The following is a 71,710-nucleotide window of genomic DNA, read 5'->3' as shown; positions in this document are numbered from 1 at the left end:
CCTTGGACTGGTGAAAACATCTGTGGTCATCTTGGGCTATTTCTCTTGTGCTGGGGAGTGTTTTTTGTTGTTCCTTAATAAACAAGTTTTTTCCACTTCCCCTCTGAAGGAATTCCTCCCAAACCCGGTGGTGGGGGGAAGTTGCGGAGGGTTTGGTTTCCTATAAGGGGCTCCTTTGGAGGTGTTTTCCCCTAATTTGTCCTAAACCAGGACAAATAATTTGGTGGCCCGTACGGGGAGGCCCAGACAAAGTGGAAAAAACTTTATTCTAATAATATTTTTGGCTTTAACTGTTCTGTGGGAATATTGGTATGTCTCTTTTTAAAGTTATGATGTCATTTGGAGTGAAAGCCTGCCTCTATTTGTGGTCATTAGGGTTCTTTGAAGTTTTGATAGCTTTATGGTCCCTGGAGTTATTTTCTTATCCAGAAGTAGCTCCGGTATTGTCCCTAATACGTAGCTTTTGTAGCAGAGGGGCACTAACGAGAATATTTATCGGGCTGGGCTTGGCTGTGATACTTTGCAAGGGGCTTATAAAAATGTTGTTATCGGCTCCAGGAATGTATAATTCGTGGTTGTGGCTGTGTGCTAAATTTGTTATGGGGGAGGAGGTTCTTCAGCCTTTGCTTTCCTTTTCCTCCTCCGAATTGTTTACATCTCTATTAGGAAATGTCCTGTCCTCCCTGACTGCCAAGGATACCATCTTTCTGTTATTTAATTTAATAACCTTTCTCTATACTGTCCGCAGTTTATATAAGATGAAGGCTGAGATTTCTAGAGGGGCTGGTGAGACCTCTGATTTAGGAATACAACCAAGGGTGAAAAATCCTGAGTGGTGCGGGAAATGGGAGGATATGGGCCAAATTTTAAAGGAGTTTTCTGATCCTGTAGTTTGGGACTTTCCATCTGAACACATCCAGAACCCAGCTGAGGTGGCAAAGTATCTGAAAGGGAAATGCCAGGATAACCCCAAGGAGAAAAAGATCATTGCAGTGAGCTGGGCCCTGGCATATGCTTATCGTACTCTGCTTGATACTGTAGGGCAGCAGACAGAGGAAGGGGGGCAGGGAGATAAACCAGCAGCAATCCCAGTCACTCAGGCTGCAGCCAACAGCCCAGGTTCGAAGCCAGCAGCTAAACCAGACTGTAAGCCTCAACCAATGGCTGTGGCTACTAGCACACGAAGTGGAAAGTGCACAGAGAAGACTGATCGACCAGTGTATGACAATGATGAGTATGATGCAGGAGAAGGACCCTCAACACCTCCTGACATAAAATCAGGAGTCAAAGCAACTGGCACAAGATCAGAGGCTAATATTGATTCCTTCTCCCTGAAGGACCTTCGAGGCCTAAGGAAGGATTATCGGCGACAGCCCGATGAATCTATAATTAGTTGGCTGGTCCGCCTTTGGGATGCGGCAGGGGAGGCTACCATTCTGGATGGCACTGAAGCAAGGCATTTGGGGTCCCTGTCACGTGATCCCGTCATCGACCAAGGCATGATGAGGGGGGCTAGCCCTCACAGCCTCTGGGAACGGGTCCTGGACAGCGTAGCACAAAGATATCTGTGTGCCGATGACCTCTATGTCCAGCAGACACGATGGAAGACCATAGAACAGGGGATCCAACGCCTGAGGGAGATGGCAGTGGTGGAGATCATTTTTTCAGAAGACGTAACAATTAGGAATCCGGACCTTGTACCATGCACACCTGTAATGTGGAGGAAACTGGTGCGACTTGGGCCACCTGAATACGCTTCTGCTCTAGCAATAATGAAGCGGGAGGAGGTATATGAGACTGTACTCGATATGGCAAAGAAGCTTCGGGCATATGCGGATGCTGTACATGGCCCGACCCATGCCAGAATTGCAGCTGTGGAGACACGACTGCAGGAATTAGAAGGCAAAATAGAGGAAAGCCGCAAGAAACTCAGGGAAGAGATTAAGGAGGACCTCCTCCAAATCTCAGCTGTGCAAATTAGAGGCCCTGGCACCCAACGCAGACGTTCCCTTGTTGGGGAGAGAAGGTACACCCCACGAGCTGAGTTGTGGTTCTTCTTACGTGAGTCTGGAGAAAACATGAGGAAATGGGATAGGAAGCCTACTGCTGTTCTGGCACAACGGGTGCGTGAATTGAAGGAAGGTAAGAAAAGGAAAGCAGCCCCAGTTGCCCGTAGCCAAACAGCCAGGTGTGATGATGATGATGACGTGTCTGATCCCCTTGAGGGAACCTCCAAGACATATGCCCAAGGAAAGAAGGATAACCAGGCATAGAGGGGCCCTGCCTCTAGCCAGGTAGAGGCATGGGAAAACCGTGTTTTCTGGACGGTGTGGATCCGATGGCCTGGCGCATCAGAGCCACAAGAATATAACGCTTTAGTGGATACTGGTGCACAGTGTATGCTAATACCATCGGGATATGTGGGGCCAGAGCCTGTTTTCATTGCTGGTGTGAGAGGGGGATCACAACAACTGACCCTGGTGGAAGCTGAGGTGAGCCTGACTGGGAAGGAGTGGAAGAAACATCCCATTGTGACCGGCCCAGGGGCTCCATGTATTCTGGGCATAGACTTCCTCCGGAGCGGCTATTACAAAGACCCGAAGGGACTCAGGTGGGCCTTCAGAATTGCCGCTGTAGAGGCAGAAAACATTAAGCAATTAAATACCTTGCCTGGACTGACAGAAAACCCATCTGCAGTAGGGCTCCTAAGGGTGGAAGAGCAACGAGTGCCAATTGCGACCTCGACAGTGCATCGCCGGCAGTATAGAACTAATCGAGATGCCGTGATCCCCATCCACAAACTGATTCGTGAGCTGGAGAGCCAAGGGGTGGTTAGCAAAACCCACTCACCCTTCAACAGCCCTATTTGGCCTGTGCGTAAATCTGAAGGAGAATGGAGATTGACTGTGGACTACCGAGCATTGAATGAAGTGACTCCACCACTGAGCGCTGCTGTGCCGGACATGCTGGAACTCCAGTACGAGCTGGACTCCAAGGCAGCACAGTGGTACGCCACTATTGACATTGCTCATGCGTTTTTCTCCATTCCTCTGGCAGAAGAATGCAGGCCTCAGTTTGCCTTTACGTGGAAGGGAGTGCAATACACATGGAATCGACTGCCCCAGGGGTGAAAGCACAGTCCTACCATCTGCCATGGACTGATCCAGGTTGCACTAGAAAAGGGTGAGGCTCCAGAACATTTACAGTATATCGATGATATTATTGTGTGGGGGAAAACGGCAGCAGAAGTGTTTGAGAAAGGAGAGAAAATAATCCAGATGTCACGGTTTGACACTAGCGCAATGCTAGCACCCCCATGAAAATGCACCTTCCCTAAATAAATGCTGTGAGATGTTATCAGGGACAGAGCAGAGCAGGCCCAAGCTTAATAACAAAGGAAAAAAACTTTATTAAACTACTACTAGTACAGAAAACACATAAACTAAATCCAGGATGAAGACCTTTTAAAACCACCCCTCCTCCTCCCAATTCCAAACACACCCAGCCATAAAACATCACCCGGGATTCTTGATCAAATTACCACCCTTCAGGTAATCTATACTTAAACTATCAAGGGAGAGAGAAGTCTCTCTTGCACCACAGGCCCCCCAGGAAACACAGCTGCCCCCCTGTGTTTCCCTGCCACACATGGCAACCGCCCGGAAGAAAAATCTGCCAGCGTGACACTCTCCTTTCCATGTCACAGTGCTCTCACCACCATGCATGGACAGACTGCTCATAGGGCTCCTTTAAGGATGCTTTGCCACGGACCCAAAGATATAACAGTTCAGTTTCTCATCCTGGGACTACAGTCCCCCCCATTTTCCCCTGGGGCCGAGGGTCCAAAAACAGGACTCATCTTCTTCCCGAAGACCGAGGGTATCACCATTCCCTCTTCAGCTCTCTTCGTTTCTCGCCATTCTTGTGCTGTTCGAAGCTGAAACAGGTCTCCCTGGGTCACCACTGCATCCCCCTAAAATGCAGTCTCTATTGCAGGAGATTTTGGTTCAGTCCATGGCTAACAAGAAAAGTCCAGCTAAAAGCTACTTCTTCATCTCCTCCCACCTAAATATTTCTTCTTCTAACATCTCAGGTCCCGGACTATCTCTCTTCCACTACAAATCAAGGAGGAGTAATACTTTTAAAAAGCCCTCATTCCCTCGAAAGGGTTAAAAGTTCAGACTCCCTGGACGGCCGATATCTCAGTCCGGCGTTCCGCCTCCCACGCTGGGCATTTCCCCCCCTTCTCCTTCTCCTCTGCCGGCAGATTTTCCAGGTGCCGCCAGGCTCTCCGTCTCTTTCCCACATGGGGGGGGGCAAAGGCATCTCCGCTTCTCTCCACCCTTCCGTCCACAGGAGCTGGCTGGGTTCCAGACCCTCAGCCCCCTTGGCCTACCTGGACAAGGCCGCGTGGCTTCCCCTCCCCCACCCAGCCTAAGGCTGGGCAGGGGGGGAGTCTGCACTCTCTGACGACCAGAACCAAAAGAGAGAGTTCTCCTGGGAGTTCTTGCTTTTAACCCCCTGTGTTCTCAGAGGCGTGTCCATACTTTCAGTGGTCACTCCAGGTGCCAGTATCCAAACCTGACCACTGATTGGTTTGACCCAACTTCCTGGAAAAAATTCACTTCCATGTCAAACCACGACACTCTGAATGCCGGTTTTGCCATCAAGAGGAGCAAAGTCAAGGGACCTGCTCGAGAGATCCAGTTCCTGGGAGTGAAGTGGCAAGATGGACGGCGTCAGATTCCTACAGATGTCATCAACAAGATCACAGCTATGTCCCCACCAACCAACAAGAAGGAGACGCAAGCTTTCTTAGGCGCCATAGGCTTTTGGAGAATGCACATTACTGAGTACAGTCAGATCGTGAGCCCTCTTTACCTGGTCACCCGCAAGAAGAACAATTTCCATTGGGGCCCTGAGCAGCAACAAGCTTTTGCCCAGATTAAGCAGGAAATTGCTCATGCAGTAGCCCTTGGCCCAGTCAGGACGGGACCAGAGGTCAAGAATGTGCTCTACTCTGCAGCCGGGAACCATGGTCTGTCCTGGAGCCTTTGGCAGAAAGTGCCTGATGAGACTCGAGGCCGACCGCTAGGATTTTGGAGTCGGAGCTACAGAGGGTCTGAAGCCAACTACACCCCAACAGAGAAGGAAATTTTGGCTGCCTACGAAGGAATCCAAGCTGCCTCAGAGGTGATTGGTACAGAAGCGCAACTCCTCCTGGCACCCCGACTACCGGTGCTGGGGTGGATGTTCAGAGGAAAGGTTCCTACTACCCACCATGCCACCAGTGCTACATGGAGCAAGTGGATTGCCCTCATCACGCAGCGCGCCTGTATTGGTAAACTGAATCGCCCTGGGATTTTGGAAGTGATTACAAATTGGCCTGAAGGTGAAAACTTTGGTGTCACAGACAAAGAACAAGAACCAGTGACACGGGCTGAAGAGGCTCCACCCTACAACCAATTGCCAGCAGAGGAAACACGCTATGCTCTTTTCACTGACGGTTCCTGTCGCGTCGTAGGAATGAATCGGAAGTGGAAAGCAGCTGTATGGAGCCCCACACGACAGGTCGCAGAGGCCACTGAAGGAGAAGGTGGATCAAGTCAACTTGCTGAACTCAAAGCCGTTCAACTGGCCCTAGACATTGCAGAAAGGGAGAAGTGGCCAAAGCTCTACCTCTACACTGATTCATGGATGGTAGCCAATGCTCTGTGGGGATGGCTGGAGAGATGGAAAGGGGCTAACTGGCAGCGTCGAGGAAAACCAATCTGGGCTGCTGAAGAATGGAAAGACATTGCTACCCGGGTAGAGAAACTACCTGTGAAGGTTCGCCATGTAGATGCTCATGTCCCCAAGAGTAGAGCTAATGAAGAACAGCAAAACAATCAGCAGGTAGATCAGGCTGCAAAGATAGGGGTGTCAAAGATAGACTTAGATTGGCAACACAAGGGGGAGTTGTTCCTAGCGCGATGGGCCCATGATGCCTCAGGCCATCAGGGTAGAGATGCCACCTATAAGTGGGCACGAGACCGAGGGGTGGATTTAACCATGGACAGTATTTCTCAGGTTATCCATGACTGTGAGACGTGTGCTGCCATCAAACAGGCCAAGCGAGTGAAGCCCCTATGGTATGGGGGACGGTGGTCCAAGTACAAGTATGGGGAGGCCTGGCAGATTGACTACATCACACTGCCGCAGACACGCCAAGGCAAGCGCTACGTGCTCACAATGGTGGAAGCCACCACAGGATGGTTGGAAACCTACCCTGTGTCTCATGCTACAGCCCGTAACACCATCTTGGGCCTTGAAAAGCAGGTCCTTTGGAGGCATGGTACCCCCTGAGAGGATTGAGTCAGACAATGGGACTCATTTTAAGAACAGCCTTATCAACTCCTGGGCTAGGGAACATGGCATTGAGTGGGTGTACCATATCCCCTACCATGCACCAGCTGCAGGCAAGGTAGAGAGGTACAATGGACTGTTAAAAACCACCTTGAAAGCATTGGGTGGGGGATCTTTCAAAAACTGGGAGCAGCATTTGGCACAGGCCACCTGGTTAGTTAACACCCGAGGTTCCACCAATCGAGCGGGTCCTGCCCAGTCTGAGTCCCTGAATATAGTAGACGGAGATAAAGTCCCAGTGGCACATATCAGAGGTTTGTTGGGGAAGACAGTATGGATTAATCCTGCCTCGAGTACAGACAAACCCATTCATGGGATTGTCCTTGCTCAGGGACCAGGTTGTACATGGTGGATAATGCAGAAAGATGGAAGAACACGATGTGTACCTCAGGGAGACCTGATTGTGGGGTGAGACTCATATGCAAACATCTCAATTTGCTGGATGTTACTGCCATTGTTTGTACATTAAACCACACAGACATGGGACAGAAGGAAATGTGTAAATGTCGAAAGTCAGAGCAAGTAAGAATGGAAGGGAATGTCTAAGTGTGGAAGGTTTGAGCAGGCGGGAAGGAAGTTCAGTAACATGTCACGATATGGGATAAGGGGTGGAATGTCGTGGGGACAGGACATTTTCATGCTCATTATCCCAATCGTGGTTTCTGATCCCTGTTCTCAGTTTGTTTTGTCTTCCTTCCCCCCCCCCGGCTGGCTGCTGGCTTGCTGCTTTTGCTTGCTGCTTTGGCTTGCTGCTGGCTGCCTGCTTTGCTGGCTCTGTTTTCCTCTCTTTTTTCTCTGCTTTTCGCTGGCTTGCTTTTTTGCCATTTTTTTTTCTTGTCCCCGGTTTCCGTTGTTCCCTTTCCCCCCGCCCCCCGCTGAAGACATCGGACCTACTCCGGGCAGGAGCTCCCCCGGGGTCTGCGAAAGAAGCTCCGTACCCTCTGTGGCGAAGAGAGATACAGCTCAACCCCCTTGGACTGGTGAAAACATCTGTGGTCATCTTGGGCTATTTCTCTTGTGCTGGGGAGTGTTTTTTGTTGTTCCTTAATAAACAAGTTTTTTCCACTTCCCCTCTGAAGGAATTCCTCCCAAACCCGGTGGTGGGGGGAAGTTGCGGAGGGTTTGGTTTCCTATAAGGGGCTCCTTTGGAGGTGTTTTCCCCTAATTTGTCCTAAACCAGGACAATTATCTCTCTGAGGTATAATATATTTGTTAAAAGGCATTGATTAGTTCCCAAAGCCAAAAGGGAAGATCACTTTCAAAGGGGGGAATTGTTGGAAATTATACAAAGTTTAATTTTTTTTTAATGTAACTTTAGTGAGCTTTGTTCCCTTTTGCCCCGGGGGAAAGGAATTTTTCTTTCAAAGGACTTTTTCATCACTTAAGGCATGATGAGCTTACATCTCAGCAGACTGGGAGTAGCACAGAAGATACACAAAAGTTAACTGCTGTTCCATGTGCAGGAGTGCTTATTCTGCTGCACAACCACATCTGCTTCAGTTAACGACTGTTAACCATTAACGAACATCAACTCCAAACATCACCCCTGGCATGGTTGGAGACACCTGGTCTGGAAATGACTGATAAGAGAACCGTAGAATGAAGACCAAATTAGCATCGGAGGCAAAGAAATCCGTAACCAATAAGAAACCAAATACTAAGAACTGTGTAACTTGGGACCAACGAACACTGAACCAATTAATTTCTATGGGTTTTGACTGTATAAGTATCTGAAAAATCTAGTAAAGAGTTATGCGTGATGGAATGATTTTCTCTGCACAACTCAGACAAAATGTAGATGTAATTATTTCTGTTGCACATCCTGGCCAGAATAAAGTAATGCCTTGATTCTCCAACACTAAAAATGTTGGAGAGTTTTGTGAAAAAAAGAGTTCACTCTTTAGAATTTTTAAGTTTAATAAAGGATAAAAAAAAGACAATATTTCCAGCACTGGGGTGCTTTTGGCAAATGGCCAAAGACCACGAAAATAGCTTAAAATCATGTTCTTTTTATACAGTTACATTTCTGGGGTTACATGTATATTCATTACTTTATACATTATTCAAACATTCCTGAGAGCTTTTGGTGTTGCAGGGACTCCCCGTGCTTAGGTTTCCCATCCTGACTTATCTGCATGACATCCTGAGATCAAGTAAATAAATTTTATTCCTTCCCATGGTTTCATCTCTGTTGTTTCACACTTTTCTGATGAGAGGAATTAATGAGCTCTTCCCCAGTCTCTTCTGGCGCTCTGTCTTGTGTCACTCTTATCACTTGGAGAGGTCATTCCACGGATGGCTTTACACTGTTCTATTAGTTACACAAAAGCGTTTTAGCATCTTATGTTTTGCTAAGGTCTATAGCACAATACGTTCATCACACCACTATTTCTATAAGCTATACATAGATATCATATTCATTACACTAATATTTCTATGAGCTATACAGTGTATACTTAAACTGATAGATTATGCTTTATTAACAAGCAGCTAAAAGGAGTTATAATTTGTACCGTATCTAAATACTTATGATCAATAACAACATGCAAAAGCTAATACATAAATGCAAAAGCCAATATTATATGGTCATTTTTAACAGTTTGTTTGTTTTCCCCACAGTTTCAGTTTATTTAATTCACTGGCAATTGACTAGTTTGTTCATTAGGACCTCAGAGTCTATGCCATTTAGAGCTCCTAATCCTGTTCCCAGGATGCCAGTCACATTCCTCCTGGTTCACCTGGAGGAAGTGAGGACTCGTTTATGCAACCATGCTGCCCACCCTGCATAAGAAGTTTTCAGGAATGGTGAGCAAATGTTGCATCCTGGGTTTTAGGTTCAGATTTGGGGTTCTGGTCTTTGTTAGCTTACCGGTTCCATGTATCCTCGTGTATCCCCCGTGTTCCCCCCCCCCCTCCCCCACCAGAAGTTAGCCCCAGGCTGCCTGCCATTGGGTTTTCCCCCCTGCCACTCCTGTGCCCACTCCCCCGCCCGGCCCCGGGAGTTCCCATTGGCCGTTGTGGCACACGTCACCGCCACGGCGTCTGTGTTCATTGGGCGGAGGGTTCCTGTCCTCCCCTGTCCCACCCCTATATCCCTCCGCAGCACCCCAGCCTCAGGGCCAGATCTGTCCACACGAGGTTGGGAGCGGCCGCGGCTTCTCCATCGCGGCTTCCACGGCCAATAAAGCATCCAGCCACCACGCAGACAGATTTGGACAATTCCCTGCCTCTTCATTTCCTTCCCTCGCGCCGCTAGCAAACTGGTTGGATTGTGGAAACATTATTCTGCATTAACAGCTTAACTCATTTGAGAGACCACACTGGGTTAAATAACAGTTGCTCTTTGTGAAAAATGCTAATCACTTGTTTTAAAATTTTAAAACTTTAATAGTAATAAAATAGTTATAAAAATAGTAATAAAAATTAGAGCAATAAGAATTTGGATAATCAGAGTTAGGACAATAAAGGACAATAAAAAGTAAAGAATTATGAACGTCTGGGTGTCTGGCACTCTGCCATAGAAACACACCTCGCTAATAAAGGATTAACCCTTAAAAGCAATAGCCTGTTGCATATACATATATCTCACACATGATGCAAACATTCTTTTCAAACAAACTCTGTTTAATTTCTGCTCACCTCCTTCATCTTGTAAATCATTTTCTTGGCTCCTAGACGTGAATGGACAGGATTAAGAAACAAAAGAAGTAGCCAAGTATTCCGTCATACGTCTGAAATGCTTTGGGGAGTCAAGGGGAACAAAGGTTTGGCAGTTCTTAGCTGGATGTGAATAGTTTTTTCCCGGCTGGGAACAGAGAGGGTTGTGTGGTTTTTTAGCCTTGGACTACTCCTGCACAGCAGTTTCAAAGCTGCTGTGAAGCTCTCCCTGCTGCCTGCTTGTAAGTCCGTTGCTTGCAAGAGGGTCCTGGCTGCCCCACTGACTGAGACTTGGGTGGCTGCCAGTGCCAGGAGAGCAGCACAGTCCATGTGAGTGCCCAGAGGATCACCCCTTCCTCCCCCACCTCTTCCTTCTCAGCTGAGCTGCTATCACCCCTGTGGAGGTCCCAAACTGGCATCAGAGCATCCCCTGCTGGCCACGAAAAAGCTACTGCACCCTTTGCCTCGCCTAAGCCGCTAGCGCTCACCTGGCGGCCATGGTCATAATTACACCAAAGGGGAAACTGCTTAATGGGTGGGAAACTTCTGTTATTGTTTTGCTGTTTGCTCTGTTCTGTTATATATATTTTCTAATAAAGAACTGTTATTTCTTTTCCTACATTTTTTGCCGTGTCTCATCCCAACTTCGCAAGAGCAGATCCCTTGCTAGCCCGGGCTAGCTCTTTTCGGGGCGATAAGGGCAGTGAGAGGCACTCCCTGCTGAACCCAGCTGGGCTTTAGAGAGTGCCTTCGTGGGTCCGAGGACACTGCTGATCCCACCGGCAAGGAAGGAGGTGACACTCTTCTGGGGGTAGGTCCAAGATTTATTGTGACTCCAAGGAGAGCCCCAGAGCCCAACAGCACTCAAAGAGGTCCCAGAAGAGAGTGAGCTCTGAGGCTCGAACAGGCCTTGATATAGGGTGGGCAGGGAAACCCGATCAGCCAATGGGAGAAGACATGGGAGTGGCCCTCCGAGGGAAGGACAGCCGAGGTATCCACTTAGCAGGGAGGAGGGGAGGGACCCCAGGCCATTGTCCAGTCACCCAGCGACCCCGGCAGAAGCGTCCAGACAAAGGGGAAGGATGGACAAGTCACCTGGGCGGGGTCAGGGGTCTGAGTCAGGGTTTTTGGGATTGATGGACACACAGGTGCTGATGGGAAAACCCGGGATGAACCAAAAAGGCACAAGGGGGGTACAGAGGGATAAGCTATCTTGAACATACATACAGTGGAACCTAAAAACACAACTCCACAATTTTTGCTTGGAAGTCCCGTAATTTTTGAAGATTTAATAATTTGGAGGAAGGGGTCTTCTTTCCATTCCAGTAAGGTTTCCACATTCCTTGGCACACATTTGTCTTTTAAACTAAGGCAATTTTTTATTAAGTAGGGACCAATGTTACAGATGGAGGAAGATAGATTTGTTATAGGTAAAAACTGACCCAGCCAAATTAAAAGAAAAAAACAATTTTTATTATAGCAATCAAATTCTATCTGAGCCAGCCACAAAGAAAAGGATAGTGCCGAGCCCGGGATTGGCGCTGGGTGAGACACAGATCCGACCGCTCTAGCAGAGGGTCTCCTATGCTTCACACGATCCGTCCTGCGTGAGTAGTTTTTATACAGTTTATTTTGCTTGAGGCCGGGATTTCGGCAATCAGCCTTTTCTTTCCATTCAAAGTCCCACATATTCATAAAGTCTCTTTTCTCCGTGCCGGGTTGAACAATTTGAGGTCCGGGAAGCGATGTACATCGGTGATTGAGTTACAGGAACCCGGCACTGAGATGCATCTTCCGGAGATTCCAGTGATCCCAGTCTCGGGTAGTTGTCGGGACGATCATCGCTTGGGAGTTCCTTGTTGCATCCTGGGTTTGGGTTCAGATTAGGGGTTCTGATCTTTGTTAAGTTTGCCGGATTCTGTGTACCCTCGTGCATCCCCCGGGGTTTCCCCCCCCTACAGTAGCTAGCTCCAGGCTGCCTGCCATTGGAGTTTCCCCCTGTCACTCTTGTAACCACTCCCTGCCAACTCTTGAGAATTCCGTGCTCGTCACCCACCCCATTCCCACGATCCCACTGGCCCTGAAGCCCCGTGTCCGCCCCCGTCGTGTTCCCATTGCTCGCTGTGGCACACGTCACCGCCACGACGTCTGTATTTATTGGGCGGGGAGGGCTCCCGTCCTCCCCTGTCCCACCCCTATACCCTTCCGCAGCTCCCCAGTTTTGGGGCCAGATTCATCCAAGCGAGGTTGGAAGCAGGCTGCGGCTTCTCCATCGCGGTTCTCGTGGCCAATAAAGCATCCAGCTGCCACGCAGACGGATTTGGACGAATTCCCTGCCTCTTCGTTTCTTACCTTGCGCCGACGGAAACGCGTGGCCAGCCCACCCCGGAGCGCAGCCGCAGAAGCTCCCGGAAGTAGCGGCAAACACCGACCCTGACGAGAAGCCGAGGAGCCCAAGCTGGGCGCTCGGGAGCCGACCGAGGCCGGGAAAAGTAACGCACAGCCGCTGTTCCTAGATCATCTCGAGAAACAGCCCATCTCCGAGCGAGCCACGTGTATTAACTTGCAAATGAAGCCTTATCGGCAATGGTTTCAACATACGTGAGGCAACCCCCTTGCCCTGGCTCGCTTTCTTTATGTCTGTATTTTAATCATATAAAACTTCTACGCATATATCACTTTATAGGTGTGAATTATACATATTACACATAACAGTTTGATAGGAGGCGGAGTTGGTAAATATGGCTCTTCAAGAATTTTGAATCGAAGACCCAAGCTCCCAAGCTAAGCCAAGAGTTGGGGTCTGTCCAGAGACACAAGAGTTGGATGGAATATTTTAAAGGTGGGCCAGCACTCATGCTTAAAAGAGTAGGTCTGTATGTTGTTCAGCATTATTTGCAACACCTTTTCCTTCTACGTAACTTAGAACAATTTGTATGTGTTGTCCTATATTTAAGATTACTTTGAATTTGGCATCCTATCAAAATGATGTCTCCTTTAATTCTCTTTAGCAATGGTATGTGTCGATTTTTACTCTAATCTGTGATGATCCACTCTTGCCCATAAAAGGTGATGTTGCTGTGTAGCAGCCAGAGGCCCTGCAAGGCCTCCCTGGCAGTCACTCACCTAAGATAAGACATGCATAGTCATGATGAGTGGACCAAAGCAGCCCCTCTTCCGCCCTCAGACCCTTGTTATCTCTCTGTAAGGCTATAGGTCGTATTCTCCTCAACCCGGGCCATTGGACAATTTCCAACACCCTAGAATCCTACATAAACCCCCATCTCTGCCCAATTCGGCAGAAGAGCTGTCACTGGAAACCTTCGCAGGAGCTGCCAATAAAAGACACCGCTGTGGAACTCCATACAGACTTCTCCTCTCTCCATCCCTGCATCTGCTGAGGCACATAGCGAGCAATGAGCTGAAATCACTAAGAGCTGAATTCACTAGAGCTGAAATCACTCCAGAGTTGCTCACTAAGTTGCCTGTGGCTGGGAGCTAGCCTGAGGGCCCAGACAGGCTGAGCTGATTAAGCACAGCGCTATCCGGGACACCTATGGCGGCAGCTGCCCGGGGGGCTGGACGGACCCCTGGGACCCCAGACTGCCATATTGCTGTGCAGTGCCACTGTAAACAAATTTAGGTTAGGCATAGGTATTTTTAGAAGTACATACTCTTCTATCCATGGCCACCACTTCGTACACAAATTTCACAATTTACATTCTACAATTAGGAATTCCTACACTCTGTTTTCCCCATGAACAAAATGCAAGCACAGGTTGTGCAAAGTGAAATTGTACCAACAATCTGATTTGGATGTCTGATAAACAAATTTCAGTTTCCAGATAATTATGCATAGCAGAAATAATATTACAGCCCAAACTAATGACAGTATTTCTTGTATACATCCAAGTTTGGTGTAGCCTAATCCATTCATCCATGTGCAGTTCATTCAGCATTCCTGTGAAACAGAAAAGAAAGGAAATATGCTTGGTTGAAAATGCAATTGGCAATGTTAATTAAAAAGTAGGTTTTGAGATTCAGGTGGAATCTAAACTTCTAATTCACAAAGTGCTTGCCAGATGACTGGCGACAGATGACTGCTGCAGCTTCCCCTACAATTTCAAGGTGGGGTCTCCTCTGATCAGATTATTTGGAAAGAGTGAGACTGTAAAATTTTAGAAGTAGAACATGTGAAATCATGGGGGAATGTTTATACTCTTGCGGGAGTCTGTTAAAGGTGTATGGCACTCCCAGGCAACCACGAATTGCATTTCCTTGTGTTCCAGTAGTGAAAACCTTGGATATAAAAGATATGCCACTTCCATAAAAACATATCTCTTGCATGCAGGGCTGCCATCCATGACTGGGACATTTTCTGAAGTTGAGCTACCAGTTCTGCAAAATTTAGAACAGCAGCGGTTAAAGGCACAGTATTGGCATACAACTGTTTGCAACAAACTGTAAACCATGACTATTGCAGTCAGGTAGAAAAATTATAAAAGAAAGGCCTCATAAAATCGGGCCTGCTCTGTTAGATTGATGGCTGGCCTGTCTGTGGTAGATAGGGACAGGTGAACGGAAAATCTTGGGATGTGACGGAAAGCAAGACCCTTCCCCCCTCATCCTGCTATAGATGATCAATCACCCCTGAAGCATGCAGCCCCTCCTAACTCCAGTAGTTTTCCACTCCTTACTAACCCTAGCCAGACCCACCATCCCCTTTTGACGTAGTAAAACCCCCTTGACTATTTAACCTCACGAGATGAGATAATAAACGCCATTTGACCATCCACCACATTGGTGTCTGCGCATGTCAGTGGACCGAGTGACCCGGGGAGGCCGGGTCGCCGTGCTGTGTCTTGATACCAGGTCGCCCGCCTTCTCAGCAGAAGGCGACATAGTGGTGCCGAAAACCTGGGAACAGAGAAACTCTAGGGTAACGGGTATCGTCTGGACAAGAGCAGCGGCCGGAACGGCTAGACCGATTCTCGGCGGGGGAGACGTCCCCGGACCAGCGACGGACATGGAAGCCATCGCGAAGGTCGTGAGTTCAGTTTATAAGCAGTGGGGGATTAAATGCAAGCTCAAGGATTTTTATCTCGCTATTGCGAGGCTCTTAGAGCTTGGGGCGATTGAACGTCCCGTGGAAATATTACACCCGGAGGTGTGGGAGAAATGCACGGCCGCGCTAGCCAAGGATACAAAGTCCTCAGGCAACAGCAAAAGCCTCAAGGCGTGGGGAAAAGTCGAACAAGCCCTATGCAGGGCGCTAGAGGAGCAGGAAACATGGGGCGCCGCGCGCACATGTTTATTAGCTACACCCAAGCTAGGGGTAGGAGCAGCAACGCAAACCGCCCCCGAAAGGGATCTGCCCGGGAGCGGGGACCCGGGGGGCCAGACGCATTCCCCCCCTCCCCGAGCCCAAACCCCCCCGTGGAACCTCCCGAAAAACCCGCAAAATCCCCATCCGTCCCTTCACCGCCGATCAGCGATCCGGTGCCGGGAGCGCAGCAGCGCGCACAGTCCTTTTGGGAGGAACTGGCGAGGGAAGCCAGAGACGCAGAAAACGCGGCTCAGAAAGAGGCGCGGGCGGCGCCGCCGCCATACCCAGCCGAACATGGTGCCAGCGACCGAGGGGATGGGCGGGGCGCGGAGGCTCTCGGCGGGAAGAGCCCCGAGTCGCGGGTTCTTGCTAATGCGCATCCGCGGGGAAAAGAGGAGGAGGAGGGCAGCAGAGAGCGCACGCCCAATCGGGAGCCGTGCTCAACGCTGCTACCATTTAAGGGAGAGACCTCCCCCTGCGGGCGACAGGGCAAGCCCAGGGGGCGGGAGCGGCACCACCCCCGAAGGGAGGGGCGGGGCCGGAGCCGCACAAAAAGGCACCGAAGCCCGGAAGTGCGCTGGCATTTGACTTCCAGCACTGAGTCCGGCAACAGCAGCTCCACCAGCTCGGGAGAGCTGACGGAAGCCGACTGGGACTCAGAAACAGAAAGAGCGGAGCTAACGCGGTTTAAAACAAAAACAAATAAAGCCTTAAGCCACATCAAAAGGCAATCACAATGCGAACCAGCCCAGTTTACCGACTGGGGAAAAATAAAAATAGCCTGTGCAGAATGGACCCCTTCAGCCGTGGTCCAAGCCTTCCCTGTGAGGATCACCAGACCAGAGGGGAACCAGCAAAGGATATATAATCCAGTAAACCTCAAAGACATACAGGCAATTGTCAAAGCGATCTCAGAGAAAGGGATCAACTCAGCTATGGTCTCCACCCTCGTGGACGGCCTTTTTGGCAATGACGACTTGCTCCCCTTTGATATCAAACAAATAGGTCGCATGATACTCGGCGGTGCGGGAATGATCGTGTTTAAGCAGGAATGGGAAGATAATTGTACAAAAGTGCTAGCCCGAGCTTCTGGGGTGGGGCAGCCACTGCACGGGTCGAGCCTATCCAGGCTGCTGGGAAAACATGACGAGATGGTTACACCTCAGCAACAAGCCACACAGATGCGGGCCGAGGAAGTCAGGGCCACCACTCGAGCCGCTAGGGAGGCTATTCGGGCTGCCTCTCTGGTTGTGGCCAAGCCATCGCCGTGGTCCACCATAAGGCAGGCAGAGAGCGAAAGCTTCACGCAGTTCGTAGACCGCCTGCAGGCGGCAGTAGACTCCTCTACCTTGCCTGCGGAGGCAAAGGGCCCCGTGGTGGCGGACTGCTTGCGCCAGCAATGCAACTCCGTCACCAAGGACATCCTGCGCTCCCTGCCAGCCGGAGCCAGCCTAGCCGACATGATCAGGCACGTCGTAAGAGAGGAGCACCTGACGCCTATTCAAGCAGCCGTTCGCACCCTAACCAGTGCAATGGCGTGCTTCAAATGTGGTCAGGCAGGCCACATTGCAGTGAGCTGTCCCCAGCCGGCACAGCAGTCCGCGGCGGTGCCCCCACCCCAAGCACACCCGAGAGGGCCCTGCTGGAGCTGTGGGAAGAAGGGGCACTTCGCTAGGGACTGCAGGTCCCGGCCTCAGGGAAATGGGAAAGGGAGGGGGCGCACTGACCGCACTCAGCCTCCTCCCGCTGCGAATGCGAAGCGGCCCATTTATGCCAACCCGCAGTGGGGCGGGGGGCCCTCATACCCCATGCCCCCACAGGAGGCAGCCAGCTTCGCACCCCCACCAGCGACACAATCGCAGAGTTTTGCAGCACCGCCAGCGGCACCTTCGTATCCACCACCGCCACAAGCCGTGCCTGTGCCACAGGGCCAGCAGGGGACGCCCCAGAGCGGAACCCCTGGGTGGCCCTGGCCATGAAAATAGGGAAGGAGCCCCTGATGGTGTGGGGGACATGCCGCCTTTATGGCAGTCAGGATCCCCACGTCATTGGGCTTCAGTTCTGGGCGGACACGGGATCAGACTGCTCGGTTTTTCCCCAAGCGCTTTGGCCTCAGCATTGGCAATGTAAAGAGGTCCCCCCAGTGAACGGAGTGGGAGGGCCATCCCGGGCGTGGAAAAGCACCCAGATGGTGGCTATAACACTCCACACGAAAAGGGACCGGAACAGACGGTGGCAATCTACCCCTACATTCTACAAAGCTCTCCACCCTTGATAGGAAGGGATGTCCTTGCTATGTTAGGAGTCAGGATCACAAATTTATCCTTAGGGCCACTGCCGTACACCCACCGCTGCCAATCAGACTGACCTGGAAATTGTCAGACCCCATATGGGTTGAGCAGTGGCCCCTGTCAAAGCCTCGAATGGCAGCCTTGCTGGAACTGGTCAGCCGCGAGCTGCAGAAGGGTCACATAGAACCCTCCACCAGCCCGTGGAACACCCCTGTATTTGTAATCCCCAAAAGGTCCGGAGAGGGTTATCGCCTCATCCACGACCTGAGGGAAGTGAACAGGACGATCCACCCCATGGGTCCAGTTCAGACACTGCTGCCCACGAACTCAGCCATCCCCAAAGGGCAGCCATGCGCAGTGCTGGACATCAAGGACTGCTTCTTTTCAATACCCTTGCACGCTGAGGACAAGGAACGGTTCGCCTTTTCCATCGTGTTCCCAAACGGCGAGCGACCTAACCTTCGCTTCCAATGGAAGGTGTTGCCGCAAGGCCTCGTGGACAGCCCGACCATATGCCAGATCACCGTGGACAGAGCATTGATGCCAGTCTGACAATCCTACCCCGCTGCGACCATCATTCAATACATGGACGACATCCTCGTTGCTGCACCATCAGCGAGCCAAGTGGATCACTTGGTGACCACGATCACGGAAACTCTCCAGGCCAATGGCTTTGAGATTGCGAACACGGAGATCAAGAGAGGACCCTGCGTGACCTTCCTGGGAGTGGGGATCACAAACTCCTACGTGACACCCCCCAAGGTGAAGGTCCGCTGAGACATCAAGACGCTCCATGACATGCAGCGCCTTGTGGGATCTCTGCAGTGGCTCCGCAACATCATCCTGATTCCCCCGAGGTCATGGACCCCCTATATGACCTCCTGAAAGGAAAGCACCCCTGGGACCTCAAGGAGCTGACGCCGCAAGCAGCGAGCTCCCTCGACTTCGTCGAGCATCAGATGTCTACTGGCACGCTTGCCAGGTGGGACCCAGATGCGCCACTCGATCTATACATCCACTTCACACAGAAGGGAGGAGTGGGAGCACTGGCCCAAGGGCCTTCCAAAAAGTCCCGGCCGATCCAATGGGTGGTCCTCGGAAGACCAACTCGTGCGCTTTCCCCGGGAGTTGAATGCGTCGCCAACCTCATCATGAAAGGCAGGAGACTCGCCCTGAGACACCTGGGAACCGAGCCGACAAGAATCCACCTCCCCTTTCGCAAGCGGCCGACCACGGAGTCAACCGCGATATCAGAGCACCTGGCCCTTGCTCTCACCGGCTTCGGGGGAGAAATCTCCTACGCCACCAGGCCACCTTGGACTCAGCTGCTGACCATTGTCGATATAGACATGCCGCCAAAGGTCATGGACCGACCGCAGCCGGGACCGACGGTCTTCACAGACGCTTCCTCCACGACTTCTACTGCAGCGGCAGTGTGGCAGGCAGAAGAGCAGTGGCATTGCGTCAAAACATGTGACCCCACACTGTCAGTGCAACAACTGGAAGCAGCAGCAGTGGTCTTGGCGTGCGGACTCTTCCAAGATGAACACCTCAACATCGTAACGGACTCTATATTCATGGCAAGGCTTTGCCTGGCCATGTCAGGACCAGGCGTGTCAACGTCAGCAGCGGCCTCAATGCTGGAAGAGGCGCTCTCCTCGCGACGGGGCACCGTGTCTGTCATTCACGTCAACAGCCACAACCCAGTCAAAGGCTTCTTCCAGACCGGCAATGACAAAGCGGACGCCGCAGCAAAGGGAGTGTGGACACTGCGGGAAGCTCGGCAACTGCACGAGTCGCTCCACATCGGAGCCAAAGCACTGGCGAAGAGATGCGGGATCTCGACAGTGGACGCAAAACATGTAGTGGCCACTTGCCCTCACTGCCAGAAGTCACCCCTATGGACCAGTGGGGTCAACCCGAGAGGTCTCAAGGCCTCGGAAATCTGGCAGTCGGACTTCACCTTATGTCAGCTGCTAAAGCCCCGAGCATGGCTTGCAGTGACGGTGGACACTTACAGCGGAGTGATCGTAGCCACACAGCACCCCAAAGCTAACTCTAAGGCCACAATTCAGCACTGGCTGACAGCTATGGCATGGCTTGGTATCCCCAAGCAAATTAAAACTGACAACGGTTCCAATTTCATTTCCAAACCAGTGCAAGAATTCGCCTCGAAATGGGGCATCAACTTAGTACAAGGTATCCCGTATAACAGCACCGGGCAGGCCATAGTTGAGCGAGCAAACCAGACCCTGAAAGCTAAGCTAGAAGTATTGGCAAAGGCAGAGGGCTTTGCCAATTCCGTTCCCCCAGGAGACCAAGCGCGTATACTGGCAACAGCTTTGCTAGCACTGAATCAGTTCCCTAGGGGAGATGAGGCAGACAGTCCTGTTCGAAAGCACTGGGTCACCCGAGCCCTAGAGGAGGGCCCGCAGGTCGTAATCAAAAACGAGCTGGGCGAATGGGAACGGGGCTGGAGACTGGTGCTCACGGGACAGGGGTATGCGGCAGTTAAAAAAGAGGGCAAGATCAGGTGGTGTCCACTTAAGTCAATCAAGCCAGACCTTCAGAATGAGACTAACGAGAATTGCGAGTTTCTGTTTACAGGACATGCTCGTGGGTCGTCCCCGTAACGCGTACACCCCGGTTCCAGAGGAAAACGATGAACCACCAAAACGCCAGACAGCACCCAAGAGTCCTACACCGGTGAGACCCAGACAGCAACGGTGGCTTTGTGCGATCTTGTTATTAGGGCTCATCGCCGGAGGGCGAGATAACCCAGACTATTACCCCCATCAGCCATTCAGGTGGGTCATGCAACATCTTTCGAGTGACAAGGTATTCAAAGAAATCACCACGGCAGGCACCCCATCCTTCGTGTTCCACATCGCCGACCTATTTCCAGGACGACCAAAAATACGACCCTAACACCCACACGTCATGTACATGTACCTATCCTACTGGTGTCCGGCCTCCAACCCGGGGAAGAAGTACTGTAACTACCCGGGGTGGGGATATTGCGGACACTGGGGCTGTGAAACCATTGTCACAGATGCCAGACCATCAGGAGAAGGGTGGGAACCGCAGGAGCCCGGACATGCAGATGCCTTCCAAATAGGCCGCTTAGCCGAGTCAGACTCAGACCCAATCTTCCGCATGCTAGAGGCTACCTTTCTATCCTTAAACGAATCCAACCCAAACCTAACCAATTCCTGCTGGCTTTGCTACGATGTTAAACCTCCTTTCTACGAAGGAGTTGCTCTAAACACCCCCTTCAGTTACTCCACAGCCGATGCCCCCACCAGTGCAGATGGGACACTCCCCGTAGGGGAATCACCCTGAGTCAAGTCACAGGCCAGGGCAAATGCTTTGGCAATGCAGCCTTGGCAAAGCAGAAAGGCAACTTCTGCACCGAAGTCGTCAAGCCCAACAGAAAGAACAACAAGTGGGCGGTCCCATCCGCATCTGGGATGTGGGTTTGTCAGAGATCTGGGGTGAGTCCTTGCGTGTTCCTTGCCAAGTTCAATGACGCTATCGACTTCTGTGTCCAAGTTCTGATTGTTCCTAGGGTCCTGTACCATTCAGACGAAGAGGTATACCACCTCTTTGAGGAACCCGTCCGACTCCACAAAAGAGAAATAATAACAGGAGTGACTATCGCAATGCTGCTCGGCCTGGGAGCAGCTGGCACAGCCACGGGTGTCTCAGCCCTCGCGACCCGACACCAAGGGCTTGCTCAGCTGCAAATGACCATCGATGAGGACCTGCAGAGGATCGAGAAATCCATCTCCTTTCTGGAGAAATCAGTCTCCTCGCTTTCAGAAGTGGTCTTACAGAACAGGCGAGGACTGGACCTCTTGTTCATGCAACAAGGGGGACTGTGTGCCGCCTTGAAGGAGGAATGCTGCTTCTATGCGGACCACACAGGAGTCGTTAAAGACTCCATGGCAGAACTCCGAGATAGACTGGCTCAAAGAAAGAAAGACAGGGAAACCCAACAGAGCTGGTTCAAGTCCTGGTTCAATCAATCGCCATGGCTCACCACTCTAATTTCCACCCTGATAGGTCCGCTAGCAATACTGCTTTTAACCCTTACATTCGGACCATGCCTGCTAAACAAGCTGGTCTCATTTGTTCAAGCTCGCCTAGAACGGGCCAACATCCTGTTTATAGGCCAGCAACAAATGCTGTGAACCAAAAACCGAGAACACTGCCAGTCGCAAAGGTTCTCTAAACTTCCCTTGCAAAGATTACTCAGGTTTACCAAAACCCCTTTTCACTTATCAAATTATAACTTTGTACCTCACCTTAGTGCCTATGTTTATAACTACCTCATTCATTAGTAAAAAAAGGGGGGGGGGAGATGTGGTAGATAGGGACAGGCGAACGGAAAATCTCGGGATGTGACGGAAAGCAAGACCCTTCCCCCCTCATCCTGCTATAGATGATCAATCACCCCTGAAGCATGCAGCCCCTCCTAACTCCAGTAGTTTTCCACTCCTTACTAACCCTAGCCAGACCCACCGTCCCCTTTTGACGTAGTAAAACCCCCTTGACTATTTAACCTCACGAGATGAGATAATAAATGCCATTTGACCATCCACCACATTGGTGTCTGTGCATGTCAGTGGACCGAGTGACCCGGGGAGGCCAGGTCGCCATGCTGTGTCTTGATACCAGGTCGCCCGCCTTCTCAGCAGAAGGCGACACCTGTCATTTCTTCTAAGTGCAGCTAGCACTTTGCAAGTTCCCATCTGAAAACAATCCTGGTATGAATAGTTCATTAACATAACAATCTATTCCTGGGTGAAAAACAACTAGCACCTGCATAAACATTAAATCTATCCCATGGGAATCAGTGAAGAAAATATGTAAACAATTTAAGAATAGAGAGATTTGATGGACAAGTAAAATACCTTTTACTAACCAATAGAGTAATTAGCAAGAAACCTACTCACCAATTGGAGTCACACACGAGGTCTGTAAAACTGTATAAAAATGAGTTATGTGAATAAAGAATGGGCTTTTTCCTGCATGAAGAAAAATGGAGTCTCATGTGATTTATTCCAATACATGTCTGTCTGTCCAGCTTTTTTCCTGGCCAGACAGGAGAATTAGGAGGAGAGTGTGAATGAGTGAGAATACCTCTTTCCTCCAAGTCTGTTAACACCCTGTCAATACCCAAGTACGTGGCTTCTTGTATTGTAGCTGTTAGGTTTGGAATATTGGGTACCATAGCTGTTAGTGGAGCTGTCTTGGCATTTAAGTGCCAGTAATCAACAGTTAACACTGACTGCTTTTCCAAGTCAGCATTAACTATAGAAGTTTCGTTTTGTGCTGCAGCAGGAATTTTTGTATCAGGGAGTACAGGTGCTCTATGAAATAACTGCACTACAGACTCCCAATTTTTGAGGGGGCTAGGGTCATCATTTGAACTGAAAGACCACATGTTGCTATCTGGTAAATGCCAGGTTTGGCCATTCAGAAGATCAAAATTCAATATGTTTTCATTATGATCGTTAATTGCAAAGTAAGTAGCCAACATCCACTCCTTGTGGGGGAGCAGCTCAGCAGATACTGCTTGCTACATTTACTCCAGTGATTTTAACTCTTTGCCATCCAGGTTGTACAGTCAGCTTCTTGGCATCCTGCTGCATTAATATTTAATGCTGTGCTTCTGTATCTGTTAGAAATTGTATTAATTGTTGATGAGAACCAACTGGAATCCAAATGTATGGACCATTGTTATGTATGTATAGATAGTATTCCATTTGTGGGTTTTTAATCTCACCTGACTTATGGCCGTAATGCTTTTGCAAATCAGCCACTTGGATTAAATTGTTTTTTGGGTATGGTTTGAATATTTCTCCTGCAATTTCACCAATTCTGTCAGAGGCCAGTGAATAATGTGCACAGGAGTGCAGATCTCATTGTTATCCTGATCAGATTTGAAATCAGAATTTTCTACAGTTTTATCATCAACACAATCACAGCAAATATCCCCATCCCAAGTCTCGGGGTCTATATGATGTACCAATTTGCAGAGTCACGTATCTAAAGCAGGATGCAATTTCTTCAGCAACAGTTTCTCTCTGTGTTCCACTACAGTGAGCAGAGTTTTAAGGTGGTCAGCCTCAGTTTAAAGACGATAATTTTTAATCCTAAATTTATCAACTTGGATTCCCAGTTTTTCTCCTGTTTCCCTCTCAAAGGCTAATGATGACTTCAAAACTTCAATTTCTGACTTTAAAATAGTATACTCTACATCAGAAATCTGCTCAGAAACAAATGAATCTTTAGCTTCTCATTGTGCACAAGACAAACAGGCTCCTAAAAGTGCACAAATTGCACCTTTACCTTTTCCCTCTTTATGCTTCTGATCAGCCAGACATTCACCACTTTCTCTCTATCCTTCCAAAATTTTTGAATCCGCTTCTTCCCAGCCTGGGAAGGGGCACATTTAAATTTTTGCAACAGACTATCCATGAAATCTTGCTAACTACACCAATTTTATTTTGCTGTTGTGTAGCGTCAGAGACACTAACACGGACACAGACAGACACCAACTTAAGGAATAGTGTAATCTACTATAATGCAAAACCGCAAAGAATTACAAAAGGATAAGCAATGCACATAATCATTACTACAAAAGAATGCCTACGATGATTAAGAAAGATACATCACCAGTTACCCTAATACTTTATCCCTTCATCCAGACATCCTTTAAACATCAGCTGAGAGAAGCTATCACAGCGAAGGGCTGGAGAACCATGCCCGGGAACTGGGAAATCCTGCAGTACATCCAACTTTGCAGGATTGTCACAAGGCTTCCTGACTTTGCTGTGATAGTAGCCCAGCTTTTATACTGTTAAACAAACAAGCTGACATAGATTCTAGTTTCATTCTCCTGCTGGCTTTCTCACAAAGCCTGGCCAAAGCTCAAGGAGGAACCAAGGGAATTGTCTTTGATCCTACATCCCCCTAACAAAGCCAGATGTGGCCTTGTCTGGTTTCTAGATACGGAAAGGGAAATACATGTTTTGCCAATAAATGAACACACATAACAATACTTAGCTGAGTGAATATATATATAACATTTAGTTGGAAGGTTCATCTAGAGGTCTACTTTGGCTCAGGGCCTGTTGTTCAGGCCTTAGTACTTCAACTAGCACATTGCCAAACACCCCACATATTTAGCAAAAATATATTGTGTTTTGTAGTGGATATGGTATTTCATGAACCTTTTCCCTTCTGTTTGTATTCTAATGGTGGCCCAACACCACAAAGGCAGAAAGATGTAGCCTTCTAGTTAAGAAAAATTAATCTTCTCCATTTCAGATTAATTCCTTTGCAGAGTTTGCTTTAGCTGTATGAGGTGATGCAAAATAGAAAAGCAGTTGCATTTCTGGCCCAATGCATTTGTTGGGATTGGATTTGTGGGGCTTTGCATTTGCAGGACTGTGAGTTTGTTGGGGTTACATTTGCATGGCTTCAACTTCTGGGAGCCCAACAATATTCTAGGCTGCATCCAAAGCAGTGTGACCAGCAGGTCAAAGGAAGGGATTCTGCCCCTCTACTCCACTCTTGTGAGACTCCACGTGGAAGACTGTGTACATTTCTGGAGCCCCAACATAGGGAGGATATTGACCTGTTGGAGCAAATCTACAGGAGGCCATGAAGATTATCAGAGGGCTGGAGCACCTCTGCTATGGAGACAGGCTGAGAGAGTTGGGGTTGTTAAGCCTGGAGAAGAGAAGGCTCCGAGGAGAACTTAGAGCACCTTCCAGTACCTAAAGTGACTACAAGAGAGCTGGAGAGGGACTTTGGACAAGGGCATGAGGCAATGGCTTCAAACTGACTGTGTGACTCGACATAAGCAGGCAGCTAGAACAACTGTTGGAAATTATAAACCTTTTCTAATTATTTTTTCTAATTAATGGCTTTAATTAACTTTTAAATTGTTTTAACTAATCATAAGCAGTGTATTAATCATAAGAAGTCAAGCAGTGTAGTTTTCCACTCTGGCCAGCACATAGCTAACTTTCTTTTCACAGACTCTTATTGCTAAAGTGTGATTATTAGATTACTGAAACTTTTAAGTTTTGCTAAACTAACCCTGATAAGTTTCAGTGAACAAAGCTTGGGAGAGTTAAAAGCTGGACACCTGGAATCCAGAATTTATAGCCCTCCAAGGACATGTTGGAGTAACCAGAAGATAAAGAAAAGACTAACGAAGACATTTCAGCCTGAGTGCTGGAGACTCCCTGTCTGGGAAAAAGATAATAAAAAGACTGAAAAACATGGACTAACTGGCATAAGAAGTAAGAAATCAATAACCAATAGAAGACAGAAAACTAATAATGAAGATAATTATGTAATTTAAAACCAATGAACATTAATTTGTTTGTTAAAAATAATTACATAAGTGAAAATTTTTGAAAGTCATGTGCATGTAGGTGGAGCCATCCCTATGCACCCTGGCCAGAATAAAGTAATGCCTACTCCCGAATACTAAAAGAAATAGTGCTAGAGAGTTTCATTTAACCCGACATTTTTGGTGACACAACCACAAAACTATGGCTGAAATGCAAAAAGTAAATTTGTTTCATTACTTAGCTAACCAGAGGAACCCGAAGCAACACCCGGGTGGAGACACACAAGTGGGAATACAGGCATTATTAGGCTCAGTCCATGCTAGTGGGTGGCAGATCTACTGTTTGCACCAATTTATCCAGGGCCTGTGCATGCATAGTTTAGCACCATGTTGTGATGTCGTCTGTGCTTTTTATGATCTCTGAGCTTTGATCTCTCTCCCAAAACAGGGAGTTCAAGAATGTCCATGAGAGTGCCTCCAAGTCTCTCCAAACACCTACGTTGTCTCTAAGCAGAAATTCTACTTCTCAAAACAGAAGATAAACAGCAGTGGATGTTAAAAATAGGTTAGAAACTGTTGCAAAATAGTTGGTAATTGTTAAGCATGTACTGTTAGTTTGGTTATTATATTGTAAAAGGGGTTTAAAGGGTAGTTATAAGAAATATGGTACTCAATGTACCATATTACACCTAAGTAAAGTGCACCACCCCCAAGCGAAATAAGCCAGCCTGGACAGAACTGTAATGGGCCAATCAAGTGCCTTAAACCTTCATGCAAATGAAGGATCCAAAAAGAAACCAATCCAAAGGACAAAAAACAGGATAAAAAGGGGCATCTGACCCACTGAATTTGTGCCGCTCCACCTGGAACATCGGGGACATCACTGTTCAAGAAGACCCAGCGCCGGCGCTGCAGCATCCTTGATGGGAACGCTCCTGCTTGGCCCGCGGGCCCCCTTGCTTTAGGCTTTTTTATTATAATAAATGCTGAAATCACTTTTAGTAGTGGGAATGTGGTCCCGTTTTTAACAGTGGACATAATATATGGGTTTTCCCACACTGTTATTCTCCAGGCCTTGGCATTCCCAGCTGCAAGGTCACTTGAGCAAATCTACAATCCTCCTCACCATTCTTCCACTTTTAACCCTTTCCACCCAACACTGACAGAGACTGGATATTTGGAAGAATTGTTTTTCCTGTGAGGGTGGTGAGGAACTGGAACAGGTTGCCCAGAGAAGCTGTGGTTGCCCCATCCCTGGAAGTGTCCAAGGCCAGGTTGTATGTGGCTTTGAGCAACTTGGTCTTTGGAAGGTGCCCCTGCCCATCGGAGGAGGGGATTGGAGCTATATGAGCTTTGAGATATCTTCCAACCCAAACCAGTCTAGGATTCTGATTTGTGGTGCAGTGCATTTGTTGGGGTTGTATTTGTAGGGATTTGCACTTATGGGGGTTGTATTTCCATGGCCATACATTTATGGGGGTTGCTATCGCGGCCCTGCACATTTGTTTGGCTTCCATTTTTGGACCTGTTCCTTTTTGGGGCCGCGCTTGCAGTTGTAGGAGCGCTGCCGGCCTCGCCCGATGCCAACCATAAAATTAAACCCCGACTGTGCCCACCCGCCCCATTTTCCGGCTGCCAGCAGTATGGCTATTGCGGGGCGACGGGCGCGCAGGCGTAATAGTGTCGTGTGACGAGGGGAGCGCGGAGGCGCTTGGTTGTGGTGGCGGTGGAGAGTGTTACCCGGATGTCGCGCATGTGCAGTGGCGTCCGGACGTGTCGGAGGCGGCTGCGGAGCGCGAGCGGCCGGAGCTGCGGTGACGAGGCGACGACGGCTGTCACTGGGCGCCTGGGTTCCCCCTCCCCCGTGCCGCCGGCCTGAGGGTGGGGGGACGGAGGCTTGGCCCGTTCTGCCGTACCAGCTGAGACGAGAGTAGGCACATTCCTGCAGCCATCGCTACCCCTCACCCCAGCCGCAGGCCGCGCCCGGAGAGCGGCCGCTCCGCCGCCGCCCGCGGCCCAGGTAACATCCGCTCTCGCCTCTCGTCCGCCTGTCCGCCGAGGCCGCCCGCAGCACGCCCTCTCCTACCGCTCGCCGCCGAGGTTGCCGCAGGACCGGGCCGGGCCGCCCCGCCGCGCTGGAGGCGTGCCGGCTGCTGCTCCGGGGAGCCGAGACAGCGGCTCCCCCCACCCGCCGCCCGGGGGCTTCTCCTCGGCCCCGCTTCTTTGGCTTCCCCTCCCTGGCTCCTTCCCCATCTCCCCCTCTTTTCCTGAACGAGAAAAAAATATGATCGCCCCGCCTTCAAACTTCTAGTATTATTTTTTTAAGATCCCGGCAACGGCTCTCCAACTGGCCTGTTCCCAGCTAAACTTTCCTCCGCTGCCGTTCGTGCAGACTGCTCTCATCCTCCTCTCTCCCGCACGGTAGAAAAACGCTCTAGGTGGTTTTATGTGAGCCGCTTCTCGTTTAATTCTTTGAAATCTGCCATCTTATTTGCAGTAACAAAGAACGGTGCTTTTAGCTCATTTTCAGACAGCATGGGGCTGCTCAGCACAAGGGGTATTAATTAAGATCCTTCCTTCCCTCCCTCCCTCCCTGCATAGTTGAGCCTTATATGTTTTTCCTACAAAGACGGGTTAATTTGTGGGGTAATCTAGTTGAGAGTTAGGTGTGTTATCATTTAGTACCCAAATTGTGCTACTGCAAGCTAGTTCTTCTCAAACACATACGGTTGGAGTAGGATCGTGGTGTCTTTTACCACCGCTTCTCAAATTATCTTGGTTAATAATAGTGTGCCACTGTCAACAGGCAAGAGTGAATTCAGGCTCCTGCACTGTTGTTACTTTGTTCAGTAATGTAGATAATTCCATGCAAGGTTGTTGAAAGAGTTGTACTGCCCTATAAAATTAAATGTGTTTTTGTATTCCAGCATCATGATAAGTAGACAACTTGTCCTTCTGGCCCTCCTCTTATTTTTCTTGGTTGGATTGTGACTGGAAGGAATTTCTTCTCACTTTGCAGTCATGGACCTCTTTTGATTTGCTTGTTGTGTAGGCATGTTTAATATTGATATAGAAACTTTATTTCAAAGAGCTGAAGCCTAAAGAAAAGCAGTGTCTCTAATTAGAATTCCGTTTTTAGGTAGATGGCTCTTTACATAATGCATTCGGTGGAAGCTAACACAATAGGGATGTGAGTTTTGAGAGGAATCAACAGATTTAGTGGAGAACAAAGGTGTGCTGAAAGCAGATCCATGGATCCTGATGAGGAGCGGCCTTTGCTGTGCTGTTGTTAAGGTCTTGCTGGAATTTTAGGACTCTTCTATGTTGCTGACCTTGTGAAAAAATCTACTTTTGTTTGAGGCTGGAATTTTCTGTGTTTCTGGAAGTGATTTTTTTTTAAAGTTTGAGCAAGTGCAGAGAACATTATCTCTGTGCAGATTACAATAAAGATGTTATCTAATACACCTATTTCTAGGGTATCAAAACATTACATACAAGTGAAAAATCACACTGCTTTTGCCTGAGCAAGGTTTGATTCTTCCTTTTATTGCTTGGTGTAGCCATAATTGTTTTCTCTGTGAGCTTTTGACAAATTACTGTTTGCCCTTGTTGAAGGAAGCCTTCTGCAAGAAGAGGAATCTTGCAGGATCCTCTGAGGAAGAGTTCAGATTTGCCATGTCATTCTATGGCAAGGATTTTCACCACCTTCTGCTCTCTGAATATGGTCTCTCCTGCCGTTTCTGGGTTTTTATCCTCATCCCCAGGTGCTAGGATGAGGAGGGGATGACCTCTTGCTCAGTGGGACCCCAGGGGTGCTCTCTCACAAGTGAGGTAGTTTGAGGTGCCTAGAACTGTATTGTGGAAATAGATCCAATTGTAGAAAAGCTTACTGCCCTTCTCACTCTCATGGTGTAAGGTGCAGTAGTCTTCCTTCTCTGACCATACAGAAGTCTATATTGAAAAGAGGAGTTGTTTTCATCTGTATGCTTTCTCAAAAATAAAAATGTGGAGAGGGGAGTGGAACCAAAATGAAAAAAAGAAACTTTCTAGGATTTAAAATGTATGTGTATGTAGTCACATCAGCATAGTAGCTCTACCTTGCTCACTGTGTCCTGCCCCCCTCCATGCATTCAAAAACAAGATAGGGATTGGGATGTGTTTTTACTGTTGTATAAGTTTCTTGAACAAGATTAAGAAAACTGGAACTGTGTGCAGCAGAAACGTTTGCTCTGTTTATAGGATCAGTCTGTTGCATTTGTAAAGTGCTTTTCAAAGCAGTCAAAGTGCACAGGTTGAAGCTGAGAGGAGTAAAAAATGCTGAGAGCTGCACTTGGTAGCAGCTTCTTCCACAAAGAAATGGTTGCTCCTACTTTTTTAACTGTGAATTGATGTTAAGATGAAAGAGTTGCCACTCAGTTGTCTTAAAACTCTTTTCCAGTTCCTATTATGCTGTCATATGTCTTACATTTTTGTAGCTACTGACAGTGAGATGAGCAGAATTGAGACTTATGATTCAGGTATGCACACAAAATTAGTATTCTGGGGAGTGTTGGCTCTTACTGTACAGAACAGTGTGTGTAGTACTTTCTTAGTACTCTCTCTTGCTCTTTAATGCTAATTGTTCTTATGTCTACAAACACTTTGTTCCTGTTCACCCTTTGGGCAAGTAGATAATAATCTAATATGCTGGAATGTATCTGCAGTTTAATAATTCATATCTTCATCAAATCATAAGCTGCCTTTTTATTGGTTTATGGATTTTTCTTTATCATAAAATTTATACTACTGCATTATTAAACAGCAAAACTGTAGTAATGTTTTGGTGGTTAAAAGCTATCAAATGTATATGCTGATTTTCTGACATCTTTGTGTTTGTCTAATTTTGGAGACAAGAGCCTTTCTTGTCCTTTATTCATGTGAAATGTTCTAGCAAGATGTCAATTTGTATGCTTTTCTAATTAGCCAGTTTGTTAGCATCACATTACTACCTAGTATCAAAATGCTGGAAATCTGTTTGGGATGGCTGTTACTAGTAAATCACATTCCAGAGTATCAGTGGCAGGTTCACTACCCTATTTGTTTACAGTAGGATTTATCATATCAGTGTCAGGCCTGGATTAACTGTCTTGCCCAAGATGTTGGATTACTGATTGCCTGGATCATATTCCTTTGGGCTACATCCCTGATTTCCAGCTCCATAACTGCTTGGTTTGTCTGCATAAGTGTATTGTTTCCTTTTTTTGTTGGGGGTTGATTGTTCTCCTGAAATTGCAAAATGTGGCTTACGGTCACACTAGGGCACTTAATGGGAGTTTAGGTGAGGTCTTCAGGCTATATAGGATGTATGGAAGAATTATGGTGTTTGTTCAAGTTTGCATCAGTCTTGAAGGAAGAGTTTCAGTTAATGGTTACTTATCAATTTTCTGAGATAATAGTGTGTTTGTTGCAGCTCATCAAGGGTGATTTTAATTATCTGGCAATCTGAACTTCTTTTGTCTTACAGATTTACTTATTCAGAGGCTTTTATTCTTGTTCCAATACTTAGAGTATTACAGAATACTAGTTGTTCACTTGTTTTATACCTGTTAATACCTACCTGTTAATACTTAGTTATTGAAATAAATTACTTTCTATAACAGAATTATAGAATCGTTAAGGTTGGAAAAGACATTTGAGTCCAAACATAATCAAGTACTTCTCTATAACTTTGTAACTTGTTAGCATTTTATATTACTTGTCCCTTTTTCCCTGTTCTGCTCTCATCACACTATAGCAAAAGGGAGAGAAATACCTTTTTGTTCCTTGGTGAATGAAGCTGAGAGCTTTACTACAAGCACTGTCTCCTGCTGCTGTTTTTCTCATGTTCCCTGTCTCTTCTCTCTGCCTCTTTTTTCCCGAAGCACTCTCACCCATTTCTGTTTCCATGAAATTCCTGGGTAGAGGGAATTAAGAATTTCTTTGCTCAATATATTTGGCCCTATGTATTCAACTGTAGATCTAAGCTTGAACTGTAGTGTCCATTTGTAAAACATAAAAACTTGGATTGTCTCCAAAATATACTAATGCTTCAGAGAAAATATGTCATGGCACTTATCAATTATGTGCCAGATTGATATCCACTGACCTCACTCCCTCTTTTTGGGGATCAAAATTGCAAGATTAAAGACAAGATTTCTGTAGATGTAACTTCTAAAAGGAGGCTCCTGAATTAATGAGCAATTATGCATCAGCAGTGTTTAACAGTATTCAAAATCTTAAACTGGCCTGGTGTTATGGGTTGGCACTGGCACAGTGCTAGTGTACTTATGAAAATATATTTTCTTAAATGGTTACTGTGAGATGTGATTAGAAACAGAGTAGAGTAGGTTTAAGTTTAGAAATAAAGAAAAAAACTTATACTATAATAAAAGAAACACACAAGATTTAGAATGAAAGCCTAAAACATTCTTTTTCTTTTCACTTAATTTCTACTAAAGTATAGTGAGACAAAACTTTGGATTTTCGATTAAGTTACTACTTCTTAGATAATTAATTTTTAGTTTATCAAGAGAGAGAGGAGTTTTTCTTGTAATATAGTCTTTTACAGGAAACAGTTGGAATTTTTTATGTTTTTATGTTACACATGGCACTACTCGGAGAAAATCTGCTATTGTGATATCTTCTTTCTATATACAGTGTTCTTACTACTGTCTATGGAATAGAACTGTTTATAGGGATCTTTTTAAGGTTGTTTTGCTAAGTACTAGAAAATAACAATTTCTTATTTTGGGACAACAGTACCCCTTATTTTCTCCTCCCCTGCGGCCAAGGGTTTTGAGAACAGAGATTTAGTTTGACTAAAACTTCCCAAAAAAACTCACTTCTTTATCAACCCACGACACCTGGCTTTCAAAAATGCTGAAGAATCAGCTGCTCCTACTGAGCACAGTGGCAGCTGAGGGGTGACTTCAACATTTCTAAAGATCGTTACACTTAAACAAGGGTTTATTTGCTTGATCTTAGTCTTCTGAAAGTCAGCCATCAAAATTCCCATTCATGGTTTTAGGGATGTAAAAGACCTGCATGTCTAATTTTAAGCATCTTTATTTAAAGCTCCTTTAACTAGTAGCTTTATCAAGTGACTTATTTGTGTTTACTTATGTGTATCTATCTGGGATGCTGTTTTATATTTAAGGAAAATTATGTTCTATTTTGTTTTAGCTGGTAAGCTTTGAGATTTACGTGAATTCGAGTTGCTGTGGAGAATGAATGGCAGGTTAAGCTTGACTTTTAATAGAGTCTTACTGATTTGAAGCATTAAAAGAAGCTGGTATTGAGGGAGAAACTTTAATAGCTAGGTAAAATGATCTTACTCAAACTTATAGATAATTGTTTTCCTTTGGGAGAAATTAGATCCGGAAGCATTCTTACAAAAGAAAAGTATTGAAAATGGAGGGGGGGAGGATTTGCGCTGGGTTTTTTCCCCAAGTATACCAAAATGTGATGTATTCAAGTTGAAATCAGAAAAAATACTAAGTAGGGAAGAGTTTGTTTCCTTTTATAATTGTGCTGGATTTGTGTTGCAATATTCCTTTTACAAGGAGGGAAGTCATGTTAATACTGTAACTTGTGTGATGCGTTAACTTTCTAAATTAACACCCCACTCTTATTTTTGTGCAATGCATTTGTTTCCAATAAATAGCTGCTACTGCTGTACTTCTAATGACATGGAAAATTCCAGTGCAGAAACAGGTCTTTGCCTGGATGTGTTCTTCAGATAATGAGAACAAACATTTTTTTCTTTAACAATTGAAATCACATATATTTTATTTACAGTGCTGGGAACAACATGGTAGTTTCAAAAAGGCTGCTATTTTAAGTTTACTTGGAAAATGTAAATGTAGTAAAATCACTTATATGTATTTGCTGCCAGTTTCTTCAGAAAGCCAGACCACATAGTTCATAGAATGGTGTTAGTGAAGCCAGAGCTGCTTGAAGAATCAGAGCAGCTTTTTGACAACATTAGACTCCTTTTCTGCAACTGCACAAAATCTGCTGTCCTATGTTTCTGGATAAAGCAAGATAACGTGTAACAATTGTCTCATTCAAAATCAAGAAAATCAGGCCAGCTATAATTTGTGGATTAAAGGAAACTTAAAAAGGATCATGTCTGCTGGCTTTGAGAAGAATGGCTTCATGACTAGAAACCACTGCAGGTTCTTAACAAGTGGAGTTTAATGGCTAAGTGTGTTAGGAGGGACTTGGTCTTGAGCTTATATTTAGTGTAATTAAGACAGTTCTGTTTGAGACAATTCAGAAGTGCTTTGTTAGTGACTTCAGTCGAATTGTCTTGATCCAGAAGAAGCTGGATCCAAACAAGAAAAGACAAATGTGCCAGTTGAGGTTTTCATATCTAAAAATACACACAATACTAATTTACATAAATGTGTATTAAGTTAATGGCCAGGCAGAATTTTTGCCTTTCTGGTTAGCAAAGAGAAATAGAATTGATTGGAGGTCAGAACATAGTTGAACTATTTGAACAGAATTATTAAATGAAGATGACAGATTATTCTGGTGTGTATTCATGCTTATTCACTATTCACATTTTGTTTAAATCAGTGCCACTTGATTCCCAGACAGTATTTTCACTTGTTTTCATCCTGCCAGTATAAAACATAGGAAATCATTGTTACTGTTCTCCTTTTCCTGATTCATTTAATACATTTCTATATGTACATACTATTTGTACATATATATAAACTATAATCTTTATTTAAATATTGTTACTAGGGGAAAATAAATCTTATATCTAAAACTGTGCAAGCAGTGTCTTAAGCATGTTTTAGCTATCATGGGACAAGAAATGCAGTTTTGTCACATACTTTTAATATCCTGCACTTGAAAATAAAAGAAGCACAGAGCCACAGACTTCCTTAGAAACATGATCTGCAATGTTAAAAACAAATCTAATGTATATATTTTTTCCTCCTAGGTTTTACCAAGAGACAGTACATCTAACACTTAACTTGGATCATCTCTTGTTCATCAGCTTGAAAATCATAACAGCCCCCAAAACTGACATTTGATCTGAAAGAAAAAGCTGTGACAAATGGACAATATGTCTATTACTAACACACCAACAAGTAATGATGCTTGTCTGAGCATTGTTCACAGCTTGATGTGCCATCGACAAGGTGGAGAGAGTGAAACTTTTGCAAAACGCGCAATTGAAAGTTTAGTTAAAAAGCTGAAGGAGAAAAAGGATGAATTGGATTCTTTGATTACAGCTATAACCACAAATGGAGCTCATCCTAGCAAGTGTGTTACAATACAGAGAACGCTGGATGGGAGGCTTCAGGTTAGTATAAGTGAAAATCAGATGTTTTCCTCCTAGTGAAGCTGGAGCAAAAGTGAGTGACACAGGATCCTAGAGTGTTGAGGAAGAGTAGCTCTTCTCTAGCATCTACCCTTGCCCCCATTTGTAGGCATGTTTTATGGCTGGAGCTCTGGACTGCTGCAGTAGTTTTTTGTTTGTTTGGTTGGTTTTTTTCCAAAAGGAGCAGAAGGTATTGGATCAGCTGTTCTAAATGAGTATGTGTGTGGCAGTAAAAACCAGGGTCATGTTACAAGTTTGGCTGTTTATCCTGGTATTTTCACTACAAGCTTCTGTTAGTTCTGTGTTGGTCAGAAGTATAAAGACAGACCTATTCTAAGAAGGTACTCCAAGGAGTCTGCACTGAGAATTTATGTTAGCCTTATATCATCAGTACTCAGTACCTGTATAGCTTTGGTTACAATTTCCTTGTTCCAGGACAGATGTCATGTTTGGTGGCTAGCTTTCTGTCTACCCTAGAAGCATTTTTTTAATTTTTTTTTTTCATTATAATGGAATGGCATTCTTCTACTTGTAAATTCCTTATAGTGTAGCTCAGCACCTCGTTCCTCTTCTGGGGCAAAGCTCCTTAGTCATCCATGGTGGGGAAGGTGACCATACATGCTACCTTAAGCACAAATTCTGCTTCTGCCATTTTGTATCCAGTATTTTTTTCTTAAGAATCACAGTGTTGATTTAACCATAGCAAAACCCTAATAGAGATTTATTTCTGTTGAGTACAGAAGTTGGGTAAACTGTACATCACCCTTTTTTTCCCCATATTTTGATGATGGAGAAAGGTTGTGTTGTTGTTTGTCCTCTTCCAGCTTTGCTTCCTACTAAGTAAAATGAAATGTATTTCTACTTTCCCAATCAACTCTTGTGTCTAACTTTTTAGGTGGCTGGTCGCAAGGGATTCCCTCATGTGATTTATGCTCGTCTTTGGAGGTGGCCTGATCTTCATAAAAATGAACTCAAGCATGTTAAATATTGTCAGTATGCTTTTGACTTAAAATGTGACAGTGTCTGTGTAAATCCTTACCATTATGAGCGTGTAGTATCGCCTGGCATTGGTAAGTAGACTCTTGATTTAAAATGGAACAGTGGGAATAAAGTTTAAAATGTTTTCCTTTTAAGTGTAGAAAATACAGGCCTAAATTAGAAACATTACTTTTTAATGATTTAATTATAAATTACTCTCATATACTCTTGTCCATCTTCTTAATGGAATTATTCTTTTATTCTAAATTTAAAAGAACAATTTGTTGCTTTTGTTTAAGTCTTTCTGTTGGCTTTGCACACAGTTCTTGCAGTTAATGTGTATCCTAGGAATAATTTAACATTGAGACTTGTGTTGAGATAGAGGGGATATAATATGTAGTCTGTAGTACCAATTTGTAAAGTTTATAAACTTAATGTTCAAAAGTTGTTGAAGATCTCTGAATATAATTTTCTATGCCCCCTTTTCTTTTTCTTCTTTTTAAAGATCTCTCGGGACTGACACTACAGAGTTCTGGTAAGTAGTTCTGTTTACTATTGCATTTCTATGGGTGCAAACTGTGTTAAATTCTTCAGTGTGTACACAGTTTATTCCATTGTATCTCCTTAGGAAAGATTATAGAGAGCAGACAAAAATGCATTTTTCTCTCTGGTTTTGGGAAAACCAGCTAAGTAGCATATAAGAGGAGTGATAAATTCTTTAAATTGAGGCTTCAGCTGAGCTTCTCAGTATGTTCTGTTTTCATTGCTCACAATTTATAAGTCCCACAAAAAAACCCCAAACAACAAAACTCTCACCATTGAATGCTGCTAATTAATAAAAAAACCCAGACACCCAAAACCATGTGCACCTGTATGATATGCTAATTAATTGAATTGGGAATAATAGATGCTTATGATGTAATAAGTAGTTTAGCAATAAACTGGTATAAGTTCTGTAATTAATATGCAATTGAATGAAGGAGTCTAATATTCTTGCTGTCTCAAACTTGAGAGAAATTGGACATTAAATCTCTAATGAACATTTTTCAGAAATTATGAGATTGTGCAGCTGGTAACTGCTTTATTTCAAAACTGGTATTTTTTTTTCCTTCAGGAAGAAATTCATAGAGAAATTTGGATTACCCAATATTTTTAGCAAAGGCAACTTAAAAAAACCCCAACCCACCCAACAAACTCTTAACTTCACAAGCTTTAGCTTGTTTGCTCACCTCTGTAATTGTTACATGTGTCTTCTGAAAAATGATCCTTTTATACAGAATCAAAGCTTACTAGCCAGCAGTTAAATACATAAATGTTTTCATGTCATGCAACTGTTTTTGCAGCAGGAAAGAAAAAAAATACTGTCACATTTTAATATATTTAAGTCTGCTTATGAGCATGGGAGCTAATGTAGTGTGTTATTTAAAGATTCTCAATAGGATATATAGAAATTCTTGTAGTGGCAATGGTAGTAATTTCCTTACACTGTATGTGGAATATTCTGAATTAGTGGCTACATTATTAAATATGGAGTATTGGTGTATTGTCTTTGAATGTGATGTTTCTAGTCAATTTGGATGGGAGTTGCTTAAAATTATTTAAGGAATGCATGAAGTTTTTTATGTACTGTGTTAATGAATTGTTTTTCATAGGAGATTTATTTATGTTGGCATTTGTATACTAGGAATTGGTTTGTTAACTACTTCGTTAACATATATTTAGGTGCTTGACAAAAAGCATGTTCCTCCCTTTTATTAACCATGTCCAATCACACAGTGATGGACTAGAAAACAAAATGCTATTGGAGTCTACTATTGTGGGACTAAACTGCTTGTTTGATAGCAGTAAGCAAAATAAACAGTTTGCTTTTCTATTCAGTTATGCTTCAAAATTTCTTGCTGCTGGCTTGAAGTGTTTATTTGTATTTTAGTGGAGTGCTTTAGCAATGTTTATAAAGGTTAAATTCCCCCCCCCCCCCGTTTTAATGGCATTGTTATTGCTTGAATGTAGTAGCACAATCTGTAGTTAAATCTTGAAAATAGATTTGCTTTGCATGTTTAACTGTTTGTTTCTTCACAGCTCCTTCAAGTATGTTGGTGAAAGACGAATACGTTCATGACTATGAGGGGCAGCCCTCATTGTCTTCTGCTGAAGGCCATTCAGTCCAAACCATCCAGCATCCACCAAGTAACAGGGCATCTACAGAGCCTTATAGCACCCCAGCCATGTTAGCTCCTACTGAGGCTAGCACTACCAGCACCACTAATTTTCCCAACATTCCTGTGGCTTCAACAAGTAAGAACGAGATTATATGAAATACTAAACTCTGAAAATGTGAAAGCTCAAAAATAATCACTGATTTTTGACAAAGTAGATCTTGTATTAGAACTGTGCTGCTGCCACACTACACTGGTAAAAGTGTGTGGCAATATGATCTAGGCAGTCTCATAAGCATTAACATAAGGGTTTACCTTGGAGCATAATTTGAGTAACTTTTCCTGGTGGCCCAGTCTTTTTTCAGTGAGACTGACACTACATGACCGTTACAAGACTCTTGAATATGCCCAAGGTTCAGTAACACAATGTTAAAACAATTGGCCAGTAACAAAAATATTATGGCTATTATTTGATTATTGTTGTAGAAATGGAAGAATTTTATTATTTTATCACAACAGCAAATGGGATAACAAACAGATATGCTGTAAGGTAGCAGTATCAAGATGTTTTAAGGCAATTCTTTAGTGTTCCACAATTGACAAAATGTATCTTCCAGTTTTAACTTGATTATTTTTATAATGGCCCACTGTACTACCAAAGTGACAACCCTAATTAATATTTTCATGAGCCTGTGGAAGTACTGCGTTGAAGTTTTTTGTTACTTTTTTGTGTGTATTTGGTACAAGTGGAAGAGTCTGGTTTGCCAACACCAAACCTCACATTTCACTCCAGCAGGACAGTAAAGCATTATGTGCGCAGCATCCTGCAGCCCTAATGTAGGGAAACCATGAAGTCTGGAGGGGTTTCACATACTCATTGTCACTTTAATATCAAAGATGTGTGAATATGATGGATTTCATGTTATCAAATTTGAATTATGGTGGAATTATGTTTTTATAATGTCTTGAATTTTAGCTGGCCACTTTTTTGTTAAAGCTAATGATGGTTTTGCCAAGCTGAGATGTGGTATCTGTCTCCAGCAGAGAAAAAAGGATAGGCAGTTTAATTGTATTGCTTTTGCACAACAGTTTATTGTCAATAACTTTTTCTCATCAGTGTTATAATTGTTGGAGCCAAGTGGACAAGAAAAAAAGGCTCATTTTTGGGTTTTAGTTTAAATTCTCAATGTATTAAATTCCGCTAGCCCACAACAGTTTGAGAGTGCAAGTGCACTTGTGAAACTGCTGATCGGTTTAGTGTTAATGGCTGAGCTGAAGTCTTTTAAAATCAAATTCTGTTAACCTGTTCTGTAATATCTGTAGTTTTACTTTAAAGCTTAGATAATTCCTGAAATACTTACTTGGGAGGAAAAAAGCCCAGCAACTTTCTCAGGAAGGAATCCAGTTATGTGTGCAGCTCTATTCAAGAACTATTTAAAAAAAAAATAAAATACCATTCCCTATGTTTTGGATGAACACAAATGAGTTCTCCTTAGGAACAGTAGTTATAACATGCTGAAAATAAACAACTTATTGGACCTGCTGCTGGCCTGTTTGGATTCACACCAAATCTATTCCAGCTATGTTATTCAGTAAAACCTGACATTTCTTCTTTCCTTTCAAACTGAAAAATGACACGTGAACAAAACAAAGATGCACTTGATAAACGTGGTTCTTTGCATACTTTTACTCTTTAAAATATTAAGGTTGTCAGAGTCAAAATTAGTTGATGCAGAGCATCTTGCTTCAAGTTGCCCTAAGACACTCTGGTGGATGGAAAAAAATACTGAAACCAAACTTGTAGGAACTGTGTATTGCAGTTCCCCTAGTTGGGTGTATTTTCCTACCCAGTAGTGCTGAGCTCTTCTTAATTAAAATTTTGGAACGTTCATGAATAGGTAGTGTGTTCTTTTACCAGGTCAACCTACCAGTATATTGACAGGTAGCCATAGTGATGGACTCTTAAAGATTGCTTCAGGGCCTCAGCCAGGAACTCAGCAGAATGGGTTTACAGCTCAGCCAGCTACTTACCATCACAGTGACTATATATATATATATATATATATATATATGCACTCTTTTTAGTTTTCTAAAACCAGTTTCCAAATGTCAGGAGAAATAGAGGATTAGAAGTGAGATACAGAAAAAAAATCCCTTTAAAACCAGCCACTCCTTTCTTTTTCTAGATAGTACTACAACTTGGACTGGAAGTCGGACAGCAGCCTACACACCTACCATACCTCACCACCAGAATGGCCATCTTCAACATCATCCACCTATGCATCCTGGGCATTACTGTAAGTAGTGCAGATTTCCAGATCACTTAATTTTCAATTTTGTTGAATGGTAGGGGTTCATTTGTGATTACTGTTTACCCCCAAATACTTTTTTGTTGTTGTTGTTTAATATTACAGACCTACCATTACTGTGTTTAGTATTTTCTGACAGTTAAGTATAAAAGCCTGATGGACTTTCCTCTGTTAAAGCAGCAGAGATTAGAAACTCAGATAGCTATACTGATACCATCTATATTATACATGTCTTACTATACCTAACAAAACTAGCATTTCCTTTCTAAACCTCTTTTTTTAAGGCTTTGCAATTCTGTACTAAATATTTCCTTTGCTGAAAAGGAAGTCAATTTAGAATGTGTTGTTTTCATATTTTTCTTTCAAAACTTGGAAGTTCTTGGCTGTTTTTATTTTCTGAAAATTTTAAAGTCATACTAAGCTTTGGAAGACGTGTGTCCACGTACCCTAGCCAGTTTAAAAGAACCTTGTGAAAGCTCATGCAGTAAAGTACTTGTCAATAAACTGGTCTTGCCACAGCCTGATTCATGAGTACATTTGGCACACAAACTTGAATCTCTTGTTTTAAGGTACAGGAGATGGGGAGGAAAAAAGTGATCAAACTGCTAGTGTAAGTGTCTAGCATAGTATATGTATTATAAGAGTACAGTGGGGAAAAAACCCACCCAAGTTAAAGTTTTTCTAAATTTTGTGGCAAAAAGCTAGAACAGTTCTTGGTCTTCTAATATAGTACTTAACCAGATCACCTGTTTACAGCAGTCATGGTTAGCAGAGGGGAGAATAAACTGTGAGCTGATATTACAGTGAGTTTTCAGCTTGTCTCTATCGAGGAAATTGTGGTTTAGATACAGTTATTAAGTTTCATTACTTTGGTCTGTTAGGATCCCACTTCATCTGTCATCTAGTTTGTCAGAAATACCAGAATGTAAAAAAACTTTAGTGGTGCTGTAGATACTCTATAAATGTTTTTCAGTGCATGTATCTTTCCATAGTTACTATTTATAACTGGCTGGTGGTACTACATAGAGCTTTTCTTGGCTACTGCCATCTCTCATTTCAGAAAGTCACATGTTTTGACACCTACCAGCATTGTGCTTCTTTTGATATCTTGTTGCAAAAGCTGCTCTTACTTATAATACTATGTTTAAATTTTTCCTTCTTGTTCTCTGCTGCCTGTAAAGGACCCAGTTAATTCATAAAAGTCAAGAGATTAAACTGACGAATACCAAGACTATATTAATTGTATTTTTTTTTATTAGAAAATTCTTTCTCTAGGGCTTCTTTCCATCTTCAGTGAGTTTCTTATGGTTAAGTCCACAGCATGCTGGGCAACTTGTTTTGTGATTGATGAAACTAATGAAGTGTGGTTTCTGACAGACTTGTATCACCTGCCTCTATACACTGATTCTCTCCTTGCACAACTTGGGGACAGATGTGAAGTCCTATTTCTCTTATGTCTCAATGCTATATCTGGTTTCTGTTCTCTCCTGGAGCCCGGGTATGGCTTGAGCAGCATGCAGCCTTTCCTTCTGGGATACTAATGGAGCTCTTTACTCAACTTCTGAATTTTTAGGAAACCTCCAGGAGTGTAATTTTTCTGTGGGCATTTTTATCCCCTGTCAGATTAGGCCAATTGATTCAGAAATTACTGGGATTTATAACATCAGGCATCCTCACAAGTCTTTTTTTAATAGGAAAACAAGCTAAGTAAGAAAACATTATTTTTCCACATGTAAAACAAATGGCATGTTTTCTTTTAAAGGGCCAGTTCACAATGAACTTGCATTCCAGCCTCCTATATCAAATCATCCTGGTGAGTAAAATCTAACATGTAATGCTAACTTATAACTTTGTGGTTTAAGTTTGATTTTTTTTTGTATCGAGTACTCTGAAATTTGAGAGATATAAATTCCAAAGAAGAGGAAGAATTTTGTGATTAGGTCTTGTTTTGAATTTGGACATCTCTTGGAATGGTGACATAGGCTGTGAACTGAATTTAATTGAGATGCCTAAGTCAAAGATTGCAACCCTCAAGCCCGCACTGAGATGGTGCCTACCCTGGAGGTATCAGAACTCTGTATATCCTTGATCCTAAACTTTTCAAGGTGCCTGTAGTTGTACTTTTTGCCTGCTTAGAAATATAATGGAGTTTAGGTCATGCCAAAGTTCTCTTCAATCCATAATCTAGTCCATTGTTACATCCAGATGCCCTGAAAGATAGATATTGTGCTGCTTAGCATTTTGGTGCTGAAGTTCCTCATTGGATCTTTGCATAAAGATTGTTCTTTACAAGAGTCTTCATTATCGGTAACAGTTCAGGGAGCCAAGAAGGTTTTGTCTTGTGGTGCAGGCTAGCTCTCATGTAGGTACAAGGTGATATTCTGTTTTTAACAACAGCAAAGGCTGTTGCCTGCATAGGGAGATCTGCATAGTTGAAAGCCTAAAAGTTTAACTTGTTTATTAATTGGCTAGTGACTAAATCCATACCAGAAATAAAAATGTTGATAATTGCTGTCTAAACTTAACTGTAGCTGAATTTTATTTCACATTATTTACTATGTCTCTTTCACTCTATTGATTTCATCCTATTCAGTCCTCAGAGACATGAGTATTTATTTGAAGATAAAAAAACTTAAAGTAATTTAGGCACCTTTGTTTATTGTTTTCTAATAAAACCAGAACAGTTTCTTGAGGCAAATAGGTGTACTGTTGGGTGCTGCTGTTTATAATGAATGAGTACCACTTAAAGCACAGGAAGAGCTCTTCTTCCTGTTGGCTTATCAGGCTGTTGTGTTTAGGTCCTACTGCACTAAATATGTCCAGTCATTTCTTGAATGCTTTCAGGGATTGTGACTCCACCACCTCCCCGGACATCCCATTCCAATGCTTAACCACCCTTTCAGTGAAGAAATTTTCCCTAATATCCAATCTAAACCTCGCCTGGCACAACTTGAGGCAATTTCCTCTTGTCCTATCACCTGTTATTTGAGAGAAGATACTGACCTCCACCTGTCTAAAACCTCCTTTCAGGTAGTTGTAGAGAGCGAGGTCTCCCCTGAGCCTCCTTTTCTCCAGGCTAAACATCTCCAGAGCCCTCAGCTGCTCCTCATAGGACTTGTGCTCCAGACCCTTCACCAGCTCTGTTGCTCTTCTCTGGACAAACTCCAGCACCGCAATGTCTTTCTTGCAGTCAGGGGCCCAGAACTGGACACAGGATTTGAGGTGTGTCCTCACCAGTGCTGAGTACAGAGGGACAATCACTTCCCTGGTCCTGCTGCCCAAACTATTCCTGATACTGGCCAGGATGCCATTGGCCTTTTTGGCCACATGGGCACATTGTTGGCTCATGTTCAGCTAGCTGTCAACCAACACCCCAAGGTCCTTTTCTGTCAGACAGCTTTCCAACCACTCCACTCTTCTTCGAGCCTGTAGTACTGCATGGGGTTGTTGTAACTGAAGTGCAGGACCCACCCGGCACTTGGCCATATTGAACCTCATACCGTTGGCCTTGGCCCATCGATCCAGCCTGTCCAGATCCTTCTGCAGAGCCTTCCTACCCTCCAGCAGATCAACACTCCCACCCAACTTAATGTTGTTTGTGAACTTACTGAGGGTGCACTCGATCCCCTCTTCCAGATCATCAATAAAGATATTAAACAGGGCTGGCCCCAATACTGAGCCCTGGGGAACCCCACTAGTCACTGTCTGCCAAGTGAATGTGGCACCATTTACCACCATGCTTAGGGCCTAGCCATCCAGCCAGTTTTTAACCCAGCGAGGAGTGTACCTGTCCAAGCCATGGGCTGCCAGCTTTTCCAGGAATATGCTATGGGAGACAGTATCAAAGGCTTTGCTGAAGTCCAGGTAGACATATGTTATGGTTTGATGTTGGTGTAATGATAGTGTTTTTATGAAAATATACTTTTTTAAATGAGTGTTGTGAGATGTGATTAGGGATAGAGTAGAGCAGGTTTGAGTTTAGAAATAAAGGAAAAAAAATATTAACTTATTACTATAATAAAAGATATACACTGAATTTAGAATGAATTTTTAAAGATATTTTTATTTTTATTTAATTTTTAATAAAATATAGTGAGATAAAATTTAGACTTTTAATTAAGTTACTACTTTTTAGATAATTAATATTTAGTTTATTAGGGGAGAGAGGAGATTTTTTTGTATTATAGACTTTTAGGAATGTGGTTTTATGTTATATATGGTAACTGTTTGGAGATAATTTGTTATTGTGATACTTTTTTTTATGTTATCGTGTTTTTACTACTGTGTATGGACTGAAACTGTTTATAGGGTTCTTTTATAAGGATGTTTTGTTAAGGATTAAAGAATAACAGTTTTTTATTTTGGGATAACAGTTTTTCTTATTTTCTCCTCCCCTGGGGCTGAGGGTCTTGAGAATAGAGATTTTCTTTTTTGAAGACAGAGGGCACTATTACAGTTTTTTAATTTTTTTTCTTTACTTTATTTTTGTTACTTTTTTGGTGTTACTGCAGCAGGTCACTTTTTTGGCTCTAACTATTACATCTTCTTAAAAATGTAGTCTTTGTTGCAGGAGAAATTGGTTTAGTGTATGGTTATATAAGAAAAGTTTAGCTAAAAGTCACTCTATTATTTCTATTTATTTGGGATTCTTTCTCTATCTTTTTTTGACATTTTGGGCTCTAGGCTGTCTTTTTTTCTTTCAGATTAAGGAGGATTAATGTTTTACAAAGTTTTTATTGTTTAAGAAGGGCTGAAATTTTGGCTTGCTCAGAACTCTCATGGCCAGGCACCTTCCCCCCACTCCCTTCTCCTTCTCCTCTGCCGGCATACTGCTGGCACATGATATTAAATTTTCAGGTGGCTCTGCCTGTCTCTCTCTCTCTCTCCCTCTGGGGCGGGGAGCAAAGACATCTCAGTTTCTCTCTACTCTTCTGTCTGCAGGGGCCGACCCGGTTCTAGTCTTTTCACACCCTGGGCCTACCTCTCTTAGGCTGCATGGCTTCCACTCCCCCGCCCAGCCTGTGGCTGGGCAGGGGAGGTCTACACTCTTCTGCTGACTGGAACTAAAGAGAGAGTTCTCTTGGGAGTTTTCTTCTTTTAATCCCCTGTGTTCTCAGAGGCATGTCTAATGCCTTCAGTAGTCACTTTAAACATCAATATCTGAATCTAATTACTAATTAGTTTAACCCCAACTTCCTGAAAAAAACTCACTTCCTTATCAAACCAAAACAACATAGTAGCTCCTTCCAACTGCCATCTTTCTTTCATAGCAAATTTTTTAAATAGTAGGAGTTAAAAGGCACCACTTGGCTATTAAAACATGCCATTTTGTTCTGCTCCCTTGCTTAATACTTCCTTGTTTTAGCCCGTACCTGACTGTGTGCAGACAAGGTCACTATGTGATCTTTGCTTTTTCTCCAGTTGCTCTGCTTTGCAAATCTGTTTTGCTTTGCAGGGAGGATAGAGAAAACTGACTTCAATTAGGATAGGAGGCAATTACTCCTATCTTAAGCCAGATCTGTTTCAAAGTTAGTTTCTGCTAGCCTAGCCATGAATAGGCATATATGTATTACTTCTGTATGCTAAAGCTATAGTCATATAGTGCAAGAATGCAGATGGCTTACAAAATCTTACTGGAACTATAAACTGTACAAAGATTTGTAAAATCTACAAAAAGCCCTAGCATTATGTTGTGTCCCACCCCTACACGGAAAGGAGCACCCAATGTTTGTAGATGCCTGTGGTCAGAAAAGAATGGCAAAAGCCAAAAGGGTCCAAAAAACCCTCACAAAGTTTTATTAGTAAACTATGTACTCTGCATGGAAATTGGTATATATTTTTCCCCTTAATAATGATGATGATGCTAATAATAACAATATAATAAAAATAAAGAGGGGAAAAATAGAAAAATGAAAGGGAGATCAGAAAGGGAGGAAAGGGGATCATCAGTCCTGGGTCCAGCATCAATACAGATGACAGGGAGTCCTGGGGATGCCACCTAGGCTCTGTGGGGGTACCTTCTTATAGGTAGTTTTTCCCTGCCCTGGGATTAAGTTCCTCCCTCTTCATGTAAGTGAGTTAGCATGTGCAGTCTGTTCTTCTGAATCTTTCTGGAAATGAGTCGGGGGATTTGAAGTTCCTTTGGTGGTCTCGATTCCCCTCTATTGGTCTTGCCTGCTCCTTCATCCCACTTCTGAGCTTCCACTGTATGTTGTGTTGTCACCATGGACCTGAACAGGAAAATTTGCTCCAGAAAGGTGCTGCTGTACCTTCATAAGGCCCCCCTTTCCAAGGCACATCATGTTCTAGCTTGCCTGCTTGAATGGTCATCAGTGTTTGAGGCATAGCAGTGCATTAACTCCTTACTGCCCAGGCTTCTACACATTGATGTGTGCTTTAATAAAAAAGACAAGTCCATGTTTGCTGTAGTATGTAGTAATTTTCTGTGCTAGTAGATGTGTCTTTGTCTATCTGAACTTCCTTATATGAATGTGCACTCTTAGTCTGAATGACAAATGCAGTTGCAGAAGTCTTGATTGATTATCTGAATGGGTTTGTTGGGGTTTTTTGCACCTTTCAGTCAGTTAATTGTATATATTCTTTAGCTCCAGAATATTGGTGCTCAATTGCATATTTTGAAATGGATGTGCAAGTCGGGGAAACGTTTAAGGTCCCTTCAAGCTGTCCAATTGTTACTGTTGATGGATATGTGGATCCTTCTGGAGGAGACCGTTTTTGCCTGGGCCAGCTTTCCAACGTGCATAGAACAGAAGCCATTGAGAGGGCAAGGTATTCTGCCGATCCCAAAATCTCCAGATGTCTGTGGTATTTGAAAATATTTTGGTTTGCCTTCAGTGTGTGCCTCTCTTTTGAAATCACAAGTATGGTATGTTTCTTTGAACTGAATTAACTATACCAGAGTAAATTTTTCTAGGCTGCTCCTGTAACACATTCAAAATGTGAACTGTGTGACAAAGCCCTTCAGAGCTTTGCAGTAGTAGCATGTTGCTTTTCATTGCTTTCAAAGGCTGTGCCTTCAAGGATAAAATTGGCAACTCGTGCCATTATATATGCAAACTGAATATTAGTTCTTCACACTAGAGAGTGATGTGAGAATAACTGCAATATACAGATTTGTCAAAGGAGCAAAGGAAGGTTGATAGAGAGCTAGTTGGATTTTCATTCATTCTCACCATGCACATGCTATGCTTTGATGTGGAACTGAAGCAATCTTTCAAATTTTTTTCCACTCCTTTGAAACTAAAAGGAAGAAAATTATTCCATGTCTTCAGAAATGTTGCCTTGTGACAATCAAAATGCTAGTTTGCTATAATGTGATCCAAACAAACATACAGTTCTGCATTAAAATGTTGCTTTGTATATGTACTCGATTGACTTTCTATTCTAGAATACTTGTGGGATTTTGCACTTCTGAACAGAACTGAGTGTGTTTGGTATCCCAACTCTGTATTGTTAATGACTGAGGTAGTTGCAACTCAAATATCATTGCTTCTGCATTCTGTGTTTCCCATAGATCTTTACATGGTATTACAGATTTTTTTTTTTTTTAATTTACAGATTTTGCATAACAAATGCTAACTTACACCTAAGATAATAACTACAATTTCAAGTCCTTCTATGAGCAGAGTGCTGGAGAACTGTTTATGGTTTATTTAGGAAAGGTCTTATTTATAGTATGTATACACAGATGCATTGGATCTGTTTTTATTTTAAGGTTGCACATAGGTAAAGGGGTGCAGTTGGAGTGCAAAGGAGAAGGTGATGTGTGGGTTAGATGCCTCAGTGACCATGCAGTCTTCGTTCAGAGTTACTACCTGGATAGAGAAGCAGGGCGTGCACCAGGGGATGCAGTTCACAAGATTTACCCAAGTGCATATATAAAGGTTGGTTTGATGTTCCTAGATGAAAATTGTAGGGGAAATAGCATGTATTTGAGTCTTGTAAATGTTAGAGAAGCTATGAGACAATGAAATAAATGTAATTTGGCTTTGAAAAACCCTAAAAATTTCCATTTGACAAGTCACTTAAGATGACTTTTAAAACTGACTAAACTGAAAGTGTCATCTAGATACTATGAAAGTAACTAATTTTGTATTTTGTCACAAGCAATCTTGATAGCAGTTTTTTGTATTTTTAGCCTTACAGGTTTAAATTAATTGCTACTAAACTTTTTAGCATAGGTTATCTGTTTCTTTACTTTCTCTCTCCAAAACAAGAAAAGTTGGGAAGTTAGGTATAAATGCAGTAGAAGTGTATGTTAAAGTGCATGTTAGTGTTATGAACATGAAGTGATCCAGAGGTCACAGAACATTGTATGGAAACAAATTATTTTGAGGATGTTCTTACTTAGATGTGCCTCTGCCATACTTGAAACTTTATTAAGGACAAGTCACACTTGTAAAAATACATTTTTTAATTAAACTGCTTGAAGTTTACATTGATTTTTTTTAACAAGCTTTCTAGTATGAGAACAGAGTTCCTGTGTATATATATTAGTGCTAAACCTGATCACAAAGATATAAAATACCACCAACCTGAAACCTAGCTGCTAAAACTTCAGACCTGTCAATTATTGGTATTTCTTTTAAATAGGCTAACACATTTCAGTAAAACGATGAAGAATAAAGTCTGACAAAGTTAAAATGGACTTGTTGGCATCCATTTTTTATATGCCTAATTTCTGGAAATACTGGGATTTAAAAGTTAGGATTTTATCAGTCTGTAGTATCCTTCACACTTTGATCTTGCAGTCAGTCCCACACATGATACTTCTGTAGCCTGCTCAGTTCATCCAAGTTCTGGTAGTGGCAGTAATGTCATATAAGAAGAGTCTCTAAGAATCAGCTTTAATGGATTATTTCTGTTAGAAATTAAACTAGTTAGGGAAGGTTTGCTTTTACCCAAGTGTATGGAGAGATTGTACAAGTTGCTTTGGGAGAGTAGAGAGGTCCAGATTATTGGGGCTGGGAGTTGAGAAATTATTTTCTTTATTGCTTTTGGTAAATCTAATAGTTCAATATTATTATTTTTTTAAAGGTGTTTGATTTACGCCAGTGTCATCGTCAGATGCAACAGCAGGCTGCCACAGCCCAAGCTGCTGCTGCTGCTCAAGCTGCAGCAGTAGCAGGAAACATCCCCGGACCAGGATCAGTAGGTGGAATAGCCCCAGCCATTAGTAAGTGCATTAACTTCTTGGTTTCCTTTTTTCCTTACCTGAAAACAAATAACACAGCTTTCCCTCATAACAGCACCCGCCCACTGCCCCTGCAACAGTACAGACAGACTTGGAATGAAATAGCAGGATTGGGGTAAGGTAGGGCTGGGATGGCATTTTGGTAAGTCTGTATTCATTCACTTTGTACCCGTTCCACGCACCATTTTTCACTCTGTGGTCTTCAGGGAATGTTGGATATGGAAGTGGCTGCTTATTGTACTGCAAGAAGTGTTGCAGTATGACAGAAAGCATGTTATGTACAAGGTCAAATAGCATAACTCTATTACTTTAAACAGAGATACTTTTGGCTGCTTGGATCCAAGCTCATAAAAAGATTACTCAAAACAATAGGGATTACTTGGCAACAAAGTCCTTGACTATGTTTAGGAAAACTTAAGATCCCTGAGAAGAGGAAGAAGAGAGTGTGAGGGTGGGTTTTTTTGTGGTTGGATTGTTTTTGTTAGTTTGTTTTTTAAAGTTATTCTGGGCTAGAGTTTTCTTAGTTACTAAATTCTAGATTCTTGAAATTGTACCTAAGTCCTTTTAAAAGTGTAAGTACTTACATGTCTCAGGCTGCTTTATGTGCCATAGTGTTTTCTGTATTCCTTGTATTGCCACATGGTTCTTTCCAGCTATCTTACAAATTGCTGAAGGCATCTTAAGGAAATGTGTTTAACTTTTGTCTTAGCCATACTTGGCGATTTGAAGTTTGCCAGCAGTATTCATCTTTTTATTACATGTAAGTAGTGTTGTTTGTTAATCCAGCTTCCTGCAGGTGGTCAGTCTGATTTCCTGTGCTGAAAATGCAGCATTTGGCAAACATCAAGAATAAGTGTATTTTTACTTCTGCATAAGGGTTACATGTATTGTATCACGTAAGACATTGGGTGTCATCCTATCTGCTTTATTATAGAGTTTTATATTTCAGCACCCTTCCAAGATTGCAGAATGATGAAAAAAAAATTAATTGTAAGAAACGCAAATTAATTGCTGCATTCATTATAGCAGAGATCTAGAAATATGGACTGGCCTTGGCTGTGGTGAGAGGGAATTGTATGTGAAGCAAAAGACAAGCAAACAGGAATGGCTAAACAAACAGATGATAGAAGAACATGTCTGAACACTTACTTGAAACTTCTGTTTAGGTTTGTCAGCTGCTGCTGGAATTGGTGTAGATGACCTTCGACGCTTATGCATACTCAGGATGAGTTTTGTAAAAGGTTGGGGACCTGATTACCCAAGGCAGAGCATCAAAGAGACACCATGCTGGATTGAAATTCACTTACACCGTGCCCTCCAGCTTCTAGATGAAGTACTTCATACAATGCCTATTGCAGACCCACAGCCTTTAGACTGAGATCCCTCTGCTGCATTGCTACAGGCCATTATATTGTGAGGGTGATGGATTGTAAAATACAGTACTGTTTATAACCTGAAGATATAATTTACTTTTGTTCTACTTAATCTTTTAAACCCAGGTTTTAAAAATGTGTTTGCCATCTTGCTCTAAGCAGAAAGAAATTAAACATTTGGATTTCAGTTATTTTCAGAACTTGTCATAATGCAGGGCTTAAGGTGAAAGGTAAGCACCTTATAGAGACTTTATAGTATTTGGTTTGTTCCCTTTGAAACTTTCCTTCTCTATTATGGTATCTTGGTGATAAGTCTCACAGGAGCCTTTTGTATGCAGAATATATATTATATATATATTTATATCTGAAAAGTCCTTCTACTAGTTACAAACATTTACCTTGTAGCAACTTTAAAGTTCCAGCTGATTTGTGATGTTCTTTTTAGGGAACAATAGTTAACAGAAGACTTCTTTATTTTTTTTACAATCTTGTTATGATTTTTCCAGATTAAAACATAGAGGCTGCCAAAAAGTGAGGAGTTGAGACATATGTTGTTGGCACTGATTAAAAATAGCAAGGAAAAAAATGTGGCTTTTCCTTCACTAGTTTTTTAAAAAAGATATCTTAGATTTTTATTTATATAGACAGGTGAATTTTAAAACACTAAAGGAAATGGATACTTTCAGTGCTGACACTCAAATAACATGAAATACCTAGTCTGCAAAGTTGCCACTGAAATTGCATAACAAGCACCTAATGGAAGGATCATATTTCCATAATTACTACTGACTTCTATGATTTTACTCAACTAAAATTTGGCAGGCATTTAAAGAAGTTGCATCACTCTTTTTACTTGCATATACCATTAAATCATGTATAATATTGCATCAGTGTTCAGTTTTTGTATCTGTTCACCATTTCCACTCAGGGCAAGATGGCAAACTTGTTTTTATAGCTTTTGGTTATTTTAAGCCCTATGCCATCAATGACCGTATCAATTGGCAATGACTTTGTATAGAGAATTTATAGTAAAAAAACCTGCTAATGTATTGTCTGTGTGACAGATACAATGTGTATGCTTTCTCTCTAGCTAATAGTATAAATAAAATTATGAAAAGCCTGATTTTTATAAATTTAGTTTGCTTATATAATGTAATTCTGCATCTTGAAACCATTGATCTTGAGCGATGGATTCCTTTCCTTTGCAAAACCTGCAGCAGCCAATAGTGGTAGGAATTTTTGTTGGTTTAAATTTGCCAGGAACAAGTCCAACTTTTCTTACTTCCACTGCTTCTTAATAAAAGCATGTCCTGAGGATATATCTTTTTGACTGTTTGATGGGGTATGGAGAGAGAGCAGGAATTCCTTCTTTTTTAGCATGTGTGTAGGGAGTTGGAGCTCAATTAAACAGGCTTAGAAGGACATACACTGAAGTCCTTCAAGTGCTGCAGGATCAGTCTGCCTGCTGTGATGAGCTGACCTGGCAGCACAGCTGGAGTGGTTAACAGAAGCAGAAGTCTTGGAAGAGATTATTCAAAAGCTTTTGGACAAGTTTCTTGCATAGTTTCGGGAATCTGTAGAGGGCTGTGACACAGTGTTTAGTTATTGCTTCTCCCATATGCTGGAATTCTTATGAAGTCAGCAGTCATTGTTTCTCTTAGGTGTGGAAGTACAGAAGACAGATGATCTGGGAGTAATGGCCAGAAATTGATCCATTATCTCTGTATTTTCACTAACAGTGCTGTCTTCTTCAGACTAACTTCTAATGAGATCACTTTTTCTTTTCACTTATGTGGCAACTTCTTGATGTATGGGAAAATAGTGTTTGCTTTCCTCATGGCCTTTAGTTTAAAACCTTTTCCATTTTTCTTTCTCTCACAAGTGATGTATTTTGTCTGCAAAGCAAGCTGTTTCACAGTCTCAAGGAACACTCTCAGTAGAGGATTCAGACCACATCCTCAGAGAAGCTTATTAACCAGCAGCTTGGTTATGCTTCATCCACAACGGAAACCTTGATTTGGGGGAAGAAATTAAAAGCCTGACTACATGTTTTTCTTGCCAGCCTTCCTATTAGATTATCTGCCCTGAGCTTACTGCTGGGTTCAAGGTGCCTCAGTGTTTGGAAAGTATGTAACCTCTTCTGCCTGATTAATTGTTTATAACAGGCTGTTCGTTTGATTAGGAGTCCATGAGCTTACTCCCTATTTAACTTTGTGGTTTTGCAAGGTGTTTTTCTTGGTGGATGACTGATCTGTATATGACTGCTTCACAGACAACTTTCTGTACCAGTTGCTTCTGCTTTGATTGTGCCAAACTTTGGTAAAATAGTGAAAGATTACTTCCACCTGTTGGTGTATTGGCCTGTACTATGGTCTGAAATAATTCAACTTTTAAGATTAGTTTCCTTTGCAGATGTTTTGCAAGTCTCCTTAAGTCTGCACCTACAGTGTAGTATTTAGATGGCCCAAACTGTTTGGAATAGAACAACAAAATAATGTCAGATGAGTTTATCAGAAACAAGCAATTGCAGGCTCCACGTCAGGAGAAATCTGAGCATTGTATGAGGCAGTAAAAATACTGAAAAGGCATTCATCTTCTCCACCAGGCAGTTTCTGATAAGATGCTGTTGTAAGTGTAAAAGGTCAAAATGAGAGAATCTCATTCTTATTTCTTAATATGCATTTAACTTAATTTTTTGTACTTTTATGACAAGGCATAAAAGGTAGTGCATAATGGATTAGAAGCCCTTCAGTGGCTGCACACTGAATCTTTTGAGTCTTGCATTTGTCTTTTTCTGAGAGTTGAAGAAGAGCTACAGCTACTTGATAGCCATGATGACCCCTATACATGCAGCAGGCAGGAATGTCAAGGATGCCAAAATTGTGTCTCCTTCAGCTCTGAATGTTTCAAATTCAGCAAGTATTTTTTCAGCTAGCAGTCTCCTGCTTGCAATCCTGTTCCCATGTCTGCTCTGCTTAGTTCTTTCAATGAAGCAATTACCTCTGTGTTTCTCACCCTTGATTATGTGCTCCTCAAAAAACACATTGTGCTGGAATACTATGTAATTTCACTTCATGTACTGGTGAGCTGGGATTAACACCAGAAGGTTTAGATTGCTTTATCTGTGTTACTGTTAGTTTTGAAAGCTAGGGCATTTAAGGTTAACATGGTAGAGATGTAGGAGAGAAAAGCTTTTCTCTGGAATGGTTAATACTTAATTCTACAGGAATCCCTTGGAAGGAGGCATAACCACTAAACAGTGGTGGTTGAAAGTGGTTGTTCCTTTCATCACTTTTCTGGACTTGATGAGAATGATGTGCTCAGAGACCTGGAGCTCCTGGCTGTGATATAAACCACTTCGTTTACAGCTCTGGCCTACTGAAGACCTGAGAAGTACCCTTCTGCTTTCTAGGGAGGGACCTATACTGCAAACAAGACAATGGTCTCCCCCAGTCACCAAGGAGGTCTGTAGCAGCAGTACTCATTGAACCTGTGTCCAACTCCTGTGCCTTACCTTTGAGACCATCTTCTCGTAACACTTCTGATGACAGCATTCTCTCTGTGTGGCTCAGGAACAACTGCCTCTGTTCTTTTATTAGGAACCATTACAAAATTCATATACCAGTGTATATAGGAGGGGCTTCTGCCTGTAAACCCTTCAAATGTTATGTCTTGATAGTGGTCTTTATTGAGGCATCTTTAATCTCTTCTTTGAAGAGTAAGTGCTTTAGAAAGAACTGTCTCCTCAATTTGCATTTTTACTCTGTTACACAGTGACTGGGTTTGCTGGTCACTTTAATGCAGCCAGTTAAAGACAGACACACGGATCTTCATCTAAGTGGGATTCAGACTTCATTTAAGAAATCCTCTTTCCTCCCCTCCTTCCTCTCAGGCCCCATGCTAATTAACATCTGCTCTATAAAATTCTAAGATGCTTAGTTGTCAGGTATTTTTAAGGATGCAGTTTTGGAGAGGTTACTTTCTTTTGGTTTTTGAAAGACTTTAAAAGCTATGGTCTTGCCTGGTCCTGCTGATAACAGGAGTATTTCCATGACTGGTATCAGGTTTTTGAGGACCATGGCATTGTTCTTGGGACTGAGATTTGCAAGTTGCCTGTCATAGGCATGTGTGTGAACCAGCTTTGTGCTCATGCTTTTAACCTCTGATGCACTTTGGTCCTGGACAGGGAAACAAAAATGGAAAGTGCTTCTCCACCAGCCCTAGGAGCTGGATGCTGAACATCTCCTTTTATTGTGTCATTCACTTGCAAAACACTCTTCTTGATTGTGTGTTTCTGAAAATTATCTAAGGTGTGTGACCATGCTGACCCAAAGCTGCTGCACATGATGCTGCTGACATCCCCAAGAACTGACTTGACTTTTCAGCAGCGTGAAAATTTCACTTGGTGAGACCTCGTGAAAGCAGAACTACTGTCAACAATACCTCAAGAGGTTTTGACACTGTTGGCTGCTGTTGTGCCTTTTGGGTGATACATCGCTCCTAAATTTGCAGGACTCGTATAAGTTCACCAAAACCACATAGCACTTTCTTGCTCCTGTACCTTTTTCTGTGTCTTTCTGGTGAAGTTTTGTAGCAGGACAAAGTGATTCGGGTGGATTGAGAGCTGTGAGGTACCCACAATCCAAAACCTGATGTGAGAGGGGTTTTTTTGAGCATGAAAGCCTAGTTAAGCATTTCTTCTTTCAGCCATTGCCTTTTGATAAGCGGTCAACAGAACTCCCAGTAGTTCCTTTGTAGCTTACTGTATGTTTTTCATTCAACCTAGTTTGTGGATAATATACTGTAGTTACCTTTCCTGAAATTCTGTTACAGAGTATGTTTTTGATTAAAAAAGGTAAAGAATCTAGTCTTTGGCTTCTTTATTTCACTCAGTGGAGAGCTTTTATCCTGTTTCTGGTCAGCTATCGGAGCTGCTAGCTCGCGGTCTTGAACTGTGTCAGGGCTAGGGGCGCTTGCTGGAGCAGAGCTGTGGTTCCAGAGGGTCCCTCCTCGGAGTCCCATGTCAGATACTTGGGTACAACAAGTATCAAACCCAAAGCCAAGGTCAGTTTCCAGTGTAGAAATGTCTCTGGGTGCCTGCAGGTGTGCAGATACCAGTCTGCCTTAAGCTGGTGGGGCACAACAGTTCTGTGGGTGTTCATGTTAATGAAAATTGCTTCATTTAAGCCACCAGCCAAGCTGTGTGTGGGTCTCAGAGGAAGGACCAGAGATCAGAATGAGTGCCAGGTGTGGGTGAGTGATTGCCATCCCATGTTAAAAGTTGCACAGGAGCTCTACTCCACCTGCTCCTGCAGTCAGGCTGCAGAACTCTTCCCAATAAATGAATCAAATACCAACCACCACAAGTCATGCAATGTAGGAATAAAGCAGGAGGCAGGTGATGTGTCTGTAATGCTGTGTCTCCTCATCTTCATAAGCAGCTGCATCCCAGGGGGAGAGAAAGGGAAAAAACATACACCAACTGTCTTAGTTTAAAAGACAGGTGTCTGCCAAGGAAGGCGGGAACTTCCCTTGGAAATGGAAAATATTACCCCCTTCCCTCCAAATTATTATAATTTTGAAATTAAGGGGCTTTCAGGCAAAGATATTGGAAAAGGAATAACAGTTCTTTACTTATATATGTGTGTATAACAAGGCAAACAAACAACAACAATGGCAGGAACAACAAACAAAAACAGAAACCCAGTAACAGCCTTCTCTCAGCTGTCAGGCACTTTCCCCTTTGGTGCAGTTATGGTCACAGCTGGCAGGGATGCTGGTGGCTCCTGGCTGGGCAGGGCAGGTGTGATGACTCCCCCACATCTGCAGGGGGCGCTGTGGTGTGAGCTTGTGGGAATCCAGGACATCTCTCTTGCTGCCCTGGCTGTCTCGAGACCCTGGCAGGGGGCTCGGAGACCTTGGCATGAAGTCAAAAACACCTGTGGCTTCGATTTTAGCCCATGGAAAAAAACTGCCAACTTTGTATGAGGAATTACAAGCCACAAGGGTTTGAGTAGTGTAATAGTTGAATTAACACAGGGTGAAAAAGTAGAATTTTGGGGCTTTTTAGAATGGGGTTCAAGGGGACAAGATGGAGGGATTTGGGTGTGTCCTGACCTTCTTCTCCTTCTTCTTGTCCTCCATGTCTTGGTGTGATGGTGACACTTTTCTATTGGTTTAAGGTAGAGACACACTGTCCAACATAAATGATAGATATTGGCACATTATTGTAAACATAATACACGTAGTTTTTAGTATAAAATGTAAACACCGCCCTAGAGGGCAGACAGAATGCCATGGCCGACTTGCTAGACAGAGGTCAGCAGGTCAGAGAAAGAATGTTATAGATAAGAGAAAATAAACAACCTTGAGAAGCCGACCCTACGCATTCAGACTTCTTCTTTGGCTACACGGGCTGGGAAACAAGGACTTTTACATTCTCGGGGTCATCTCAACACCCAGACCCTGAGATGAGCTCAGCCATCCCTCCACACAATAATGGCAGACGAGCTGGTGGAAGAGATAGAAAAGGGACTTCCTTTACAAACCCCCAGGGGCAGTCTCAATGCCCCTCCAGATGGTGAAATGGGCTGTAGCAGGAACCTCAGAAGCAGCAAGCTAGAATGGCAGAGTCAAGCAGACCCAGGGTGACAAAGTGTAGCAGAGACTCTAGGGCCATGCCAGAAGCTGCAGGGTATCCAGATGTCAGGTTAAAATGTAGCAAGAAGCCCTGAAGCAGTGGCAGAAAACAGCAGAGCTGGGCAGGGAATCACTCCCCTGGGTAGCTCACCAGCAATGGCTGGTCCAGAGGTTGGGCTGTGCAGAGGGGGCAGCCCCGTTAGGGGATGGGGTGCTCCCGGGTCCCGGCATGGCATGCACTGGCTCTGGGCTCCCAAGCAGCAGAGAAGCAGGCCAGTAAACTCCAGTTACAGTGCTGAAGAAAAAGAAAAAAAAAACTGGGCAAAAACCACAGGGCAACAGTATATCATCAGAGGGATCATGCCGTGTGGCCACTGAAACGAATCGCCCCACTGGAAGGAAGCAACCCCCCCTTCACCCCAACTCTCACAGGAATCTTGGGGTCTCATGCATCATGATACTCAGGGAACTGGGGGGGGGGGGGGCAGCAACCACCCTGGACACAAAACAAAAAACAAACCCCAAAATGGATACGTGTGGATGTGACAGCCTGGTCAGAGAGCGAGAAAACTAGATAAGTTTTCCCAGAATCGACCTGAGAGACTTTAGGGAGTTGAAGATAAACAATGATAGCTTATTATTATAAACAACCTGCAGGTGTTGTTTTCCTACTCTCTGTTTTCTTGTTTTTCTCAAAGATTGTTTATAAGAAGGGTGTCTTATTAATTAGCCAATCAGGTGAAATGTATTAACTGAATGACCAATCAAATCTACCTGGATTGGAACAGCTTATAAAAGGAGCAGTTCCAAATATATGGTGTGCACGTTATGCCAATCAGCCTTCTGATGAGTCTGTGTCATTTCTTACTCAATAGTGATATCTGGTGACCCTGATGTGATTTGCATTGGTCAGCCCTTTGTGGATCGCGGGACAGACGAAGGGACGCCTCAGACCCCCACCAGAACTCTGCCGGGACCCCGCGGCACCCGTCCAGCCCATCCGTGTCTGGACAACCTCTGTTCCTGCAGAGAGGTAACGACCTTTCCCCACATCCTCCTGGAAAGGACTGGGATTGCAGTTTTGCCCTGATAGCTTAAAAGCTCAGGCGGGAACGAATTCCCCAGCAAAGCAGACAGTGTTATGAACAGTTTACAGGTGTTCCCCAGAGATGCAGGCAGGGCCTTCCTAGTTCCCATGGCAACACTAAAAAAACTACTAACTCTAGCTAAGTACCGATATTGAAATGCTAATTAGCTAATTGCTCTGTTTGTTTTCTCTAAACTACCTGGAGATAACTGGCCTCCACCCCTCCACGCTGCCATTCTGGGACTAACATGCAAATAAAAACCCCTTAGGATCATGGGAGTATTTTTAGGAGATAAAAATGAATATAAATCAAAAACTGAACACAATAGAGGAGTCTAGACAAATGCCCTAGCTGAAGAAGAGGGAAACACATCCCCTGATTGACTTTTAACCATCGCCATCACCTAAGAAAGAACAGACTATATTAGGCTCTGAGAAGCAGGGCGATGGGGACAGAGAGCCCTGGTGCTGTCACCACGGAAGGAGCGGGGACAGCTGTTGTTCTGGACTTCAGCAACAGACTCTGTACGCCACGCCTCCTCATCCTCTGGCCACCGGTGTGCCACAAGGAGAGAAGAAAGGACAGCTGCTGCTCTGGACTCCAGTGACAGACTCTGCACGCCTCCTTCCTTTTGGCTGCCTGGGAAAGCTACGACTGCGGGGGCGAGCTCTGCGTCGAGCCCCCTGCCCAGCTGATCTTTTTAATAAAGAGCTGAACATTAATAAAGGCATTAGCCCTGTTCATTTCAGTCAGTACCTCTTGCTGGAGCTTGGGGGCCAGTGTTTTCACGATGGGGAGTCACCCATGATCGTTTCTGTGTGAAAGGATATGATTTCGTTTATTGGAGTCTGTGTCAGATGAGTCGCTCTGCACTCTGCTTGCCTGGGCCAAATCTCATGAGTTTCTGGTAGATATAAAGACCGCTTTTAGTCTGCAATTGTGGGAGGCATTGGGCTACCAGCTCATGGAAGAAGTTGGTAATGGGGATTCCACCGTGCCTCGACTTATACCTGTATGGGGACTCCTGTCCCGTGTCTTCCGAGGCCACACCCAGAGGGAAAGCAAATTGGAAATGGGGGCCTCAGAGGGCAACAATGTTGCCTCTGGGGGCGTCAACACCCCGGGGGGAGGATCGGCAGGCCGGGCGACTGCCGGCTTTTCTCTGGCACCACGTGGACCGGCAGGGGACATGGAGACACCCCCGCGGAACCTATCTCTCGCCTAGAGATTATGTTCCACCGAAATATCCTCATCCCTATGATTATGTGAGACTAACGTATCCTCCTCCCACAAAACTGGCTCTGCCGAATGCGATAGCCATGTCCTGGCCGCACCCAGGGGATGGCCCCTCCCGGTTTATGCCGCTTTTGACCCCTCCACCACCGCTGGTGGCGCCAGAACTGTCACTGCCACACCCAGTGGATCGGCTTTCCCCTGCCCCACAAAGAGCGGCTGGCAAGCTGCTGCAACAGCTGGCCCCGCTCCAGCCACCAGTGATGCCCGCCTCCACTCCGCGGGATGCAGCGGACATGTCTGTGTTTCGGCCAGCCTTGCCTCGCCCAGCGAGACAGCTTTGTGCTGCCCCACAATCCGCTTGACCCTGTCTGCCGGCCCCACCTCCCCCCCCTGCAAGCCGGGGACCGACTCTTTCACGGCTGGCAGGAGCTGCTGCTCCCGACTCAGATTCTCCCTCCCCACACCGCAGGTGAGGGCGGAACCACCTCCATCGGCGGCAGTCACCACAGCCGGACCAGTCGCTCCGTCAGGTCCCTTGTCGTCAGCCATGGAGCCTGCGCAGATGTACTGGCCACACCCATCGTCAGCGCCTGCCGATGAGCATTTGTTCCAGCCAACGTCACACCCCCCGCCAGCTTCCCCCCCCTTTTCCATGGTGCCTGTGCAGACAACAGCGACAGTGACCGCGGCACCAGCAGCATCTCTCCAATCGGTAAATCACACAACAGGAGCCGTGTTCCCTTTCGCCCCCCCCCACCTTTAGTTGCAAAACAACTGCCTCCTCCTACTCCCTGCATGGCGGCTGACTGGGTTGACTTAATGTCTTTTGCAGCTTTGCCATTACAGCCCACACCGGTGGCAGCCATGCCTGTAGCCCCCATCTGCAACTGGGCCCCCGGCCGCGGCACCGCTGGCGGCCGGTCCCTCCACAGCAGGGCTTGTAACCAGCCCCTCGGCTTCGCAGTCTGCAGTCGGTCCCTCGACTTCGGAGCCTTCGGCCAACCCACCACCCCCTGCTGCCCGCAGACTGTCCTCCCCATCCCTGGATGGAGACAGCGACAGCGATGAATGCCAATGGCCAGCCCCCCGGCGGGGGCATGCCCTGGTGGCAGAGTGCCAGCACCGACATCGTCCCTGAGTAATCTCTGGACTTTGCCCTCCTATCGGGTGACCTTGTGCCCCAAGAACCCTCGCCGCTTTTGGGAAGCAGTTAAGATGCAAAATTTAGAGACTGGAGATTGGAACCTGCTAGAAAGGGTGGGAATGCCACGCTGTGAAGCTGACACCACACCAGATCCGGGGGAAGGTGATGCTGTTGAGTCAGGGACGGACGAAATGACTCCATGGTTCAGAAGGCTAAAAGAGCATTTATTAAGAAGTAGCGAGTGCTTTTATAGTCTGACTCGCTGAGGTGAAATATGATTGGTCTCAAAGTAAAAACCTTTCACTCTGTTGGTGAACTATGAATAGCACATTCTGTAAGAACATAACTATAAACAACATGAACAGAAAGAGAGATAATAATTGTTTGAATTCTTTCTCCTAACTTTCCCAGGCCGAAGCCTGAGAGAATTCTCTCTGTTCTCTCTTCATCTGAACTGAGAACCTCCACAGGAAGGGGCCACGGATGTCAGTCAAACAGTTAATCCAGCATCTGTGGAGGAGATACAGGTGGTTCAGGAAGACAATGTTCAACCACAAAGAGTGATTCAAGCTTTTCCCGTGTATAAAGCTGTCCCAAATACGGGACAAGCTGACAGGCATGATGTGATTGCCTGGCGGGTGGTTCAAGATTTGCAAGATAAGGTTGTAAAATATGGCCTTGGCTCTGCACAAGTTATGCAGGTTCTTAGACTGATAAACATAGACCCACTTGCTCTATTTGATATTAAACATATAGCTCAAATATTGTTCCAGCCTGTGCAATTTAGGGTTTTTCTGGACAACTGGAGGCAGGTCGCTGAAAGGATTGCAGCAGACAACAGGCAATTGCCTCAAGGAGATCCTAGGTTTTACGTGGGAGTGGACGTTCTCCTCAGAGAATAGGCCTTTTCCAATCCTGATCTTCAGGCTACCTGGGACCCTGCCGTTCTTGAGCAGAGTTAAAGGGTAGGATTTAATGCATTGCTAAGAACTATAGAAATGGCCTCTCCCAAGCCACGATATGTGACGATAACTCAAGGGGCAGATGAACTCTTTCTGCCATTTGTTGAGAAACTTGCAGCAGCCCTGGAGAAACAGGTTGAGGATGATATCTTGAGGCAGGTTTTATGCAAGCAGTTAGCTCGGGACAATGCAAACACTGATTGCCGGAAGATCATAGATGCTCTTCCAGGTGACCCAATGCTAACAGACATGGTCCATGCATGTGCCAAACTAGATGCTGTAGACCACAAAGTATAGGCTACCCCGGAACGAGTCCCACAGGGTAACCCTCAGTTAGCTGGTCAACAGGTGCCTGGATAGCGTAATTAAAATCCCCACCAGGAAGACGGAAGGACTCTTGAGCTGCTGGAATCCGAGCAGGTTTATTCAGGATTGATTGAAGGAGTAGGGAAGCAGAAATAGGAGCAGGGGGACAACCACACTCAGGTGAGGCAGACTCCGAGAGCCCCGGGGAAGGAGGGGCCAGAGTATATAACTGGGGAGGGAAGGAGTAACTAGGGTACAAATGATCCAATGGGAAGAGGGTGTAAGGGATGGGGTAACACAAACTGGGCCAGTGAGGGAAAAGGGAAGGAGTGGTTTACAGAGGGAACCATTAGGAGCAACGAGAACGGGGAACTTTCCAGAACTTGGGGAGATGACAACCATAAACTGACAGGTGATGGGCATGTGCTCATTTGCATTGGGGGGCAGAGGACTCTGGGGAAATGCCTTATGCTAAATGACTGTAGTTTCCCATGGCATTCCCACACTGTTCTCCCTATGGGCACATCCCACATCTCCCCCTTGTCTGTTTATTAAATAAATGTCCCCCAAGGTTTTCACAAGGGTCTTTTTGAAGAGAGTTAGAGCAATGGAAACAATAAAAATTATAAGTACAATCCAGAGCAGTCCTCTTAGGATGGAGGCCACCCAGCTATGAACACCGCATTGTGTAAGTATCTTATTTATTGCATCCACAGCCTGGTTTTCAGTCTTAAGGTCTTGTATTTGTGATTGGAGTTTCTTGATGTTGGCTTGTATGGAGGTGCTTCTCGAGGTAAGGTTAAAACAACACAGTCCTTCAAAGTCTTCACAGCTATGGCCATGGGCGAGTAACAGGAAGTCGATGGCTGCTCTATTTTGTAAGGTGGCATGTCTGGTGGTTTCTTTGTCCGCCAAAAGATCTGACAGTGCGGCGGATGTGGCATTGGCCTGCTTACTAAGCCAGCACTCAAGGTGAGGAAGCTCACCGAGGGCCTTTGCTGCTGCGTACCATGGTAGGAAAATGGACACAGCGACCCTCTTTGACTTACTCCAATCGTAAATTTGGGAATCACAATTTGGGTCAAATTGGGTATAGGATCTCTTTTTGTGGGTCAATTGTTTTTCCTTTTTCCAATCAAAAATTTGGGTTTTGTTGGGTGTCAGGGTAGTAAGCTGGCCAAGGCTACAGGGTCCCCCTTTAATCTTGGATGGGATCCCTGGCCACACTCTGTCACCACAGATAAGAAACACTCCCTTAGGAAGCACCTTGGGATATGGAGAGGACTTGGACCATGTTAGGCTGGTGTAATTGCACCAGTCGGTCATGTATTTTTTGTCATTTGGTGACACATCTTTCCTGATTATCTCTTGAGGCTCTTGTTTGATTGACTTATAGAAAAATTGAATGCAGAAGGCAGCTTTTGTGTACCCCAGTAAGTCCAATTCCTGGGGTTCCTGTGGTGCATGTGGGAGGGTTCTTGTCCACCAATCCCAAGAGTCCACCAGGTTAGGTTTCTTACCTGTGTATGGGTAGTCTTTTTCTGACAGAGGGATTTCCATCAGGCATGTCGAGAATGGGTCTCTATTCTGGTTTGAAAGCAAAACCAGTGAGAGACTCCAAGTCAGAAATACAATTTATTGGGAAAAGGAAAAAAAAAAGACAAAAATACATGCAATGATAGAAAAGGAAGACCACTGACAAAGTCAGAATACAATCTGACACCCCTTTGGCCAGCGTGCTGGTAGCAGTCCAAATTGGAGTGGCTGCAGTCCTCCTGGAGTGGCAGATGTGGTTGCTGTGTCTTCTCGGAAACCTGTGGAAAGGCTGCCTTTCTGTCTAGAAATCCCTGGATTTATCCAGGTGGGAATGCCTAGCTTCTCTCCCTGGGCGGAGCATCTCACAATGGGCTGATGTTATTTTGAGTCACAAGGTGTGTTCTTAATCACCTGTTAAACAGAACTGGCTCCTGGAGAGTGTTATCTCTGAGTCATGTGGCAAGACATTGATGGGCCTATTAACAGGAGATGAGGAAAACTGTCCAGATGCAACTGCTACTCGGATGGTAATAGGAAACATCTTGGTGCTCAGTCTTGGACAGTCTCCCACCCTGCCCATGGCCATGCAAAAATTGTCTTGCTTGAGGGACTTTGCTAGTGTTATCCAAATGTTCTCCTTTGGCTGTGGGACAAGCCATGCATCAGCTGCCTGGAGACACAGTAAGATGAAAAGTGTGGTGGCAGCCATCTGGACGCTCTGGGGTGCCTTAAGTGTTGTCTGGGTAGGTGTCAGCAGGGTGGCCATCACTGCTCTGGGTGTGTTCTAGTACGATAACAAAAGAAAGCATTTGTAAGTAAAATTCTGTTTAGTTCCTGTCCCTCCTTTCTCCCCCTTTGTTAAACTTAATAGAATGAAATAAATAACAGGTAAGGTCTAAGCATAAGGGGTAGGGGGTCGAGGGAAAAGGTAAGAGGGGAAAGGGAATGGGACAACAGGAGAAGGTAAAACTGGGTTTGTCTCAGCTGGTAGCGGAAAGTGTCTTCTTGTGATGAGGACGCGGGAGACGATCTTTGGTGGAGTGGTGTCCTTCTTCTTGCGTCGTCTCCACGCGACTGCATTGTCCGGTTGGGCTGTTTGTGGTGCTCCAGGAGGGTGTTCTGCTGGGAGGTCATCTTGTGGCGAGGCGGCCAGGTACAGTTTCACATACTTCCCAGGAATCCACTTGGGGCCCTGCTCAGTGGAAACACAGCCATATCCTCTCCCCCATGTTATGAGCGGGTACGGGCCCTTGATGATCTTAGATTCTGGGTCCTTAATAAGGACCGGAGGCCTTTCCTTTAAAAGTGCTCTAGTGTTGTTATGAAAGTGCCGCAGAATGAGGGGATTCGTTTCCCTGTCTGAGCAGTTCATGAAATTAAAAACATAAAGTGCCTTACACAGTCTTTCAACAGGAGCTATAGACAGGGCCAAATCATTTTGCTGTTCTAGCAATTTCTTGATCTCTTTATGTGTTCTTTCAACTACAGATTGCCCAGTGGGGTTATGTGGAATGCCAATGGTGTGGGCAATCCCCCATTGCTGCACGAATTCCTGAAAGCAAGTTGACGTAAAGCCTGGGCCATTGTCAGTCTTAATGGATTTTGGAATGCCCAGGGTGGCAAATGCCATATAAAAATGTTTGATGATATCTTTGGTTTTTTCTCCCATGTGGAGGGAGGCAAACACTGCTCCTGAAAATGTGTCAATTGAGACATGTATATATTTTAATTGCCTGAAAGGGGCATAATGAGTGATGTCTGTTTGCCAGAGTTCCAAAGCCCCCAGTCCTCGGGGGTTGACCCCCGTCGCCACAGCAGGAAGGGCAAAGGACTGGCAGTTGGGGCAGGTGGAAAGAATGGCTCTGGCTTGTTCTTTGGATATTTTGAACTGTCTTGAAAGTGCAGGTGCATTTTGGTGATAAAAAGCGTGGCTCAGCTGAGCCTGATGAAAAATGTCAGAGTAGGGTAGGTTTGTCAGAAATCTGTGCGGTCATTGCTAGCAGATCTGCTCTCCAGTTGCCCTCAGCGATGGCACCTGGCAGGTCAGTGTGAGACCGGACATGCAGAATATGATAGGGTTGCTCCCTGTGGGAGATGAGCCAAATTAATTCTGAGAGCAAGCCATATAATTTTCTATTTTGAATTTCTTTGAGCAAGGCATGTTCTGCCCCCTCTACTATCCCGGCAACATACGCTGAATCAGTAACTAAAAAGGTTGTTGAAATTTTTTGAAGACTCTCACAACCGCAGGAAGTTCTGCGATCTGGGGGGAACCCTCAACCAGTTGGACATCAGACTCCCACTTCTGAGTGTCTGGGTCCTTCCAGGTGATCACTGACTTGTGGGACTTGCCTGACCCATCAGTGAACACTGTGAGAGCGTTTTTCAAAGGACTTTTACTTTTAAATGTTTTTGAAGCCAAATACAGAGTGTCTTTGAACAACTTGTGTTTCGGATAATGAATTGATATCTGGCTGGGATAGCTGTCTAATGCAATTTGTAAATTTTCATTAGTTTGTAGTACTGAGTCCAATTGTTCCAAATTTAAAGGTAAATAAATGCATGCCGGATCACAGCCTGCGAGGGTCCGGAGGCGGTGGCGGGCTTTTATAACAAGTTTGGCTATTCATTCTGCTGGTGTTGTCACGGTTTTGTGTGTCTGGTGAGGTAGGAAAAGCCACTCAATGATGAGGAGTGGGTCTTTGAGTGTACTATCCCATTGAAATAAAAGTCCAGTAAAGTTTGGGCACTTACCCAGGACGCAGAGGTTCAGTGGCAGGGACTGGACCACACGGTGAGCCTGTCGGGACTTCAGGGCCTGTGCGACTCTCTCCAGTGCTCCACGGGCGTCTGATGTTAGTTGACGTGGGGAAGCTGTCACTTCCTCGCAGGAGGTTGAAGAGGGTCGCTAGCTCTTCCATGGTGAGCCCCAGGAAAGGTCGGATCCAGGTGATGGTGCCACAAATTTGCTGAACGTCCCACAGCGTCCGTGGGTCTTTCTTGATGGTCAATGTCTGCGGTGCGATGGTCCTCCCAGTGATGATGAAGCCCAAATACTTCCATGGTGCTAATAACTAAATCTTTTCCCGTGCAAGCTGAAGTCCAGCTGCCTTGATGGCCTGCACAGTTTTCGAAAGTGCTGCATCTAGATAAGTTTTTGTGGCAGCACACACTAAAACATCATCCATGTAATGAAGTATTATTGCCTCAGGGAAGATTCTCCTAACAGGGGAAAGCACTTGTGCAACCAAAGTTTGACAGAGCACTGGAGAGCACTTCATTCCCTGGGGCAAAGTGGTCCACTGCTACCTTTTGTAAGGTTCGCCCCTGTTGATTGATGGTACCGAGAAAGCAAACCTGGGAGCATCTCCGGGGTACAATGGGATGTTAAAAAAGCAGTATTTGATGTCTAACAGTGCGAGCTGCCAATCCTGGGGAAGCATGGAGGGAGAGGGGAGGCCTGGCTGAATGGGGCCTATGTCTTCAATGGCATCATTGACCCTACGTAGGTCTTGGAGCAGGCGCCACTTGTCCCTGCCAGGTTTTTTGATGACAAAGACAGGTGTGTTCCAGGGGCTGGTGGAAGGTGTTAAATGCCCCAGGCACACCTGCTCCTCTACTAATTCATGGAGCGCCTCTAATTTCTCCATTGGAAGGGGCCACTGGTCCACCCATACTGGTGTGTCGGTTTTCCAATTGAGAGGTGGGGTGGTGTGCTCTGCAGTGGCCCATACTAAAAATCCCACCTAGGGTCAGGGATGTCAAGTTGGGCTCCCCATTGGGACAAAACGTCCCTGCCAAGTAGCATGATATTTGAGGAAACCACGAAAGGCCTAATTGTTGCAATTTGCTCCTCCGGTCCCTCCACGCTTACCAGATATTTGCTTCTGAGGGAGTTGACAGCTCCCCCCACGCCGGAGATTGTGCCTCAAGGGGGCACCAACTCCCAGTCGCGCGGCCACTTTGCTCGAGGGAGGATGGTGACATCAGCTCCAGTGTCCGCCATTAAGTCCAAAGTCACTGACTTCCCCTGAAAAGAAATGGTAGATATTATTAATGGTCTTTCCTTGCCGACGTTTTGAGTAAAGAAAACATGCTTGTCCTTGTCCTCATTGTCAAAGTCCTGCCCCTCCAGGATGTATAGTAAAGCAAATGGGGCCCATTTACAAAGAGTAAATGGGGGGTTGGTGCAAACTACTGATACCGTGATTTTGTTGCCAGGATCCACACAAAACACCTCGGGGATGATGGTAAGTTCTTCTGGTGTGTTGTGGCTGTCCCCGAGGAGCAGGCCTGTCATGATAGGGTGAGTGTAGATGTCCCGCAGGGACTCTCACAAGGTCCTCGTCTGGGAGCAAAAGATGGACGGCGCTGCAGAGGACTCGACAGTTATCCTGATTTAATTGGCTGGTTCTATGGAAGAACCGGAGCCTGTCTTCATGGCTGCGGTCCGCAGAAATGTACCATCTGGGCAGTGGTTTTCCTGGATGGTAGGCAGGCTGGTGGGCAGGCCGGAGTGCTGCAGTTGGCCATTTGGTGTCATCACGCGGCCCCGCATCGCGCTCCGCTGCCCGTTTCCCAGACAGTATTGCCGGTGCTGTTGAAAGTCCCTGAATGGAGGCCTCAGAGATTGTAAATGTGGTTGATAAAGAGGTTCAGGTGGCCAGTGGGGGCAGTTAGCTTGTATATGTCCTAGTTGGCCACATCCAAAGCACTGAACATTATTTAAATTGACTATGGCCTCCCCCACTCCTTTGCTCACAGTTAAAGCCACAGTATGTTCCATGGATGAAGCCTTCGAGCATGCCTCGACCATCTGTGAGATGTTAGGTTCTGGATCTTGAGGCAGTGCTCTCAGGACTTTCTTGGTCTCTGAATTTGCATTCGTCATGGCCATCTTTCTGAGAAGCTCCTCTCGGGCTTCTACATGGTCTATCTGTCTTTCAGTGGCCTCTCGTAAATGATCCACAAATTTAATAAAAGTCTCTTCTGGGCCTTGCAAAATGGAGGAAAAGTTTTGGAGGGGGGTTGTCCCATCTGGAATTTTTTAAGGCACAGCCTTGCCAGCATCTCTGATTTCATCTAATAGGTTATTTGGCAGTAGAATTTGATCTTCCGGCCGGCTAAATTCCCCCTCTCCAGCGAGGGCCTCAAGGCCTTTGCTGCCCTCCCCCAACACTTCATTGAGGTCATACTTTTTAAGAGTGGTTTTAACAGTTTTTTCCAATGAATTTCCCATAGCAGGAATTCAGTTTGTGTAAACAATGCTTTGGCTATGTACCTCAAATCGTGTGGGACTAGTGTGTGCCCAGAGAAAGTCAAGTCCAAGACATTCTTAAAGAATGGTGAATTTCTGCTGTAATCTTTGGCTGCTTTTCTTAACTCTTTGACTTCTACGTAAGTTAGCTGCTCCCACCTGGGTTCCCTTCCCCTCTTATGGATGACTGGTGCCGCAAAGGATCCCAAGTCCCGTGCAAGATCAAGGTCCCTGTTCTTAATCGCCTCCTCCCGGATCCAGGCCCAGCCTCCCCCCGGCTTGATGGTAAAGCGGGGGCTGTCACTGTCTTCATCCTCATCAGAGGATGAGGCAGGACGGGCAGGGCACGGAGCCTATGCCTGACCGGTGGGTCTCGGTGTTGTGAGACCCGGCAGGCCAAGATAGCCTCCTTCCGGCCACGCCCACCTCCGGTTCCGTTGTCGTGGGAACCGAAAGCTGCGGGGGGGTGAAACATAAACTTTAAGAGATTTAGAGATTTTAGAGGAGCTAAGATTTCAGTTAGAGATAAGCTTTACTAGAGTTAATTAAAATAAAGGGATTTTGTAAGTAGGCCTTGATGAAGTTAAGAGTTAGTAGTTAACTAATAATTGATTGCTTGTCAACACAATGTTTAGTTAGCTGGGTTTATAATGAATAATATAGAAACTGACAAATAGCTTTTAGGAACATAAGACAATTGTGGGCCTCCTCTGTTCTGAAACCAATTGAAGACAAGGAATGGGAGTTCTACCAAGGTTCATTTGTCATATTTGCATTGAAAAGATAGAAAGGTCAAAATGAGGAAGACTTCATTTACTTCCTCATTTTGGGACCCCTCCCCATGAAAGGGACCACCGACCCATTTCAAGGAACAAACTACGCATGCTTAATAGCTTTTGAAATGATTAGCATACGAAGCGAGTAATGGGATGTACCAAAATGATGAATATGTATTTGTATTTTGGATATTCAATTCTTGTGTGGATAAAAGGACTCTGTAATCATTTGAAAGGCACAGTGTGTATTTGGGAGCTATCCCGCACGCTGTCTGGTGTTGCAATAAACATACACTTTCTAACTTTAAAACTGTTAGAGAGTTTTTGTCCGTCACAGTTGGATATTGGTGCTAGATCAATATCCATATTTCTTTAATAAATCATTTTGGCGAGCCAGCCAGGAGAGCTGCTCTCTCTGGCCGTGGGGCCAGTGGGGTCCGGGACCCCTCTGGGCGCCCACCCAGGAATTTCTGGGAGGGGGGATCCTGCGATCTCGCTGACTACCCGGGGAAAGACCAGAACCTCCTGGAACTACAGACAAAAGGTATGTTTATTTTTGGGAAAAGGTACCTTATTATATGAACAGTTAAGAGGACACGAGAGACGTCTCGTATCAGTAGTCTGGTAACCCGTGTCCCATAGTAGGGACCCAGAGTTTGGTGGTCCGTGTCTTGTAGAGGAGACAGCGGCACCAGGGGTTGGTAGTCCGTGTCTCGTAGAGGAGACAGCAGCACCAGGAGTTTAGAAGTCTGTGTCTCGTAGTGGAGACGACAGCTGTGGTGTTGTGAATTTGGATTGGAGCAGGGGTAACTCTGGTTTCAGCTTGTAATTTAAAGGTGCACCTTAGTAATTAATAATTTGAGTGGTTAGTCCGAATTTTTTGGGACGTGAAGGGTCCCGCTGTGGGTTGCAGACAATTTTGGTTGCGACCCCGAGCACTGTGTGTGTGTGTTGTAATCGGATCCGTGTTTGTTTGGTGGGTTTGTGATTTTGTGTATTTAAGTTGTGGAAAACTATTTGTGTATTGTATTTGTTGTGGTTTGCAAGAGTTTGTGTTGCGAGCATTATAATTTGTGTGATTTGGTGTGTGTTATTAACCTTTGTAAGTGTTTTTAATGAGTTTTGTGAGTTTAAAGTTGTAAAAGGTTTGTGAAATCCCTGCATGCTTTGCAGAGGGACACTGACTTTGTTTGGGAGAGCAGACTGGTTTAAAGTATTTGTATTGAGTTTAAATTGTGTGTTAGAGGGGAATTAAGCTGTGTGTGAGCTTAGACAGCATGCATTTTAAGCTGTGAGATTTTATTTGATATGTTGTAGGGTGAGAA

The 71,710-nt window shown here is 44.7% G+C and overlaps 1 protein-coding gene across 7 annotated transcripts; it reads left to right on the top strand.

Moving 5' to 3' along the window:
- The first annotated feature begins 27,897 nt into the window (after positions 1-27,897).
- On the top strand, positions 27,898-59,527 carry LOC128782894 (mothers against decapentaplegic homolog 4). Of its 7 annotated transcripts, none has more exons than XM_053933403.1 (11): positions 27,898-28,073; positions 35,028-35,393; positions 36,307-36,481; positions 36,895-36,924; positions 38,469-38,684; positions 40,732-40,842; positions 42,617-42,667; positions 47,460-47,643; positions 48,590-48,758; positions 49,912-50,050; positions 58,956-59,527. In XM_053933403.1, exons 2-11 carry the CDS (start codon positions 35,145-35,147, stop codon positions 59,168-59,170), a joined length of 1,539 nt encoding a protein of 512 aa, XP_053789378.1. In that variant the 5' UTR covers positions 27,898-28,073; positions 35,028-35,144; the 3' UTR covers positions 59,171-59,527. The 7 variants fall into 7 exon arrangements, 5 of the variants coding, with proteins under 5 accessions (XP_053789378.1, XP_053789380.1, XP_053789379.1 ...); XM_053933404.1 differs by lacking the exon at positions 58,956-59,527 and adding an exon at positions 51,235-56,308 and having other exon boundaries at positions 27,899-28,073; XM_053933406.1 differs by lacking the exon at positions 58,956-59,527 and adding an exon at positions 50,124-50,202 and having other exon boundaries at positions 27,899-28,073.
- The last annotated feature ends 12,183 nt before the right edge of the window (positions 59,528-71,710 follow it).

This window comes from Vidua chalybeata (assembly GCF_026979565.1).
Source record: "Vidua chalybeata isolate OUT-0048 chromosome W unlocalized genomic scaffold, bVidCha1 merged haplotype SUPER_W_unloc_4, whole genome shotgun sequence".
NCBI classification, from domain to species: domain Eukaryota; kingdom Metazoa; phylum Chordata; class Aves; order Passeriformes; family Viduidae; genus Vidua; species Vidua chalybeata.
This window is presented reverse-complemented; position numbering and strand designations above follow the sequence as displayed.

Bases quoted from the DNA above. Each gene is read 5' to 3' on its own strand.
- LOC128782894 (XM_053933403.1), top strand. From the start codon at position 35,145: ATGGACAATATGTCTATTACTAACACACCAACAAGTAATGATGCTTGT. The intron at 40,843-42,616 runs GTAAGTAGTGCA...TTTCTTTTAAAG, and splicing joins TATGCATCCTGGGCATTACT to GGCCAGTTCACAATGAACTT. The intron at 42,668-47,459 runs GTGAGTAAAATC...TATATTCTTTAG, and splicing joins TCCTATATCAAATCATCCTG to CTCCAGAATATTGGTGCTCA.